Here is a 72089-nt window from a genome sequence, read left to right on the forward strand (position 1 = left end):
AATAACAAAAATACTGAAAGTTATTGAAATATACTGAAAAAAAACACTCTAAAATAAAATTATATCATGTAAAATAACAAAAATACTAAAAGTTATTGAAATAAAATCCTGAAAAAAAACAAAAACACTATAAACTAAAATTATTTAAGAAATAACAAAATACTAAAGTTATTGAAACAAACTAAAACACTATACAATAAAAAATATATAATGAAAAACAACCAAAAACTTTACATTATACAAGAAATTATTGAAAGATATACTAAAAAATAACAAAAACACTATACAATAAAGTTAAAGAAAGAAAGAAGAAAGAAAGAAAAATAAGAGAAAGAAAAGGAAAGAAAGAAAGAAAGAAAGAAAGAAAGAAGAAAGAAAGAAAGAAAGAAAGAAGAAATAAAAAAATAAGAGAAATAAAAGGAAAGAAGAAAGAAAGAAAGAATGAAAAAAGAAAGAAAGAAAGAAAAAGAGAGAGAAAGATAAAGAAAGAAGAAAGAAAAATGGCTGGATTAGTAAGCATTTCTGAGTGGAGTTTGCATGTTCTCCCCGTGTTGGCGTGGGTTTCCTCCGGGTGCTTCGGTTTCCCCCAGTCCAAACACATGCGCTATAGGTGAATCGGGCAAGCCAAATTATCCGTAGTGTATGTGTGTAAATGAGTGTGTAAGGGCATCCCCTGCATAAAACAAGCTGGATAAGCTAGTGGTTCATTCCGCTGTGGCGACCCCTGGTTAATAATGGGACTAAGCCGAAAAGAATAAGAAATAAATTTCAGAATAAAGGGCGGTACAGTGGTGTAAAGTAACTAATTACAAATACTCAAATTACTGTAATTGAGTAGTTTTTATTATAGGAATTGTAATTTAATAAGTAGCTTTAAAAATGTGAACTTTTACTTTTTCTTTGAGTACATTTTAGTGCTGTAATCAGTACTTTTACTCCACTACTTTCCTTCAACCTGCAGTCACTACTTTATTTTTTATTGTCTAAGTGGATTAGAAAAATCAGTCCTGTGATTCCTGTCCAATCAAATCACACATAGAAGGTAAATCGCCTCATAATGAGCTACCTTAAAACAGGGTTGATCAAAATTAATTTATTAATGCAATTCAAATATATATGAATTGATGTTTACTTTAAACTTAACATATATTTATATTGTTCAATTATAATAATTAAACTATTTTTTTGTCAAGTAATTTTGTGGCTTAAAAGTATCGGTTCAGGCACCGTTTTGGCACTGGTACCGTTTTAAAAGTATCAATTTAGCACCGGTATTGAAATAACCCCAAGCGATACCCAACCCTACCACAAAACATGTGCGCTTTATAATTGCAGCAAACTGTTAGGAAGCATTAAAAGTGTACAAGATGTCCAAATTCTTTACATGCATTGACCCAGAGACTGTTAAGATGCATGTTACTGATAAGAAGATGACAGATGTTTACTGTATGATGATCGAAATGGCCTTAAACACCCAGCAGGCACAAGATGTCAACATGACGTCAGATTGAAGTTGTACCCAGCATCGTGGGGATGTTTCATTTTGTTTTTCCATGAAAATCAGCTTTTAAAAGCGTAATACTCACTACTCGCTACTCTTGAGTATTTTGAAAGGGCTACTTTTTACTCATACTTTGAGTATTATTTACAACATATACTTTTACTGTACCTACACTACATTTTTAGGCAAATAATGGTACTTTTACTTGAGTATGATTTCTTAGTACTCTTTCCACCACTGTATATATATAGTTAAAAAAATAAAATAAAATAATAATAATAATAATAATAATAATAATAATAATAATAATAATAATAATAATATATATACAGTTGAAGTCAGAATTATTAGCCCCCTTCGAAATTTTTTCTTCTTTTTAAAATATTTTCCAAATGATGTTGAACAGAGCAAGGGAATTTTCACAGTATGTCTGATAATATTTTTTCTTCTGGAGAAAGTCTTATTTGTTTTATTTCGGCTAGAATAAAAGCAGTTTTAATTTTTTTAAACACCATTTTAGTGACAAAATTATTAGCCCTTTTAAGCTATATTTTTTCTTGATAGTCTACAGAACAAACCATCGTTATAGAACAACTTGCCTAATTACCCTAACACGCCAAGTTACCCTAATTAACCTAGTTAAGCCTTTAAATGTCACTTTAAGCTGTATAGAAGTGTCTTGAAAAATGTCAAGTAAAATATTATTTACTGTCATCATGGCAAAGATAAAATAAATCAGTTATTAGAGATGAGTTATTAAAACTATTATGTTTAGAAATGTGTTGAAAAAATCTGCTCTCCATTAAATAGAAATTGGGGAAAAAATAAACAAGCAATCTAATAAGTTAGGGGGGCTAATAATTCTGACTTCAACTGTATATATATATATATATATATATATATATATATATATATATATATATATATATATATATATATATATATATATATATATACTTTTTTTTTTTTTACTATTTTACTATTTTCCCCAGTGTAAATGATTATTACTGCAAGAAAAGATCAGCATTTGGTATTGGTACATACTTTCAGTATCACCTTTGCTTAAAATGACCCGATTTAATCCTGAGCAGGATTGAGCTTTGAAAAACGGAGTGATCCTGGATAGTGTCAAATCGTCAATAACCAAATCCAGCTAATTAAGTAAATTCACATACGAAAAACAGTTGGCATTTTTGTGTGGAGTTTGCATGTTCGCGTGGGTTTCCTCCGGATGCTCCAGTTTCCCCCATATGTCCAAAGACATAAGGTACAGGTGAATTGGATAAGCTAAATTGTCCAGGGTATGTATGAGTGTGAATGAGTGTGTATGGGTGTTTCCTAGTGATGGGTTGCAGCTGGAAGGGCATCCACTGCGTAAAACATATGCTGGATAAGTTGGCGATTCATTCCACTGTGGTGACCCTAAATTAATAAAGGGACTAAGCCAAAAAGATAATGAATGAATGAATGAATGAATGAATGAGAGTGTAGTTCCTTCCTATATCAGCCTAAAAAAAAAAAAAAAATTCCATCAGTATTAGTATTAGTCAAGCTTTAAATAGGGAAATTAATTATTCAATTAGTACTAAATTAAATTGATTATTATTATTATTAATAAAACTTTTAGATTTTTTTCAAAGTGAGATGCTAATGGTCTAATCTGATTCAATGATCTGTGCTAAGCTAAGCTAAAAGGACTCCCATACCTGGAGATCAGCTTAATGGACTTAAAAATGGTTATACTGAAGTATTTAACTCTTGGGGAGATGTAAAAAGAGACTCAACAAGATTAAACTCTCCAGCTGTGAGTCAAATCTCTACAATAGATTGAGCAAAAAACTAAAATCATGTCAGGAAAACCCGCAGTCAGAGCTGTGGCTTTTCTATCACTAGCATTTATAACAAGTTAAGCGAATTAATCCCTCACAGCAAACCACCTAGCTGAGATCAAATGCATTATTCCTCATCATGACTTCACTATTAGATTAAAAAAAAAAGTCCACCAGCAACGTCTGGATTCTGCGACTACATTTGATGAATAAAGAAAGATGGAGAGATATTAAAGAGGAAAAAGCTCCTCTTATTGCATCATGGTTTAAGTTCTCTTGATGTGGGACATCCGAACAGATAAATCCGAAAGTTCAACATCATCAAGCTTTCTAATCTTTAATTACTCTTATAAAGTTTGACGTCTGGGGGGAAAAAGTATTTTATAGATTGTAAACAATCCCTCATAATCCTCTGGCCAAAACAAATGCTCATAAAAAAATTATTTGTATTAATGTTTTACATGTGTTTAATGTGATGCTCTTAGTTTTCCTGGAAAGGATGTCTTTCTGGGTATTATTAGGGTAATTACACCACTTAGGAACAGTGACGGATAATGTTCTGGAAAGGGATTTTGTGCCTCTCAGTGATGGAATTCATTCACCAATCCCAAAGTGACACACACATATTATATCTTAATACAAAAACAGGATAATTTAATAAGATATGAATATAAACTAATAATGCATCAAATTCAGTTCAAAATAGTTTAGATTAGGATGCCCAAACTTTTTTTGCAGAAGAGCTATAAAAACAAATATCACTGAGCGGGGGGCGGGGTGCCAAAGGTAAATATGCCAGACTATATTACATTCAGGGGCGGACTGGGACTAAAAATCAGCCCTGGCACTGTAGCCACACCAGTCCACATTACCACACCGACACAGCCCCATCCACCGACACGCACATTCACTACTTATATTGGTGTACAGATGAAATAATATAACAGGTGAAATAATATAAGCAGTACCATATTGTACGCAGCGGATGTCCTCCAAGCTGCAACCCATCATTGGGATACCCCTACACACACAGATTCACATACATGCACTACAGACAATTAGGCCTACCCAATTCACCTAGAGCACATGTGTTTGGACTTGTGAGGGAAACCGGGAGGAAACCCACGTGAACATCCAAACTCCACACAGAAACACCAACTGACCCAGCCGAGGTTCGAACCATCGACCTTCTTGCTGTCGACAGTGTCCTTTCGAGACTTTTTTAGTTAATTTTATGCATTTGGCAGCGTCTGAAAGCAATTGTTTGGCTTTCTCCGGGCTTTTCGGCACCGCCTTTCCTTTTTTTAAGGTCCATCTCTGACAATTAGCTTGTGTTGCACTTACTGTTTGTTTGAGATTCTTGCCAGATTTTGATTACGTTCATGTAACCTCTGATTGGGTCGGCCCATTTCGAAACCAGTCGGCCATTGCAGATTGGGCCAATGCTTAACATTTATTATTATTATTATTACTATTATCATCATCATCATCATCATAATCATAATAATATTCACATCTTGCAAGAGATAAAAGCTTCCTGCATGTAAAAACTATACATATATAAAAATTTTATTTAAAAAATAGCATACTGGCCCACATTTAAAAAATGGTCCGGCACTTCTGGCATTTGCCAGAATTGCCAGATGGCCAGTCCGCCCCTGATTACATTAATGTAGCCATGGGTAATTTCCCTATTAATTTCATAATATTTAAAATAAGTAGAAAACATTGCTTTAAACCGTGGTAACTAGTGCAGCATAATTTTTTGATGATAACTTATTGCAATAACGTAAACAATCACATTTATAACACAGTGGCGTTCAGTGTTGAATACAGTAGTCAAGCAGAATCCGCCTTTGCATTGATTTGCTCACTAAAGTCTCTGCATTGTCCTCAATGCGTCGGGTGACAGTGTGAACATTTTAAACTAAACTACAGCATTTAAATTGAAATATTTAATTTCAGTTTGCTTTTTTTGAAGCTTAACAATAAAACAAACAATTCAAAGCTTACATTAAATTTGAAATGACAACACCTAAGCCAGCGGTGCTCAACCCTGTTCCTGGAGATCTACCTGTCAGCAAAATTTAGTCCCAACCTTAATCAAACACGTCTAAACCAACTTGAAGGAGCACTTGGAAATCTGAAAAGCTTAAATCTGCAGGAAGGAAGATTTCTAGGAACAGGTTTGTGCACCCATGACCTAAACCATCCCCATCATTCTCCCTCTCTTCTCAGACGGGGTGGTGGGCCAAATCAAAGATTACCATGGGCCAACTTTAGCCCACGGGCCCTTTGTTTTGGAATCTCTGGTTTAGATACTCAGTGCTGGAGGCTCTACCATTGCTCTACCAGTGCAGTGTTAAAAGCAATAGTTGTTAAATTTATTCAGTGGGTTTAACTAGATCGAGTTTCAGTCTAATTTTTGTTAAAATCATGCTTTTTTTTTAGGAATGTTTATTTATTTGTTGATCTCTTAATCAGTGTCTTAATCCTTTGAATTTATGAATGATCCCAGCAGGCACAGTACGTCAACACGACGTCAGATTGATGTTGTACCTCAACATCAGGGGGATGTTGCATTTTGTTTGGAAATTAAAATTAAGTTGACGTTCTAAACCCAATGTCAGGCTGACGTCAATGTCCAACCTAAAATCAACCAAATATCAACGTCTAATGATGTTACAGCTTGACGTTGTGTTAACGTTACCACCATGACGTCTATCAGACGTTGGATTTCGGTTGCCACACCTGACGAATAAATGTCAGGATTTGAGAAGACATTGGCTCGACGCTGGATTTTGGTCACTTTCTAACACATCCTAAAAATCAACCAAATATCAATGTCATTGGACATGTCATGTTATTGGATGTCAAAATAGCATTGTCTTTCGCCGCATGCTAGACATTTAATTTTGGTCAATTTTCATAGATATATACATTAGATTTCGCCTACCCTGTTGTTGTCTATTGAAAGGAATGCGTCAATAGAGTCGCCATTTTGGAACAGGGTAGCGCCCCTTTGAAATGAATGCGGGACCAAGGTAAAGTGGAGGACTGTGGCCATCCAGAGCCAGAGATATACACATATACACATATATCTATGATCGGGAGTTTTCCTGGATGTTAGTATGTAATTTTTTTTTAATTACGAAAAATTATAATTTTACATCACTTTTCTACATTGATGGATCAGTGACCGCACGGGCATTCCTGACAAAAAGCTTGTGTTTGTGTGTACAGAAATGTACTATTCACCCTCACTGTTAAATTTAATCTAATCATGTCCTGAAACACAGCTCCTCTCCTGCTTTCACTTCTCATACTGACGGAGGGAGCGATTCATTTGTGAATGAATCTCCATTATGAACGACTCATTCACTAGTATCTGGCAGCGCAGCATCTCGTTGTCATATTTCTTTTGCATTGTTTGCTGATTTTATTCAACAAAACTAGCATAAGCCGAGTGTTTAGTGCGAGTTGGAGCTGCTTTGCTGTATGGTGAATGCAGTAAGTGACTGTTATCATCAATAACGTTTCCTGATTAGCACAAAAGTTCAGATCATACAAAAACGTAAAAAACTAAACCTTACCTATGAAATGTTCTGCCTTTGTGCTTTGTTTTCTTTGTTTGCTCGTTACTACACCCGTAGACAGCTAAAGTCCCGTATCTTCACGTAATAACACTGTCTTGACTAGTGCGGTTGAATGACATTTGTCCTGGGAGCACTGTACCAATGTGGCGGTGCTATTGACGCATGCTCAGGGTCCCTATGCGATATCTAGTGTATATATCTATGGTCCATTTTGAACAACGATCCAAAGCACACCATCAAGTCCACTTATGAATGGCTGAAAAAAAGCTAAATGAAGACTTTGGAGCGGCTTAGTCAAAGTCCTGACCTCAATCCTATTGAGATACTCTGAAAACAGGCCTTAAAAAGGTGGTTCATGCTTGAAAACCCTCCAAAGTGGCTAAAGTACAACAATTCTGCAAACATGAGCCGGAATAATGCCGTTTATGTGTTTACTTGTGTGTTCTTTGACAATTTTTTATTTTTAGATGAAACATTATAGTGTAGGTGATGCGGTGGCGCAGTAGGTAGTGCTGTCACCTCACAGCAAGAAGGTCGCTGGTTCGAGCCTCGGCTGGGTTAGTTGGCGTTTCTGTGTGGAGTTTGCATGTTCTCCCTGTGTTCGCGTGGGTTTCCTCCGGGTGTTCCAGTTTCCCCTACAGTCCAAAGACATGCGGTACAGGTGAATTGGGCAGGCTAAATTGTCCGTATATGAGTGTGAACGTGTGTGTGGATGTTTCCCAGAGATGGGTTGTGGCTGGAAGGGCATCCGCTGCATAAAAACGTGCTGGATAAGTTGGCGGTTCATTCCGCTGTGGCGACCCCGGATTAATAAAGGGACTACGCCGACAAGAAAAGGAATGAATAATTACTTACTCTGTAACCAATTACACCCAACACTGCATACAATATGATATCATATATGTGATTGATTGTTTTTGTTTAAAAAATAGATTTATATATGCAAAATATATTAATATAACCAAAAAAAAAAAATTACTTTGCTTTTCTGAACTGATTTTTTACAGAGCTAGTAAATTTTGTACACTATTTATATAATATATTATAATAATGTGCGTAAATGTAAATAAATTACCTTAAAAAATGTAAAGTAATCTCTTATACTTTACTTTTTTTTTAGCAAATAACCCAATACTGCTTACAATATCATATTTTCTGTGTCATATAAAATGGATCAAACAGAAAATCACGCATACAAACATTTATTCATATTTTGGTAAAGCTTCACTAAAGTGTAAACCTGATTCTCTATTTATATGCAATAAACTATACCAGTACAGTTATACTTACTATTTAAGTGAATTATTTTGTATATTAAAATTGCATTGATTCTATTTATTACCTCATTAATCAGTGTAACATGAATCGGAGTTTTTTTGGAAAATGCATCAGCATTGTAAAATCCCCATTAGTAAATGCTGATTAAAGATAAGCAATTGATGAGGCATTTGACGACTTAAATATGGCTAAACACATGTACACACATCAACAAAGTGTCTCAACATGGCAAACAGAACACATCTTTGCATTGCTGGTGAGTCTGCTTTCTGATTTAGTAGCGGCTGAATATTATGAACTCTTATTTGAATGGAAATAGGCAACGATGTACAAACTTAACACATGAAGAGTTCATGTAATGGCGAATGCTCATTAAGCGTTTAAATATATTCTTATTTTCGATCAAATCCACTCACAAGGGTCAAACGATTTTCCTTTTGTATATTAATTCAATGTTTCTCTTGTATTTGTAGGCTTACTCCTGCTGCTGTCTTTACTGCAAACCACTGAGTCGGTTTACATTCTGGCTATACGTAAAATGACGGAGTTGGGTGAAGATGCACTGACACATCTGGTGGGTTCATATTTATATTTTAAACTGGTTTCTGGTGTACTAGCTGATTGTATTCTTATTGTGCAATCAGCTTTTAGTTGGTTTGATAAAGATCATCCTAGCATGCGAGTGAGAAAACAGCATTGTGAAACGCAGTAACAACTGCCATGTCCATAGTTAGGGGTTGCAAATTAGTGAGGTCAGGGGTTTCTTTGAAAACTCAACTATATTAATGGCTAGACATAAAATATATACAGTTTTGTTTTAATGCAGCAATATGTTAATTCATTAATTAATTTGTTGCTGTATCCATTTTCATTAATAACCTATGGTGTATCAAAGATGACTGACAACTTATTCTGTAAGTTATTCACTTTGGCTGGTCAAGTTTTAGCTAGTCTCCCAACCTAACCAGCAAAAACTAGCCTGGTTCACCTGCAAAATATAGTTTTTCCCAGCTGCATTTTCACCAATTAACCAACCACAAACACAGTTTTGTTCCTCAGACACCTAATTGTTCTCTCTTTTTCTTGTTAGTTATAACTACGCTCTCTAAAGTACACTAAATTTTTCCTACCCCTAAACCCAACCTGTAAATTACTCCCAGAATCAGAGGGGGATAATAGTTAGATAAGAATCATACAGAAGTGAATAAACCTGTAAAACTGTAAGCCTAATCATAACATAAACGGTAAATGTATCCCTTAATTCTGATGGGAATGTAGATCCAGGAACTCCTACTTGGTAAAATCAGGTTAGGGTATTATGGTGCCACTAAAAATGATTAATTGTTGTCATTTTTGAGATGTACTAAAACATTTAGGGTACTATTAATTAACTATTGAGCAAAACAGCTGCTGTCTGAGGAACAAAAGGTGTTTGTGGTTGGTCAATTGGTGAAAATACAGCAGGGAGAAAATGGCTTAAACCAGCCTAAGGTAGTTGGCTGGTTTTAGATGGGTTTTGGGCATTTCCTAGCTGGTCTTAGAGGGAAAACCATTTAGAAGACCAGCCAACTAACCAACTTGACTAATCAAGTTAGCTATAGTCTCCCAGACTAACCAGCAAAAACTAGCCTAAATAGACCAGCCAGAACCTGTTTAGGTTGTTTTTCCCAGCTGTATTTTCACCAATTAACCAACCACAAACACATTTTTATTCCTCAGACACCTAATTCTTTCTCTCTTCTAAATAAAATTCAGCTTAAACCAGCCTAGGTTGGTTTTAGCTGGTTGACCAGCCTGGTTTTAGAGGGGTTTTGGCCATTTGCAGGCTGGTATCCAGCCATTTCCAGCCTGGTCTTAGCTGGTTAGGCTGGAAAATGACCAGCTAAAACCAGCCTGGTTTAAGCTGGACATAGCTAGTTTTGGCTGGGCTCCCCTGCTGAAAAATCCAGCTTAAACCAGCCTAGGCTGATTGGCTGGTTTTAGCTGGTTGACCAGGCTGGTTTTAGAGTGGTTTTGGCCACTTCCAGGCTGGTTTCCAGCCATTTCCAGCCTGGTCTTAGCTGGTCAGGCTAGGAGATGACCATCTAAAACCAGCTTGACCAGCCTAGCCAAGCTGGAAGTCCAGCCAAAACCAGCTATATCCAGCTTAAATCAGGCTGGTCAAGCTGGTTTTAGCTGGATTTGGCTGGTAATTTTCCAGCCTGACCAGCTAAGACCAGGCTGGAAATGGCCAAAACCCCTCTAAAACCAGCCTGGTCAACCAGCTAAAACCGCTCAACCAGCCTGAGCTGGTTTAAGCTGGATTTTTCAGCAGGGTCCCAGCCTGGCTAGGTTGGTCAACCTGGTCATCTACCAGTCTGACCAGCCTAGAAATGGCCAAAACCCCTCTAAAACCAGCCAACCAGACTAGGCTGTTTTTTTATTTCAGCAGGGGTAGCAGGTTAATTCATTTTAAAACCTGGCATATACTGTATGCTGTTCAATAGAATAATGTGGAAAAATAACTGAAAATTAATGTATGTGAAACGGCTTTTAAACTAGTTTTTTATTGAATTTGCTTAATTAATTCAATAAGTTAAAACCACATTAATTTACCAGAAACAAAAACATAACATTACAATATATTCATGGTTAAAAGTTTGCCTGCCCTCTATAATACATTAAATGTTGTAGTACAGCTCAAAATATGACAATAATTGATCATTTTCCGCGGCAATGTTAAACATAGTAATAATACGCGCCATTATGTTCTGTTCTCCAATATGGCGGACGACGCGTCGTGAAAACATTTAATAACAAACTTTTTCAGTTGTTCTAAAACGTAACTATCTGCCTATTTTTTTTTTTCTTCAGAAGACTGAAGCTGCTTTAGTGTTGAGGAATCACACAGGAGCTCATTCATTCGGATGCATTGAAGAGCCAAGAGTACACGAGCGTCTGAACTGCTCTCACATCTCCACGTTCAGCTCTTACCTGCAGGCGGCGACCAATCTAGACGGACTGGACGAAAAACTGAACAAAACTCTGCTCTCCATCAGACAGCACGTGGAGGACTTGAGGAGGAACAGAAAGTGCAGCAGTAATTCAACAAACACCTGCGAATCGGCCTTTCACGGCAGTAAGAAAGCGTCTAGAAACGCAGAGAAGCTGAGAAGTCTGCTCGAGCTCTTCATACTATGGATTAATAAACACATCAAGGCATGACGAAACTGCTGAATGGTCCACTATTTACAGATGATTTTTACTATTTATGAATGACATTTTGTTGGTTTGGTTATTTTTAGTCCTTATTTATTTGTGTTTTATTTTATTTAATACATTCATATTATTTATTTGCGCACAAATGATTTTATGAGAAGGAAACTATTGCGTCAGGAGGCTTGTGCACGTCGAGGAAATTGGGGGAAAAGGCCTGTGATGTGTAATGAGTTGAGATCTGTATCTCTGTGCTTGCTTTCAAGCAATTGTTATTTTTGTACACTGACGACATCACGCATCGTGAAATCATGTCAATAAAGATTTTCACATTGCAATGAGTAGACATTACATCATTTTCTTTTAAAGATCCTGTGGTTCTTATTATTATTTAAAATTGTATGATGTGCTCAGTTTTGTGGGTTAAACATTTTTTCTAGGCTAGCTTTTAACAGTAGACATCTCTAGGCTAGCTTTAAACAGCAAACGGTGCTCTTGGCCAACGTTTAACAGCAGATATGTCGCTCTTTTTTGACAGCATACAGCACTCTAGGGCTAGCTTTAATCAGCAGACGGCATCCTAGAGCTAGCTTTTATTAGCATATGGCGTTCTAGGGCTGGCTTTTATCTGCAAACAGTGCACTAGGCTATTTTTTATCAGCATATGGCACTTCAGGGCTAGTTTTTACCAGCATATGTTGCGCTAGGGCTAGCTTTTAACTGCAGACAGTGCTCTAGGCTAGTTTTTAACAGAATATGGCACTCTAGGGCTAGCCTTTATCAGCATAAGGTGCTCCAGGCTAGTTTTTAACAGCAGATGGCGCTCTAGGATAGTTTTTAACAGCAGATGGAGCTCTAGGCTATTTTTTTTTACAGCAAACAGTGCTCTAGGCTAGCTTTTATCAGCGTACGGCACTCTAAGGCTAGCTTTTAACAGCAGACAGTGCTCTATGCTTTTTTTTCACAGCATGGCACTCTAGGGCTAGCTTTTAGCAGCAGGAGGCACAGTAGGGCTAGCTTTTAGCAGCAGATAGCACTAAGCTAGCTTTTAACAGCTGACAGGGCTCAAGGCTAGTTTTTAACAGCAGACGGCACTCAAGGGCAAGCTTTAAACAGCAGATGATGCTCTAGGGCTAGTTTTTATTAGCAGACGGGGCTCTAGGGTTAGCTTTTAGCAGCAAGCGGCGCTCTGAGCTAGCTTTTAACAGCTGACAGGGCTCTAGGCTAGTTTTTTAACAGCAGACGGTGATCTAGGGCTAGCTTTAATCAGCAAACTGCGCACTAGGCTAGTTTTTAACAGCAGACGGTGATCTAGGACTAGTTTTAAACAGCAGTTGATGCTCTAAGGCTAGTTTTTAACAGCAGACGGCACTCTAGGGCTAGCTTTAATCAGCAAACTGCGCACTAGGCTAGTTTTTAACAGCAGATGGCGCTCTAGGACTAGTTTTAAACAGCAGTTGATGCTCTAAGGCTAGTTTTTAACAGCAGACGGCACTCTAGGGCTAGCTTTAATCAGCAAACTGCGCACTAGGCTAGTTTTTAAACCGCAGATGATGCTTTAAGGCTAGTTTGTAACAGAAGATGGCAGTCTAGGCTAGCTTTGTACATTCAAATACAAATATTTTACATGATTAGGTGTGAAACAACATTTTTTAGAGAGACAAAAAAAGCGTTTTAATTTATTCCATAAACCAAACCAACATGCTAAGAGAAGAATCACAACAAATTTTCATTTGAAGATAAAAAAACAGACAAAGGTACAAGAATGTGTACTTTACGGCTTTAATGAGAACAAAACTGCAGTGCCAAACGATACAGAAATGGATTCTTTAAAAGTTGTTGGTTGTATTTATAGATGCAACAATGTTACTCAAGTTTTCAAAATCTGCATATGTCAATATTTAACGTCTTACGCAATCAGCAGTGCTCCACTGGGGTGGGCGGAGCTACAGATCTCCCCTTGCTCTCTGATTGGTGAAATGTCCTGCACAACATCATGGGTTATGTAGTTTTCTGCATAAATTCTGATATTAAATACAATCATTTTACATATAAAGTAAATCCACACAAACATATGCGATCATAAGAACACAACCAATAAACAACCTGAAAAAGATTGAATAAAATTCGCTATGGTAAAAAAGGGAGTTCATACTCTGTTACAATTTGGGATAAAGGCAAGAAAGCGGCTTTAAATAGTTTTTATGCACTCAATAATCAAAACCAAATAAGAGAAATAGTTTACAAAGTGTTTGTATGTTTTCCCAAACACTTAGCAAAAATACAAGGAGAATTTAGATGGAAATAATTGTGAATTTATAGATTTTACCCTGTAAAAGTAAACATTTTACAAACAGAAGGCTGACAGAACCGCAGTCTGTAATGCAAGTAGCTGAAAAAGAACTGTATCTGGTAGTAGCGTAATGGATCAAAACCTACGGTTTAGAACACACATGACCTGAGGATTAATGCAGTTTTTACTTGAAGATTAATCCTAAAATTTTAATGATCACACAGAGATCACCTCTCACATTATTCAAATCACATGTATGAAAGCATTTGGGATTTTCTGTAAAATATAATGATGATGGAAGAAGTTGTGGTGGGTTATTAGAGTTGTGATGGGTTTCTTAGGTTATTAAAGGTGTTTTCTGTCACTACTTGTTTAGCCTGCATTATTGCATTCAGTGTAAGCTGCATGATTAATCAGTAAAAGATCAGGATCTCAACACCCACGCAACAAATTATAAATAATGGTAATTTGGGCATATGTTTAATAATCCTTTGAATCGCTGCATTCAAATCTGTGTTTGAATAATGCAAAAATCAAGTCTCAAGTCTTTTGAGTTACAAACAGTCAAATAGCACAAAAGTACTGTGTTTACAGTTTATAGTTTTAATAAAACCACTGATGTTTATGGTAAAGATTACAAATCACCATCATATGCATTTAACTTGATGCTCAAAATGAATTACATTAATTGGTTAAATAATGTAATTGGCAGCAATTATTTAAGCAACAAGCCATCAAAAATGTGCCACTGAATAATTCTTCAGAAATGATACATCTAACAATAAAACATGAAGTTTTATGAGTGAATAACTGAATCATTAATTGAAATCTTTTTCAGTACTTGTACAATTTGTTTTTATTCATCAGATTATTTCTTCATTATATTTTTATTAAAATTACAGCTTCTAGGTTTTGTTTGTTGAAACCAAAAGTGTCTTGCTGTGGTGTTTTTGTCATATATGGAAAGTAAATTACATTTGTCTCCTCCCCTTTTTGGCAGATCCAAAAAATGGTTTACTCCTTGACAAAAACAAAACAAAACAATTTGATCCAAACCAAGAGATTTTTGATCCGTTACGTCACTTGTATCTGGTTTAAATTTAAGAAAAACACATCCACACACACACACACACACACACACACACACACACACACTTTACTAACAAATCTAATATGACCAATTCAGACACCTTGTACATATAAATGAACACTGAACACTTATTTTTTTGGATTGGGGAAAAGTTGGAAAGATCCATCTGCTTTTTTCCACAAACAAACTGCAAAAAGAAAAAGCACCCAGAGCACACGGTGAATAGGTGAACTTAGGAGTAATAAAAAAATGTAGATGCTAAAAATACATACTAATCGGGCTATCAAATGCTATTAAAATATTATTTTTAAGTTGAAAATACCACCCCTAAAATGATATCCCACTGGATTTTTTTTAACAGGGTTTAATTCTCTTAGATCTCCCTTTTATATGTCAACTCAATTTAAGGCATATCAAATGTACCTCACTCTCATATGAATATTAATATTTATGCTATTTGTCATTTTAGATGAGACTTTATACACAACTAGCTTCTGTTCATGCAGTTAAATGCTTCAAAATTCAGTCTTGATCAATCGATCCAGCTAATTGTTAAAGGGTTAGTTCACACAAAAACTTTAATTCAGTCATCATTTACTAATCCTCCAGTTGTTCCAAACCTGTTTGAGTTTCTTTTATCTGATGAACACAAATGGAAGATATTCTGAAGAATGTTGGAGGAAAAAACAGCCATGCAAGTACCAACTACGACGCTCTTGGTTAGTTTTTAACATCAGATGGCGCTCTAGGACTAGCTTTTATCAGCAGACAAAGCTCTAAGCTAGTTTTTTTTTTAACAGAAGACAGCGCTCTAAGGCTAGTTTTAACCAGCAGATGACGCTCTAGGCTAGTTTTTAACTGAAAATGGTGCTCTAGGGCTAGCTTTTATCAGCAGATGACCCTCTAGGCTAGTTTTTTTTTTAAACAATATGGCGCTCTAGGGCTAGCTTTAATCAGCAGACGACGCTCTAGGCTAGTTTTTAACTGAAGTTGGTGCTCTAGGGCTAGCTTTAATCAGCGGACAGCACTCTAGGCTAGTTTTTAAACAGCAAATGATGCTCTAGGCTAGTTTTTAACAGCAGACGGACCTCTAGGGCTGGCTTTAATCGGAAGACGACGCTCTAGGCTAGTTTTTAACAGCAGATGGCTCTCTAGGGCTAGCTTATTATCAGCAGATGGCGCTCTAGGCTAGTTTTAACAGCATACGATGCTCTAGGCTGGTTTTTAACATAAACAGCGCTCTAGGCTAATCTTTAACAATATATGGCGCTTTAGGCTAGTATTTATCCATACAATGCGGTTGTGCATTCGACTGAGTCATGCAAGTTGGCTTTTATGCCAAGATTATTGTAAACGCAGCTCCCTATAAACCTTTATTTTAGGTTAAACTGGTATTTGTAGAGTATTTAGAACCAACTGAGGAAGTAAATGGTGAAAAAAATATAAATTTCTGGCTGAACTGTCCCTTTAAGTGGTGCTTCAGGTTGATAAACTGAGCATCAGATTCCAAAAGAGCTCTAAATAACCAGATTGAAATAAGAAAGACACTAAAAATATAAGAAAAAAAACACCCTGAGAGGTAAAATCCACAAGGCTAGAGGTAACAGCTCTAATGTAACAAAGTCCAAGAAGCGCAAAAGAAGAGGATGAACGTAAACAAGAGATGCAGCCTTTGGTTTGCCATTTTAAAATGAAATCAATTATGTCTGAATGGTTAAAAAATAAATAAAGTTCTGGCATAAAATTGTTTGAGAACTCAATTCAGCATCGAATCAGAAGTTTTCAAAATGCATCGATGTTCTTTCTTGAATTGATTCTGAGCTTCGTTTTTAGCAGCAGACGGCACTTTAAGCTAGCTTTCAACATCCCATTGTTCTTTAGGTTAGATCTTAATGCAGGCAACACTCTAGACTAGTTTTTAACAGCAGATGATGGCATTCTAGGCTAGTTTTTTAATAGCAGGCGGTGCTCTAAGCTAGTTTTTAAACAGCGGATGGCGCTCTTGGCTAGCTTTTAAAAGCAGACGGGAATGTTCAGGGCTAGTTTTTAACAGCAGATGGTGCTCTACGCTAGATTCTAATAGCAGACATTGCTCTAGGCTAGTTTTTTTTTTTAAAGTAGACAGCGCTCTAGGCTAATTTTTAACTGCAGATGCTGCTCTATGATAGATTTTATTATCAGACAACACTCTACGATAGTACCTAACAGCAGATGGCAGTCTACGCTAGTTTGTAGTCATCAGACGTACTCTAGGCTAGATTTTAATAGCAGATGACGCCTTAGGCTAGCTTTTAATAGCAGACAAAGTTATACGATGGCTCCTAACAGTAGATGGCAGTCTAAGCTAGTTTTTATTATCAGACAGCATATGACGCTCTAGGCTGGCTTTTAACAGCATATGGTGCTCTAGGCTAGTTTTTAACAGCAGAAGACACTCTAGGCTAGTTCTTCTCAGCATATGGTGCTCTAGGCAAGGTTTTAACAGCAGACAGCGCTAGGCTAGTTTTTAACAGGCGCTCTAGGCTAGCTTTTGGGCTAGTTTTTAACAGCAGACGTTGCTCTAGGACTAGCTTTTATCAGCAGATGGCATTCTATGATAGTCTATAACAGCAGATGGCGCTTTTAACTAGTTTTGATGCTCCAGGCTAGCTTTTAGCATCATTCAAGCAGATGACGTTGTAGGCTAGTTTTGATGCTCCAAGCTAGCTTGTAGCGTCATTCCAGCTGATGACACTCTAGGCTAGTTTTTAGGAGCAGACGTCGCTCTAGGGGTAGCTTTTATCAGCAGATGGCGTACTAGGTTAATCTCTAGCAGCAGATGTCGCTCTTAACTAGTTTTGATGCTCCAGGCTAGCTTTAAACGTCATTCCAGCAATGACACTCTAGGCTAGTTTTTAACAGGTGCTCTAGGCTAGCTATTAGGCTAGTTTTTAGCAGCAAACGTTGCTCTAGGACTAGCTTTTATCAGCAAATGGCGTTCTAGGTAAGTCTCTAACAGCAGATGGCGCTCTTAACTAGTTTTAATACTCCAGGTTAGCTTTTAACGTCATCCCAACAGATGATGCTCTTGGCTAGCTTTTAGGCTAGTTTTTAGCAGCAAACGTTGCTCTAGTACTAGCTTTTATCAGCAGATTGCGTTCTAGGTTAGTCTATAACAGCAGATGGCGCTCTTAACTAGTTTTAATACTCCAGGTTAGCTTTTAGCGTCATTCCAGCAGATGACGCTCTAGGCTAGCTTTTAACAGGTACTACAGGGTAGCTTTTATCAGCAGACGCTGCTCTAGGCTGGTTTTATTTGCTTCTGTTAGACTGATTAATACAAGTTGTCCTTTATGTTGCAAGATAAATGTAAACACAGCTCCCTTTCGACACTTATTTTAGGTTAAACTAGTATTTGTATGGAATTGAAGTCAAGCTTGTAATAACTATGCTCAGAATCCATTCAAGAGAGAATAGCGATACATTTAGAATCAATACAGAATCATTTACTTAAAACAAATTCTCGATACAGCTCTAGTAAAAAGGGCTTTTGTTCCTAGACCGGCCCATTTAGATAAATTCAACGTGACTGCTTTGTAGGTAGTGTCCTTATAGTGCATAAGTGAGGCAAACAGAAGAGATTTGAGCAGGTACACACACACAGAGCTCAAAACTGTTCTGTAAACACGCGTAAAGTACACAATCGAGCAGTTTTCACCACTCTGAAGGAGTTCAGTGAGTAACAGCAAAGCACAGATCCTTGGATCCACATGCGCAAGGTGTTGTTTTGGAGGCTCCTGAAGACTGTTATGCCTGAAAAGCACATTTCAGAAGTCACTGTGTTAAAACTAAGACCCTGAGGAATGTTTTTTGGGGTTGAGAGCGGCCTTTTTGGCTTCCTCAGGTAAAAGTGAGGGGTCGGTCAGGATGGAGGTGCTGGTGCAGAGCTGCCGTAACGTCCTGAGCACCACTGGAGGACAGAGAAACATATTGTTAATCTACACACACACACACAAAGAAACAAGCAAACAGATGCCAAACAAGTCAAAGACAAAATCATTCACTAATTAATTTTTATTCAGCTTAGACCCTTATTTATCAGGGGCGGAATGAACCGCCAACTATTCCAGCGGATGTATTATGCTGCGAATGCACTTCCAGCCGCAACCTAGTTCTGGGAAACACCTATACAATCTTGTATTCACACACAAACACACACACACACACACTACAGCCAATTTAGTTAATCCAATTCACCTATACCACATGTCTTTGGGCTATGGGGGAAACTGAAGCACCCGGAGGGAAGAACATGCAAATGCCGCACAGAACTGGCCCAGCTGGGACTCGTACCAGCCACCTTCCTAATGTAAGGCTGAAGATTAGCCTGAGTGATTAAATGTCCAGTTAATATTAGTTTTCAGTGTTTTTCTAGTTGCTGACATTTGAATAAGCTAAGGAAGACAGAGATCTTACTGGGCCGGAGGGCTGGGAGGGAACAATAACGGTCCAGCCACTGCATGGTGGTTTCACACAGCTCTGTGTTGTTGGTTGTAGACACTGTCCCATTGAAGGACTCAAACAAAGGCTGAATGATGACGCTAAACTGAGAGAGATATTAAAGGAAACACTGAGAATGTGGAAGAGTTCAGTCCAGGGAGATAATGCTCAAAAAAACGTAACAACGTAATGAAACACAACGAAACAGCGCAACGAAAGAACAAAGAAACAACGCACCAAAACAACACAAAGCAACACAACATTGAAATAATGCACTGAAACAACGCAACAAAACAAAGCAATGAAACGCAACGCAATGAAACCAAAGGAAACAATGCAATGAAACAACACAATGAAATGAAACAATGCAATGCAACAAAAGGCAACGCAACAACACAACAAAACCTAACACAACCAAACTATGCAAAAAAACGGAAACACAAGGAAACAACACAATGAAACAATGCAACAAAACACAAAGCAATGAAACAAAACAAAACAATGCAATGTAACAAAATGCAACGCAACAAAATAAAACACAACGAAAATGCAACAAAACGCAACAACGCAACCAAAAAATGCAATAAAACACGGAAACAAGGAAACAACACAACGAAACAAGGCAATGAAACAAGGAAACAATGCAACAAAACGCAACAAAACACAACCAAACAATGCAACAAAACATGGAAACACAAGGAAACAACACAACGCAATGAAACACAAGGAAATAACATAACGAAACAATGCAACGAAACAACGCTCCAAAACACAAAGCAATAAAACGCAACAAAACACATTGAAACAATGCAACAAAACACAACACCACAACCAAACAATGCAACAAAACACAGAAACACAACAAAACACCGCAATTAAACAAGGAAACAATGCAATGCAACAAACGCATTGCAACAAAACGCAACACAAAACACAACGCAAACAAAACAATGCAACAAAACACAAGGAAACAACACAACGCAATGAAACACAAGGTAACAAAGCACAGAAACAATGCAAAAAAATGAAATGCAATTTGCAACACAATGCAACGAATCAATGCAACGCAACACAACACAGAAACAACACAACAAAACAATGCAAGAAACACAATGCAACAAAACAAAACGCAACAAAACACAGCATTAAAACAACGCAACGAAACACGAAAACAACGCAATGCTACCTAACGCAAAGCAACAATGCCATGAAACAACGCAATACAAGGAAACAACGCAACAAAACACAACACCGATTCGAAAGCTATTTGTTGGATTGAATAAACTAAACAGGCTTTGTGTCATTTAGTTCAATGATTTAAGGATACGATCCAGAATTTCCAGTTCTGAAGAGTTCGGTTCTTCACATAGTCATCGAACTTCTCCCTCATGTGGTCAAAGCGATGGCGTGTGATGGGAACCCCGGTTTCCGGAAGCTGCTCCTGACACAAGCTGCAGCAGACAGAGAATAGAGTCTAAATATACAGCTTCACGTGTAGACGTCTGACCTTATGAAGCAGAAGGTTTTACCTTATGGACGTGTTGAGCTCCTCGATCTCCTCTCGCAGTCTCTTGGTCTCTTCCAACATCTGTTGTCTCTCTAGTTGCAGTTTGCCAATGTAATCAACAGTCTTCTGAAGTGTCGAAGCATTACTGATCTGAAAACCCAGAAAAGAAGTTACATGACTAAGTGAATGATTAAAAATGTTAATTTTTTTATTTCATTTTAACCAGATTTTTCCTGATATTAGGTGCAAACATTTCTAAAGAAACCCATGTGCATGAGGGCAAAATATTTCAGTTGCTTGATTTAAAAGAGACTTTAAAGGGATCGTTCACCCAAAAATGTAGATTCTGTCATCATTTACTCAGCCTTTTATTTATTTGTTCAAGTGTTCATGAATTTCTTTCTTCTGATGAACACTAAAGACAATATAGGCTTCCATAGGCGGAAAAAACTAATAATATGGAAGTCAATGGATACAGGTTTCCAACATTCTTCAAAATAAGGGTGTCACGATTTCGATTTTAAATCGAAATCGATCGAAACTCATGCTCAATTTCGATTATCAAATCAAAAAATAGAATCGTTGATGATGCCACGCCCCAATGTCACGTCAGCTTGGCTTGCCAAGCGGGAAAAAAAACACGCTTGTTGAAGTGCTTGTTAAACTGCAGATGCAGGAGACCCGTCGAGAGAGCTGAAACCCTGTCCTCTTCCAATAAAGTCGCCGGTGTGGAAGTATTTTGGGTTTCCAGTGAGTTATGTTGACAACGTTCGTGTTGTCGACAAAAAAAAAAAAACACAGTTTGCAAGCCCTGCTATGTACTTATTAGGGTTGGGTCGATAGACGATGGGCGCATCGTGGTTGCAAATCCACTCGCAAAAAATACACACTCAGGCCCTGTTTACACTAATAGGTCTTAGTTTTTAAATGGCATTTTAGAACGACAACGATCCACATCCACAGTGGCGTGTAGCATTTCTGAGCAGCCCTCCTTCCTCACTACCAATGAAAACGCACATCACGTGACCACACACACTCATTCATACACAGACACACACACACAGACGCACACACAGTCATGAGCTCGAGACAGCGGGTCCAGGCAGTCAGAGGGTCAGTAGACTGCTTCAATCTTTTACTTTCACACTAGTACTTAGTCATTTTAGCGAACACCTCAGATACTGTTAGCTGGTTGCTGTTGGTTGTGCACCTTTTTTACCGACGCCATTATAACGACACAGATCACTGCCTATTCACGAGTCCCGCAGAAAAGTGATTGACAGGTGGCAATTATGTGTGCAACTTGTACAGTATGATTTGTTTTTGGGTAAAACAAAGACCATGCAGGTCAAGTAGTTTAAACGGTAGACTACAAATAATTAATTCGTTATTAATTAATTATTTATAATCAAAAATCAAATCGAACCGTGACTTTAGAATCGAAAATGTAATCGAATCGAGGATTTGAAGAATCGTGACACGCTTACTTTAAAATATCTTCTTTTGTGCTCGACAAAAGAAAGAAACTCGTAAAGGTTTGAAACAAGTGAAAGGTAAATTTACAAGTATTTAAAACATTTCATTTTCACTTTTTGGTGAACTATCCCTTTAATTCGGAGCTGCACCTAGTGTTACTGTACATTTAAAGTTGTGCAGAGGCAAGTACATGCAAGCGAATTACGCAGTACACAAAAAAAGGCGAAATGTAAAAATTAAGTTAAGGAAGGTAAATGGAGATTTACATTTGATTGAGACTTGAGAGTCGGCACAAGACTGCACAATGTCTTGAAGCAGATGTTGATGTTGAATCGCCTCTTCTGCTCGGCAGATATGTGGTTCACTCTGCGACTCTGTCAAAGAGCACAACAACAACAACACAGAGATATTATTAAATGGCAGATATATGGATATTTAATGATAATATTAGTTACAATCATGCTCAGATGACCAACTTAAGAAAAAAAAAAACACTGGAATTTAATTTAAATTTAAAATTAATTTTAATTTAAAACTTTTACAGCCAAACTCAAAGTAGCAAGACTTCCTCTTAACAGGAAAACACAGGTAAAATTGCCTTTTGCAGCTCTTGTCAAATTTGCATAGACCTACAAAATGGTAGAGCAAGCGCTTATGAACTATACCTGACTGTTTTCATTTTTGCTCATGCCTGTACTGGTGCTGAGGGGTGACTGAGGGCTTGGCACCTGTTCTACTCCCAGTGGTGACCCTTGACCTGAGATTCGGCCATCACGTGCTACAGGAAAAGGTAAAAGAATACACAATTCAGGATTCTGAGCAGGTCAAGTAAGAAAATAAATCAAAAATAAGCATTAATTCAAGCCGAGTGGACTGACTTTTACTTGCTGACTGCACTGATGTCTTCTTGTTGGACACAGTTGTGGCAGTTTCCTCTTTGGGTACGATTAGCTGAGGAGACTTCTGCGTCTGAGGGAGAATATGAAATCCAGCAGAACCCTGCAAAACAATGCAAAATATTATCTTGTTTGGGGAAAATAAATATTTTTAGGGTTGGGTACAACCATGTCAAAATGGTTTCATTTTTAATTCAGGAAACTGAGATAAGTAAACGCTACAGGTTGCAGAATTTAATAGGAAGAAAAGTAATTTACTGAACTGCAATTCAAAAGAATTAAGCCATCTTAGAGAAAACATGTGCAAGAAATTGTTATTTTTTTTATACTTCCTAAGTATGGTCTCCATTATCAGGGTTCCTACATATTTTTCAACTTCAAAATCCAGCACTTATCAAACACTCATCTAAATCCATTGTGCTATTTTAAAAATAACACAATATAACATTTCAACTTAAATTGTTTAATACTTTGGAGCATATACAGTTGAAGTCAGAAGTATTAGCCCCCTTTTGATTTTATTTTATTTCTTTAAATATTTCCCAAATAATTTTTAGCAGAGCAAGGAAATTTTCACAGTATGTCTGATAATATTTGTTCTTCTGGAGATACTCTTATTTGTTTTAATTTGGCTAGAATAAAAGCAGTTATTAATTTTCTAAAAAACATTTTTGGGACAAAATTATTAGCCCATTCAAGCTCTTTTTTTCGATAATCTACAGAACAAACCATTGTTATAAAATAACTTGACTAATTACCCTAACCTGCCAAGTTCACCTTATTAACCTAGTTAAGCCTTTAAATGTCACTTTAAGCTGTATAGAAGTGTCTTGAAAAAATCAAGTAAAATATTATTTACTGTCATCATGGCAAAGATAAAATAATCTGTTATTAGAAATAAGTTTTTAAAACTATTATGCTTAGAAATGTGCTGAAACAATCTTCCCTCCATTAAACAGAAATTCGTGAAAAAAATAAACAGGGTCGCTAATAATTCAGGGGGGGCTAATAATTCTGACTTCAACTGTATTTATTGGGACAGTTCACCAAAAAATGCTAAAAAAAAAAAAAAAAAAAGTTCAGTTACTGGATGAATTATCTTTAAGTTTGGTCTCTTACCTAAAGCTAATATCTCAAAAAAAAAAAAAAAAATAGCTTACAGTCGCATTTTGTTTGGGTTTAGTACCAAACATTCATGACCAGACGTTCATAATATTTAATGTGCATTGCTGTTCAAAATTCATGTAACAAATTAAATCCTTATAAGTCTGAGAATATTCTTGCTGCAATTTAATGAACTGTTCCTATGTCAGCTGTTTTGAAAATCAGTCACCAAATATGGAAACAATTGTTTGGAAGCTTTCATCAATATTACTTTTCATTATTTATTTATTTATTTTTATTTATTCATTGCAGGTTTTGTTTACTGCAGCAAGTTGACATGTCAACAGTTTTAAACTATTCCTGAGCACTGCGTTTGGCATTTTTAGGTGCAAATATGCATTCTGCGTAAATGGCCCCTGAATCTGCACGGCCGGTGAACAAATTTCGAGCTCTGCAATTTTAAATTCAAGCAGGTTCAAGCACTTTGTCCAAAATCCAAGAACTTTTCTAACTTTGAAAACACTATTGTAAAAATCAAGAATTTTCCAGGATTTTTTAATGCAGGATTGCATTATATATGTGATTATGTACCAGTAATAAAAGTGTCTCATAATTATGCAGGCAAAAATTGGGTTAGTCTTAATATATATGATACTAGAAAGAAAATATTGTCTGAAAAATGTTAGCAGAAAATGTAAACACGGCCTGCATTCTTAATGGCACCATAGGCTTGAAGAAAAAGACTCTACAGTTGTACAATACAGTGCAGACTCTCCTCAATACATTAAGTTATTTTAAATTGTAATAGCACAATATTAAGGTTTTACTGCATTTCTGATCAAATAAATGCAGCCATGAAATTACAATTCTGCATCCTCTTCAAATACAAAAGTTTCTCTCAAAGTAATTCTGAATGATACATAAGCCTGTTAAATATTAAACGGCCTATTGCAAACACAAGAGAAGATGAGGGATGATGAAGGGCTTACACAAGGAATACCGGAGGAGGCAATGACCATACCGGTGGTGGAGACAACATCAGTGGAGAGAGGAGACGGAGTGACAATGACAGCACTGGTGGGACCTGGGAATGATGGGTATGATGATAGATGGACATTTAAAACACAATTAATAGCCCTCATTTGTAATTAAAATTTTTTTTTTAAAATTTTTCCCAAAAAGCTGTTTAACAGAGAGACCAACACATTTTCAAACATAGTAGTTTTAATAACTTATCTATTTTCTTTATTTTCCTATATGGTGCAAGATACTCGTATTCAGCCTAAAGTGCCATTTCAAGTGCCATTAGGTTAACTGAGCAGATGCTGTGGCGGTCATGGAGGAGTGGAGAGCATGAGACTGATTCCTGAAAGACCTATTGGAACCCATATGGACCCAAGATTCTCACACAAATCAGTCAAGTTTGGTGTAGGAAAAGTCATGGTTTGGGGTTACATTCTTTATGGGGGCGTTGGAGAGATCTGCAGAGTGGATGACTATCAAAAGTCTAAGGTATTAAGACATTTGTGCTGCCCATTATATTACAAACCCCAGACGAGGGCAAATTCTTCAGCAGTATGGCGCTCTCTCTTATTTTAGCCTCAATATCAAAGTTCCTAAAAGCAAAGACGCTCCAGGATTGGCCAGCCCAGTCAACAGACATGAACATTATTGGCTTGTCTAGGGTAAAATGAAAGAGGAGGCATTACAGATGAATCTAAAGAATCTTGATGAACTCTGATGCTGTGTTCACACCAGACGCTATTCACGCGTAAATAGCCACGTGAACATTTGAGTTTACTTGCTTCATTCGCGCGTCAACCCCTGCTTTATTCGTGCGTCAAATTCACTTCAAAACAGATGCGGATTTGCTTGATGGGCAGGGCTTCTGTCTGCCCGGTGACTCAAGCTTCATAGCTAAATGGCTAACATGGATTTTATTAAGAAAATAACAATGTTAATGTGCTTTATGGAGACTGAAAAACAGCGTCGATAAGTGTCCTGTCTGAGTCCACTGCATCCTTTCAGAGGTGCATCCAGCTCTGTGAGCTCATAAACTCCTCCAGAAACTGAACCTGGATCACTGAGGCTTTCAACGGTGCTTCTGACTGAGCCAAGCCCAGTTTGACTTGTTGTCGGTGTCGCCTGGAGGATTTCCCCTGGGAGACCATCAACAGGTTCTACGTCACAATCACGCCCCCACAAGAGAAAGCTTCTGATTGGTTAACGCGGTGCGAATGTACGCTGAAGTTCAGATTTTCGAACTCGAGAGATTCGCACGAAACGCTCGTTAAGCGCGTCAAACACGCAAAACGCTCAATTCGCCCGGCGCAATTCGCGCATATCGAGCCGCAGGATGTCTATCCGCCCGTTTGCATTGACTTAACATGTAAATCACTCGCGCTTGACGCGCGTGCCACGTCTGGTGAGAACGCAGCATGAGAGTCCTGCAGGAACGCTTTCTTTGCCATTCCAGATGACTTTATTAATAGGTGATTAGAGTCACTGCAGAGATGTGTGGATGCAGTCCTCCAAGCTCATGATGGACACAATATTCATTCTGTTTCCACTGCAGCATGACTTTATATTCTATACTGTACATTATTTCTGTTAAGTGACAAGACTTTTGTCTAAGCAAAGTCAGACCTTACTGTCTTAATTAAAAATTAATATATAATAATATTTTATTTAGGTAAAAGAAGCGCAATCTAGAGGCCTTTGCCTTTCATATAAGCCACTTCTGATACCAAATATTCTGATACCAAATATTACATGGTTCGGGATCTTAAGAGCTGCACATCGATGGATTCGCTCTTCAGTGTTTGAACTCTCAGTAGTGATATTATTTGCTGTTCCAAAAACTTGGATTGGCAACAAGACTTTTGTCAGGTAGTGTATTGTATACTAATGTCTGATTTATTTAAATGCTATTGATGCATTTTTTAAACCAAATCAAACCCACATCCTAGACAACAGAACCAACAATTATGTAAACTATCCCACCCCCTATTGAGCATGTTACAAAATCGATTTCAGGGAACACACAAACCTGTCAGTATGAGCTGAGGAGACGGCAGTGGATTCGCCGGGACAATCGGTCTCTGTGAGTGTCTGGACTTTTTGCTAGAGATGGGAGGCTGGATGGATTTGGGTAAGGCGAAGTTGACTGGCTGTGAGCCGAGCGAGGCAGAGCTGGAGACCACAGGCTGTGGAGACGGCGCAGGGGGCAGCTCAAAACTGGACCTGTGGCTGACGGTAGTGGCTGCGTCAGTGGGAGTCACTGTGGAGGAGGCGGTGTGCGTTATTACTGATGAAGGCGGGACGCTCTGGCTGGGCTGGGGGACTGTAGTGACTGTGCTGAGAGGCTGTGGGGCTGAGGGGAGAGGTGGAGCTGGGGGAGGCAGGATAGACGGGACGGAGGAGCTCACTTGCTCTGTGAAAAGAGGCATGTAAGGCTGTTGGTAGGACGGACCAACGGAGTTACCATTGTCCTGGTTGGCCACCGAGAGATGGCCAGGCAGAGGAGCAGAGGGCATGAGGCGGTAGTCCAGAGGCAGAGAGGGAAGCTCTGTGGAGAGCGGCAGGGATGACAGCAGGGAAGCCTAAACAACAAGAAGCGGATATAGATATTGAAGGATTCGGATTTCTACCTTTCATTCAGTCTCAGCATTGATCAACGTTTATCCTTTTCTCATCATCCTGTTTTATTAAAGATGATTATTGCATAATAGGGATGTAACGGTATCAAAATTTCACGATACGGTAATACCTCGGTATGAATGGAACGGTGCGGTATTTATTGAATCATTTAAAGGAAACACTAAACTATTGAAGAGACTGAAAAAAAGTGCTAGAATGTTCAGGTTACCTCAACACTGAACAGATCAACGACATACAAATTATCTATTTGTAAACTTTCAAACAGGAACTTAAATTATTCAATTTTAATAACAAAAAATATTAAACCATGTAAATAAAAAAAACACACCACTCGAAAGGACAAGCCATGAGTGAGATAGAGGTCTCTTGGTGGTACAAGTCAATGTCTCCATCAATCTGAGCAGTGTGCTGTGTTCTGCTGTCCCCTTGACTAAAACAATCCCCATCATGTTAGTCGTATTCCCTGACTTGTATTTTAGCACAGTCTGGCAGTGCCTGCATACCCTTTTTTCTGTCACCTTTTCTTCTTTCTTGTTTCTTTTCAGAGAGAAACTGAAATGCTTCCACACATCTGATTTAAAACCCGCTTTAGGTTCGACCATTTTTAGCTCTTTTTCTTTGCCGCTACTAGCAGCACCCTCCATTTCTGCATTACTGGATCTGTAGTGACAACAGACCGCAAAGGATGATGGTCACGTCTGGGCTGATGAAAATTGTAGTTTCCGCTACCTCTCATTCGCCTGAGCAAACTTTCCACCAAAAGAACTATGAATTTACTGAGTCACAACCATGGTAATATTGAAAGAGATTGCTATTACGGTATGACGGTATTTACAATATTGTTACATCTCTATTGAATAATGAATAAAGTTAACACATCGCTTAATATAAGAATGTTTAGTGCATTTGCCTGTCTCTTTGAAATTATTTTTATGAGCCACCAAACTAGTTCAGTGTTCACTGAGACCTTGAGCGCAACTGAAGGGCTGAGGACCGTTTCTGTTAAGTTAACACCATCTAAAATGTCTAAAGAGATTTTGCTATTTTTACGGTTAATTCTTTTAAAGTGATTCTACTTTTTATTCAAGATAAACTTTGTGTAGTAAGGATATAACTGCCTGAATGTAGATTATACCGTTTTTCAGTTTTGATGAAGAAGGCTGAGAGTACACTCAGCCTTGGGTAAGAAACAGATTGTACATTAAGTGTGTGTGTGCTCTATTTAATTGTGGATCCGTTGCACAGACCTGGAGTCAGCTCTAAACAGTCTAGTGAATGTCGGACGTTTATATGGTTAAGATATTGTTCAGAATTGTACATACGGAGCAACGTGGAAATGTACTAAGTCTATCTGTGTTTTAACCAATTAGGTTAGAACACCTATATTTATGATGCAGTTAATGACGTCATGTGAGAGTATAATTGTTATTGATTTGTGATTGTATGCAGAGCGGCCTAGGAACTCATTGCGAGTGTTGAAGCTGACTTCTGCCGATTAAACAGCAAACTATCTTCAGTGAACTTTATTTATTTATTTGAATCTCTGACTCCAGCTCTTCCTCATCTGACAGACAGGTCATTCTTTAGGTTAAAACTGTAAAATACCCCAAGAATATCATCCTGAAAAAAAAAAGCAGAGTCACATTTCTGTTCCAAATACCAAAATATTCTCAAAATTAGGAGGAAATTTTTATGATAAGTAAAAAATACTGTTTATTTTCAAATGTAACAAGTCAAAATTAAGTGAGATCTGCAATGGAGTAAAAGAATCATGTTTTGAAAAAAAAAAATTATTATTAATTATATCATTATTTTACTTAATCTTTAATAAGATTTTTGTTTTAAGGAGAAAAAAACTTAATCTTGACATACTATTTCTGAAAAAATAAAATATTTTATGATGCATATTCTTAAAAAGCAATAAATAAAACACAACAAAATTATTCTCTTTTTTAGTTTTTCCTTTTTTCTAATCCTTTAATGAAGAATTTTTTATAGTCAGTTTTTATTTTTTTATTTATTTTCTAAGGTTGTTTCACTATGCGGGCTTTAGAAAGACATTAGAGTCTAGAAATTGCCTGGGGTTCACAACATGAGCAAAGACCTGATAAACTTTCTCCAGCCCCAACATCTCCTTTTATCATCACTCTGCCCTTAACCATCATGTTCTCTCCGCTACACACCTTTTCCTCTGTGGTCTCGGTTTCAACCCTATACTTATCTTCTCTTGATGTCAAAGAAGCATTTGGCACTCTATACTCCACATTAACATCCTGGCTAGATATTATATCTTTCATTTTGTATATTTATAATAAAATAAAAATTGCATAGCCCTTTTCACAATAATTATCATTCCAAAGGAGCCTCAAAAAAGGTACACATTATTAAAACAATAGTCAAAATCACAATATCTGTCCTCGCACCTCCATGCAACAACATCCAGCTTCTTGTTAACAAAATGCTCTCTGTGACCACTGAACTCAGAGCTTTTAGAGGATATGTTGCAAGACTGCACTTCCTGTTGACCTGACCATAAATGACTCCTTCCTGTCCTTTTTTTCTTCTTTTGTGTTTCTATTGTAATGTTATGCTACTACTTAAACAAAATAAAAAATAGACTAACTCTTTCTTCTCTGCCATCTCCTCCAATAAAACAATTTCTTTTGCCCTTTAAGAGCCACTATACAAATTATAATACAGCTTAATATACAGCCAGCTATACAACAAAACCTTACTAACAACCAATTCATTTAACAGCTGGGTTGTCTGCACTGGGAGCAACTAATATCAAAATTACAGAGCCAGTATTTTAGAAGTAGTAAGTCAGAAGACAGCTACGATTCCATCCACCTATATTTGCAGAAAAGCTACTCCATGCTTTTATGACTTCTAGGCTGGATTACTGTAGCGCTCTGTTTGCTGGCTGCCCAGCATCCTCTATTAATAAACTTCAGCTAGTACAAAATGCAGCTGTCAGAGTTCTTACCAGGTCTAGAAAATATGATCATACCACCCCAATTTTATCCTCCTTACACCGGCTGCCTGTTAAGTTTCGTATTGATTTTAAAATATTACTTGTAAAGCTTTAAATAATCGAGCTCCTGTTTATCTAACCAACCTTCTGTCTTGCTACAATCCAACCCACTCTTTAAGATCTCAAAACTCAGGGCTTCTCGTAGTACCTCAAACAGCAAATTTGAGTAAAGGAGGTCGAGCCTTCTTATTTATGGCTCCTCAACTCTGGAATAGCCTTCCTGATAATGTCCGAGGCTCACACACACTCTCGCATGATAAATGAATGTGCTCCACGCAGGTTTTTGCATCTTGTTTTTATACACTATGAACAGCAGCTACGCTAATTATTCTCTTTATTCTCTACTTCCACCTGGGGATGTAAAGCCATAAAAGTTGTTTAAATTTGATCAATAATAAGAACTCTAAAATTCCTCTAAATGGCACGGTTTAAAACATTCATATTTCCTAAATAAAAACGTCTAATATCATCAAAAAATACACATTTTATCGTCAAAATATTCTTACATAAGTTAGAAATAGTTTTTTCTTCCCCTTTTAATCAAAATGGCAGCAGACGTTTTAAATAAATGAGTTGTTCATTAAAAAAGGGATTACGTCTCTTCAAAAAACTTGGAATTAATTGCTTGATTTCGGATTTATTTATGTATATTTTGAAGCATTTGAATTCTACATGCAAGCAAGCAAACTGCAATGATTCTTCATTTCTGATGATTTAATGCATTACCTGACTCTGTTGAGTTTCAGATTCATCATGAAGACATTTTGTGATGGAGAGCAGGGAATTTACACAAAACAGGAAGAAGGTAGAGATCTACAGATTGGTGCATGCGTGGTCAGGACTGTTACCTGTGTTTGGGAGCTGCTGCTGGTTAAGGGAGTGACTGATGGGGCAGTGGGGGAAGTGGAGGGAAAGACTGGCGGACGCAGGGTGTGAAACAAATCTAGTTTAAAACAAAAAAAGAGAAGTGACAAAGGCTTTTGATTCAGTGAATACAATCTACAACTACTTTCAGTGAATCTGTTAGACTTCAACAAAGAATAGTTTACTAAAGTGATTCAAGGCATTTTCAAATCATTAAAATGGTGATGTTGGACCACAAATCTAGTCAGTAGAGTTTTTAGAAAATGATCTGAATAAATAAGCTTTCTATTGATTTATAATTTGCTAATATAGGATAATATTTGGCTGAGATTTGGCCTATAGACCATTTCACTGTGGTCATGTCATTGGCCCATGAACATTTCCTGCTTGTTGCCAAACTATTTCATAACTGTAACAAAAGGAAATTTAATCATATCTTAATGTTAAAACCGCTTCCCTCACATTATATATCAATATTTGGACCTTTTTGGACCTGGGAGCTATGAAAACTAAAAATGTAATTCAGGAAATTCATTAGGACCATAGTTTTGGTTTACATTTCTCAAAATGGTTTATTAACTATATGGAATCTGAGAGTTACAAAAATCTAAATGCTAAGAAAATTATCTTTAAAATTATTCAAATTAAGTTCTTAGCAATGTAAATTATTAATAAAAACGTAGTTTGACATTTACAGTAGGACAAATCTATAATTTTGACCATTAACATGTGTGCAACATAGGACTAAGACATGAGATCCAGTGATCCAGTGTCACAATAATGTGCTTTGTTCCAAAACATTCACTTCAATTGAACAAATTATTTCTTTTGCTTTCGAAAGGCAACATTATAAAGTTGACCAAAATGTGTTCATGCATAGAAGTAAAACTGTCCTGTACCTGCTCAGAATTAACCAGTTTATTGACCTTTATACACAATGCATTCTCCAATATGCATTATGATGCAGTTTGCTTTGACCAGACTGCTTTACTACCATAACCAAACTGCTCAAGAGTTCATTTTTAAAAATGTTTTTCTATATTAAATATAAATTTCATAAACACATTCAATAATCACAAATCCAAAAGGAGATGAACAGTGCTTGCACCTTGCAGAGGCTCAAAAGTGTCCATGAAGTCCAGATTGGGCTGCAGTGGAATGAGGCCCGGCTGGATCATATCCGCATTACCTGCATGAGCTAAGAAGACAGCAGTGCTTGGAGACAGTTCATCTTACATACGGCAGTAAATTAAGTACTGAAATGTCACAATTATTCTGCTTAAATATATTTCTAAAATTGCTGCTGACTTTAAATGTTCACCAGATGTCGATTACAACTAAAGTTATCAATAGATACAAAGAAAACAAAACTAATAAATAATAAATAAAATGTCACAGGAGAAAAGTATTGAACACATGAAGAAAGGGAGGTGTAAAAAGTCATGGAAAGCCCAGACAGCAGCTGAAATTTCTCAGTATTGGGTCCCACTTTATATTAAGTGTCCCTAACTACTATGTACTTGCATCAAAAAATAAATACAATGTACTTACTGTGCTCATAATGTATTTGAGAGCACTTGTGGTGCTTTTGAGTTGGGATAGGGGTTGGGTTATGAACAGGTTTGGTGGTGTGGGTAGGTTTAAGGGTGGGTTAAGGTGTAAAGGATGGTCAACAGTGTATTTACAAATGTAATTACAGAAGTGAATTACAGATGTAATTATATACAGGTATTTAATCAGCATAAGTACACAGTAAATACATGTATTTACAAAATAAGTATATTGTAACAAACTATTAACTCCTGTGTAAGTACTTATTAGTTAAGGCCACAATATAAAGTGGGACCCAGTATTATTCAGCAAACCAGTGCCCTTCGTCAGTGTAAATGAATATTAGCTGCTTCAATCCAACATCTACTGTACATTAGCAGATGATAAAGATGAAACCAGAGTGGACATTTTACCAAGACAATGATCCCAAACATAGCCAAGCAAACTTTCAACTGGTTTCAGAAAAGAAAGTAAAGCCTCTAGAATGGCCTAGACAATGCCCTGACCCGAATCCAATGGAGATTAATAAGTAAACATTAGAGTTGATAGACGAGAATTACAGAACTGTAAGATTTTTAGATTCTGTTAAAGTCTGGAAAAAGACAAATCACACCTGAGCAGTGCATGCAACTCAATTCTCCCTAAAAGAGGCATCTTGAAGCTGTCATTACCCCAAAAAAAAGCCTTTTATACAATATATTAAACATGTCAGTATTTTAGTAACTTCCCGTTGTGTCGATCCATTAATACACACTGACGAAGGCTTTGTGCCGAAACGTCTGTTTGTCTGTTATCACCCGTAAAATGTAAGAAAAAGTGAAAATAAAAACAGTACGAAGAAATTGAGTGCGAATCATTACCTTCTTTTAAATAATAGTAACGATAAGATTAACACACCAAACCAAAGAAGTAACTAAAAAAAAACGCAAGCGCGCAGGACAAACTTTAGTAACTCTGCACACGTGATCCATTGATATACCACATAACTAATTGCTCTGAATTTTTGGGTTTTTATTTATTTACTTGTTCGGATTCTTTGTTTTTACCAAAATCTGGTGCAATTTTCATGTCAAAAGCTCATTTAGAAATACATTTACCAGGAAAAATCATGACGTGCTCACCACTAATTTTACCTGCTGTAAGTATAAATGTGTTCAATATCTTACCGATCTCCCTGGGATTGGGCCACGCGACAGGCTGATGAGAGGCCAGTGTGGAGAAGAGCGTGTCTGAAAATTCAGACATGAGCACGTCCATGTCAAAGAGCGAGTCCATCTCCATTGGGACAGGTGAATCCCGGCTCCTGCGGGACCTGCGACGCCCTCCAGCGCTGATGTCCTCGTCCTGGTAGAAGAGGACACGGCAGGTGTCTGGACACACTTCCCCAAACAGTGAAAACTGTTCCTCCGCACCCTTCAGGAGGTCAAAATGCAACAAGCAGGCCAGGTCAACAGACACACTCTAGACTCATGCAGAGCACTATGCAAGCTTCAAGCATCTGAGCGTAGAACAGAACTGGCTGAACTTACACTTCTTGTGAAAGATCTTGAAAAGCATTTTGATCTAAACCAGTAGTCTCAAACTCAATTCCTGGAGGGCCACAGCTCTGCATAGTTTATCTACAACCACCACCACCAGCTTAATAGTCTCAAGTAGTCTTAAACACCTTGATTAGTTAGATCAGCGGTGTGTGATTAAAGTTGAAGCAAAGCAGAGCTGCTGCGCTCCATGAATTGAGTTTGAGACCTATGATCTAAACGTTAAAGGGATAGTTCACCCAAAATTGAAAATGAAATATTTACTCACCCTCAAGTGGTTTCAAGCTTTATAGAGATTCTTTTGTTAAACACTAAAGAAGATATTTCGAAGAATGCTGAAAACCTGTAACCACTGACTTCCATAGTAGGAAATATGAATACTATGAATGTCAATGGTTACAGGTTTCCAAGACTCCTCAAAATATATTATTTTGTGCAAGAAGAAAGAAATGTATATGTGTTTAAAACAAAGGTAAGTAAACTACTTTTTAAATAATTTTGTTGAATGAACTATCCCTTTAAACCAGGGGTTAGCAAACTTTTTTGTAAGTCAAACCACTTGGATGTAAAATGTAAAACTGATGTAGCCCTTGTGAAGTTAAAATATCAACAAAAATACATACACATATGCTTGACTATGGTCTGATGCTGGTTAATGGTCATATTGAATGCAGATATATACAAAATTGTTAATATTATTACTACTTTTATTATCAAAATTATTGTAAAATGGCATGCACATACTCTTTAAAATAAAATACATTTATTAGCAAGTAAATAAAACAAACAAAATAAATTTGACTCAAAGCTATAGTTGAAAACATTCTAGAAAAGTCCTTTTAGGATTACCTTGAGAAGGCTGGACAGGTCTTCATCCTTGTGCTTCTGTAACTATGAATTCAATGTTTTTTTAGTGATGACATCAAATTATGTATTAAAGGGGACCCAATATGCCATTTCTTACAAGATGTAAAATACAAATATGATGCCTCTAGTATGTGTGTAAAGTTTCAGCTCAAAATACCATACTAATAATGTTTTATACCTCTTTGAAAATGCCCCTTTTAGGCTTTGATCCTAATTATGTCATTTTGGTGATGTTGCTTTAAATTAAATGAGGCTGTGCTCTTTTCAAAGGAGGGTGGAGCTACAAATGCCTGTGTGTCAGTATAGTGGCAGATTCAAAATCAAGACAAACTTTCTATGCTAATGAGGGAAAGGGCACTAACGGGCCGGGCCTTTTTCCCTCTGATGACACGTACAAAGAGAGAATGTCAATCAAAGTGTTTTAGCAGACTGTTTTTCTCAAACTAATACACTTTCACCATTAGAAGCTGGTTAAATTCAAAGACTTTTGCCTTTTAAGAATACTAAACTAAACATAACTAAAGATTTTCAATTAAAATGAGCTTAAGATTTTATAATTGTGTAAACAGACCTTTAATGGTAGAAATAACTTAAATTTGTGAACAAAAACTGCTTAAAATATTAGGTTACACCAACCAACAAACCAAAGGATTTGCTAAGATACTCAAAAAATTAAGCATCATCAACTAAAGATTTTTAGATAATACTGCTTTAAATTTAATGTGAAAATTGCATAAAAAGAGGGATGCAAAAATGATGCACTATATTCTTAAGTGCACACAAACACCTTATAAAAGTGATTTTTGCATAATAGGTCTCCTTTAATGTTTAGAAATATTAGATATGTGGGAAAGTATTTTATAAATAACATCTTGGTGACATTAGTTAGGTTCCAACTTACTCTTTTCTTGAAATATGTTCTCCATTTATGATATTCTCTGATAACAATTTCAATTCTCCTTTTCCAGTACTTTCCTTCTGTTGCTATTGCCTAGGAAGCAGGGAAAAAAACACTGTACCAATGACATAACATAATATTTTAAGAGACATTTTTTAAGATACTAGTATTCAGCTTAAAGTGACATTTAAAGGCCTAACTAGGTTAATTAGGCAAGTTATAATTAGGCAAGTCATTGTATAACGGTGGTTTGTTCTGTAGACAATCGAAAAAATAAATATTGCTTAAGGGGGCTAATAATATTGACCTTAAAATGTTTTTTCAAAAATTAAAAACTGCTTTTAATCTAGATGAAATAAAACAAATAAGACTTTCTCTAGAAAAAAAAATAGATATTATAGGAAATACTGTGAAAAATTCCTTGCTCTGTTAAACATAATTTGGGAAATATTTGAAATATATAAATAAAAAAAAATATATATATAAAATCAACTGTACATGCTTTTTCCATTCAAAACCAGTTAAATACTAGCAAAGTCAAATGACAGGCCACACAGACTCACCTCTGTTGGCCGATGCACTCCTGAGTCCATATTGCCATCCAAAGGTGTAACAAAATGGCAAACTGGGTTCTGTCTCTTTTCTACATCTTCAGGAAAGAAAGGCATTACAAACAGAAACAAACAAACTAAATGTGTTGTATCATATCTGAATATTTCTGCAGGCTCTTACATTGCATATACCAGGCTCTCCAAATGGCATTGTTGAGGCGAATCTTGTCTCTCCACAGCAGCTTGAGGCCCTTGAAGTTCTTCCATTTCGGTGACACTAACCTTCCACTTATGAAGACAAAATAAATGTTTGTTCTTTTTTAAATCGCAAGATAAAGGAGTATGCGTGTGTTATGCATTTCAGTTGTTCTGTTCATGTAACTCGCAGTCTAAAGTTAAAAAAAATAAATAAACTCACACTAAACATGTACAGAAATTCAGTAATTCAATATACCATGATAACAAGCATCGACAATATCACATATCATGGGTACTTTGAAATGTTGTGAATAAGCAGAAGTGCTTGTTGAAGAATATTCACACTGTTTTTTTGCACTGGAGTTCAAACGACTAGCTTAATTGACTAGCTTTTGGTTAGATCAATTAGATCAAACTTGAACATTTTCACATTAATCTGGTCTAATACATGCTGAAATACTGACTGAAGATTCTGTGACTATTTCACTATTGTACATTAACACTGCATTAAGACTCCAATAGTTAAAATTAGTTAATTGAACAAAAATTCACAAAGAAAATACAAATGTTTTTATTAATCTTCGGTGATGTTAATTTCTTAGTTAATGCCTAAGAACTTACTATTCAAGCTGGAATCTAATTAGGAGTTGAAATCATTTTATTAAATGGGAGTTAATAACTAAACAAAATTTTGTTGTTGTTTTATTCTACTTATATTAATATAGTCGCTGTAATAAATCTGTCCTTCTCTCACTGTTGACTTTATCCATTAACTAACATTTACTAATGATAGTTTATTGTAAAATGTCCTCTGTAGGATAGATCATCACATTTCACTATAAACTTTATAATCTTTGTGCAATTTCATTTGGTCAAAACATTTATATACTTTGAACATGTATAGACAAAAGAGAAATACATTTTTGTAATTAAACCTGTTAAAATAACCAGTTTTGGAGCTTAGGTCTATATTGTGATAATACTAATAATATAATAGTTTCAGCAATTAATCACAATCATCACAAGCCTAAAACACACATGATTCTGCAAGGTAAATTTCAACAATTAGAGAGTCACAGTGAACAAATCACGCCAATAGAGCCCTGTAGTGACAGACCAATCCAGTGAAAGATTATGAACAATGTCTCCCAAATCTCTAAAATGTTTACTCTAATACTAGAGCTGCTCGATTTTGGGAAAAATCATAATCATGATTATTTTGGTCATAATTGTAATCACGATTATCAGTTGAAGTCAAAATTATTAGCGCTCCTGAGAATTTTTTAAAAAATAAATATTTCCCAAATGATGTTTAACAGAGCAAGGAATTTTTCACAGTATTTCCTATAATATTTTTTTCTTCTGGAGAAAGTCTTATTTGTTTTATTTCGGCTAGAATAAAAGCAGGTTTAAATATTTTGAAACCTATTTTAAGGTAAAAAATATTTGCTTAAGCAATATATATTTTTGGTTGTCAGCAGAAGAAACTACTGTTATACAATGACTTGCCTAATTACCCTAATTAAGCCTTTGAATTGTACTTTGAATCTGAATGCTTGAATTTTGAAAAATATCTAGTAAAATAGTATGTACTGTCATCATAGTAAATATAAAAGAAATCAGTTATTAGAAATGAGTGATTAAAACTATTTTGTTCAGGAATAAGTTGAAAAAATCTTTCCATTAAACAGAAATTGGGGGAAAAAGGGCTGCTAATATTCTGGAGGGCTAATAATTCTGACTTCAACTGCATATATACAGTTATTTTCCACTCTGCAAAGGTAAGAGAAATAAATACAATAGAATAAAAAATATGAAACAAACTGTGCTTTAAGCGTTTTTACTGTAAGAAAAATACTTTAGCTCCAGCAGTCCTTCAGTCAAGAGCAGTGAGGGATTTTCTGATTAATAAGCATAAAAACAGACGGCAGTAGGAATTGTGCGCCGTCGCTTTAATGGTTTCACGTGTCTTTTGATTCTCAACTCATTTGTTCATTTCACAAATGAGGGTAAATATAAATAATCACTAAATGCCGTGTTTTGACACCTATTTTACTATTAAAGCGCTCATGTTAAGATGACTTTAGATGTGCGAAAGAGACCAAATGCTGACCGCATGCTTCTGACTGTATCTGCGCGCCACACCCACATAAGCATGGGGTCTTTCGCGCTATTAAGAGCATCAAATGGGTACAACTGGAAAGGAGGCGGTATATAATGCAATAATAGTTTATCTCCATTAATGGTTTTTCGTAATCGTTAGAACCCAAAATCGAAATCAGATTTTCGATCAATTGCAGAGCCCTTTACAATAATACACTACAATAGTATCTGTATACATATTTAAATAATTAAATAAATAAATACAGACCAAAATTAAGATGCTTCTTCTACATATACAACAGTTTTATATTTCTCCAATGTTTTTAAATCATTTATATGATGTACGGTGCTTGCTGGAATTGTAGTTATTCACCCCACTAATGCTTTCGAGCATGCATTCATTTTTCCACCAAATACATTTTGCTTCAAATAAAAGAGTTGGTAATGTTGAAATTTACAACGTAAGTGGTGTACAAAAGACATCTGAATTTAAATTGCATTCTTCAACTCATTATTAATCATAGTTTCTGATACGAGTATTTAAGGTGATCTCCAGACATGCTTATTTTACAACAGTAGTGAGGAGTTTACATACAGCTGCTGAATCTGCAAAGTGCTACCAAAAGATTAATCTTAAAAATTTTTTTAAATCTTTTATTATTTTTAATTCCCAAATGAGTTATTTGACTAGACATATTTAAATTAAGCCAAAAATATACTAAATAACTGAACTTTTTAAAGCTTGACTTTATCAGCATCTTGACCTTTTTACCTTTTGCAATATTTGTGCACGGTCACTGTTGGAAGGGAGTCAAGTATGCAGTATGCTGGAAAAGCAAATTATTCAAGACCTGGAGGAGTTTTTTTTCCTGTACAACAGCAGTTCTGTGTAAACTCTAACGTGATACTGAAAAAGTACAAATAGTGATTACCACATAATGGATCACAATCTTATGTCTCTACATTTGACTTATATGTCTCAACATCTGTTATATGAAGTATCCTTTTTCAGGCATTCGTGTTAAAATTAACAACATGCAATTGAAAAATCTGAAAAAAGTATGAAGTCACAAACAATGGAGACTGCAATCTTTCAAGATAAAAAGGTAAGTGTGGTGTATAACTTTAGGGCTTTAAAAACTAATCTACATGCATAGACATGCAAACATCACATTGAAGCAAATAGTCTAATGAAATGTTTTGTAAAAAATGTCAAATTATAGGTGAAATAATGTTTCATCGGCATTCAGTAAAACAGATATGTCTAAGAAAAATAATTACAATATTTTTACAATTATTAATAAAATTATTAACTTATTGAAATAATAGGTGATCATAATAAAAGTCTTTTTGAGAAATGGGTCAAATTGAGTGGTTTGAATCACCTGTGTTAAAGCATTATTAGAAAGTCTTCTGATATGTCTCAAAAAAAATGTAAAAATACCCCTGAAATGTAATTTTGGCAAATAGTAATTGCACTGAATCATATATTAGATCACATTAGATTTCTGCATACACATTAACAACTACAATCGCAAGACTTGGATTTAAAGGATGTGTTTGTGTATTTGGAAGAGGAAATACTCTACACCTTCCTAACAAAACATTGACATCAATTTTAAATAAGTAACATCTTTTAAAAACATTAACCTTTCATAAACATAACGTTACATGTTCTCACTTAAATAGAGGTAACATTAATGTCAATTTCACTTGTGACAAACAAAACAGCAGTCGGCTAAAATAATACATACTTTTTATTTTACAATTGTTAATAAAATTATTAACTTATTCAAATAACAGGTGATAAAAATACATTTGATATTATTATTGTTTTGCTGAAAAACGGGTAAAACCTAGTGGTTTAAACCACCAGTGGAAAAGCATAATTAAATAAAGTTCTGATATTTCATTAAATAATTGTTCAAATTTAAAATATGCTAAAAAAATCGTTTTTATTTCAATTATAATTGCACTGAGTAACATATTAATCACATTAGATTTCTGTATTCACAACAACTACTACAACCAACTGAAAGCTTAGATTTAAAGGATATGCTTGTGTATTTGTAAGAGGAAATACTTTACACTTCCTGGCAAAACACTGTTGCCTACTTTAATTATATAATGTTACGGTCTGTTAAACAACTTAATTTTTAATAAATGCAGCCTTACATATTCTCACTGATATTAACATAACATTTATGTTGTGACAAACAAAATGTAAACAAACAGCTGTCGGCTAAAACAAAACCTTAGAACATCTCAAAAAACACCTCAATATTTTTACTTTCTGTATGACTTGGGTAAAGAAATATGCTAGTTCCTCCAGCAGAGGTAAAGTTAGTTTTATATTCGCAGATTCTGACATTCTCATTAATAATAGAATTTAACTAAATTATTCTTTGCTAATGCTAAACTGAAATCATGTTAACATTAACTTGGTGACAAACAAAATGTAAACAAACCTCACAACAACTCAAGAAAACACCTAAATGTTTTTTTTTTATCTTCTATCTGTATGAAGGAAACAAACATGATAATTTAATTTACCAACAGACACTCAATTTCTGCAAAACAGCTAAACTTAAAAGCAACTAATTTTTACATTAACTGTGGTCCAACTACTAAAGCCATCGCTTTTTAGCCCATCATTAATTCTGTTTACTTACTTTAGTAAATGTGTGTATATCTATATTTGTTCAGTTTTTTTTTATTAATTTCAGTAATATTATTCACTAATGTGAAAATGTTCATCTGATTTATGTACAATGCAGTTTGTACAGTCATATTTTCTGTCTTTTACTAGATATATTATATGACAAACTTGCTTTATTTACCAAATAAAGTGAATCTAATTGGATTTGCATTTTAAACATTAAATAAAAGTTACATAGATATTTTTTATTTCATATATTAAGGTTTTATTTATGATACTGCCAAAATAATTCCGCGGAAATCCGCAGACTTTTACCAAAATACGCAGCAGAAATAGCAAAAAACGTCCGCAGATTACGATTGGCCCTAACATCGCCCAATAAACTATTGAGGTAATACTGGTTTTACATTCAGGATTTCCTCCTAAATTATATAATTTCATTAAAGTATTGTTTCCTAATTCTAAACAGGGAAATCATGTCAGCAGCCAATATCTATCAAAGAACAAGACTGTACACAGTCAAATAAATAGTGCTAGTGTTGTTTTGAAGTCATACTTGTATGCTATTTCAGACCGAATATTTAAAGTACCATGGTAAACAATATAGGGAGCATGTCACAAGTTGTCACTGAATGAATGTACAAAAAAAAAAAAAACTTTACCTCAATAACAAAACCACACAACAACTCAAAAAACACCTGAATGTTTTCACCTTCTGTCTGTATGAAGGAAACAAATATGCTAGTTTCTCCAACACTCAACTCAGATTCTGTAAGTTAGCTAAAGTTATAAGCAACTAATAAGAACATTAACTGTGGTCCCACTACTAAAGCCATTGCCGAATAAAATACTGAGGTAAAGCTAATTTTTACTTTCACACATTCGGACTTCCTCCTGAATGAAAACATCAGAAAAACATTATTTGCCAATTCTAAATAGGGAAATCATATTTAGCAGCCAATGACTATCAAAGTACAACAATGTTCACAGTCAAATAAACAGTGCTAATGTTGGTAATGAGGTCAAGTTGGTTTTATATTCACACATTTGGACTTTATCATTTCATCAAGGTATTATTTCTTAATTCTAAAAAAAAGAAATCATGTCAGCAGCCAATAACTATCAAAATACAAGATTGTTCACAGTCATATAAAAACTGCTAGTGTTGTTTCGATGTCATACTAGCATGTTATTTCAGACCGAATATTTAAAGTATGAATGTACAAATATAAAACCAACTTTACCTTAATAACAAAACCCAACAACAACTCAAAAAACACCTGAATGTTTTCACCTTCTGTGTGTATGAAGGAAACAAATATGCTAGTTTCTCCAACAGAGACTCTACTCAGATTCTGCAAGTTAGCTTAAGTTATAAGCAACTAATATGAACAATTACTGTGGTCCAACTACTAAAGCCATTGCCCAACAAAATACTGAGGTATAGCTGATTTTTATATTCAGACATTCGGACTTCCTCCTAAATGAAAACATCAGAAAAACATTATTTGCCAATTCTAAATAGGGAAATCATAATTAGCATTAACTATTAAAGTACAACAATGTTCACAGTCAAATAAACAGTGCTAATGTTGGTAATGAGGTCAAGTTGGTTTTATATTCACACATTTGGACCTTATTATGTTGGGCAATGTGTTTCTGAACACAGGCCTGTGATCATTAAAGACACAGTGATACAGCAAGTCACATCTTACAAATACCTGGGGTTTTATATGGACAGTGTTTTTTGTTGGAGAACACACATTGAGAGTTTATGCACACAACTACAACAGAGGCTTTATTTTTTTAAGAAGGCTGAGATTGTATGGGGTGGGTAGCCATATCTTGCTTGTTTTTTACCGAGCTATGTTTGAGAGTCTTATTCGCTATGGAATCACAGTCTGGTTTGGAAACCTGTCTGTTCAGTTAAAAAAATAAATTGGTTCATATACAAAAAACAGCCATGAAAATTATAGGGATAAAACAATATGAGCCCATCCAGACTCTATACGAACAGGCGGCTATAAAAAGAGCAATACGTATTAGCACTGATTCTAAACATCCCCTTTTCAGTGAATATCAACTGTTACCATCAGGAAAAAGACTGAGAATTCCAATGTGTAAAACTAATAGACTGAAGCTTTCGTTTGTTCCTACCTCCATAAAACTGTTGAACTCTACCAATAACACTGCTCCTGCAGTACGCTAACACTTGACTGGGTTCGGTGTTTTATATATTTATATTTATATACGGTCTTACTCTGTAAACAATGTATGTTCTTAATTGTTTTGTTTTATTTATTTTTACTGTCTGTTTAGACAATGTTGTAGCACCTCTTATGCCCAAGACAAATTTCCTCTCGGGGACAAATAAAGTTAAACCTAAACCTATAATTTCATCAAGGTATTATTTCTTAATTCTAAAAAAGGAAATCATGTTAGCAGCCAATAACTATCAAAATACAAGATTGTTCACAGTCATATAATTAGTGCTAGTATTGTTAAGTCAGACTTGCATGCTATTTCAGACTGAATATTTAAAAGTATGAATGTACAAATATAAAACCAACTTTACCTTAATAAAAAAAACCACAACAACTCAAAAAACACTTGAATGTTTTCATCTTCTGTTTGTATGAAGGAAACAAATACGCTAGTTTCTCCAACAGAGTCTCTACTCAGTTTCTGCAAGTTCACCAAAACTGAAAGCGACTAAAATTAACTGTGGTCCAACTACCAAACCCAGCGCTCAAAAAATCTTTAAGTTATATTTTGTTGCTTAAAACCAAACCCACCTGTATGCAAGCGTCATACATTCAAAGAGTTTCGTCAGAGAAGCATCAATAGACAGATGCGACGTGCTAGTCTTCCCGAAGTGATACGTCTGGCAGGTTTGTTTGTTTACAGTGTCGAAGTCGTAACCTTTTTTCGGGGGGTGATCGGTATGAGGGGAAGACACCATAAAATGACCGCTGTGGATGATTTGAGGTTCCCGACCGTCTGGTTTCTTGAAAGAAAGCGTGGACTCCTCCGCGTCGGAATCGTCGTCCTGCTCCTGCTTGATCATCATTGTGGCCCTCCGGTATTGTCGAGTAGCCATGTTAAAAATACGCGCTTCGACTTTTACTATAAGTATTGCAGTTAAAAACCCGAGGGTGTTACTTTACTTTTCGTCAATTCCTTCGTCCATTCCTGCGAAGTTAGTTTGTCTAGTTTTATAAGCTATTTAAATGTCCGCAAGCCCATCACGTTAGCCTGCATGCTAACTACTAGTAACTTCAAGGGATTTGGTGAACTCAAGACGGGCGTTGCGTAGCGATGACATACTCGATTCTGATTGGATGGCTCGAGGGAGACGCCCACTGTTGTGGAGAGCACACTATATATTTGGGTTGCAACTGTGCCAGTCAGTCAAAACTACATCTTCCAGTGACAGACTCAGGCAGCAAGCCCGACATTATTCATATCCCATGACAAATTATCAGGTTCAAATGTATTCAGTTAAATTCAAGTTCATTGTATATCACTTTTCACAATAATTATTGTTTCAAAGTAGCTTAAAAAAAGCATAAAAGGTTATTGCATTCAGTCAACATTAGAAAAGATTATTAGTTACTAATTACTTTAACTAGTAACTAATAAGTTAACGTATTATTTATAAATACAGTTAACCTGCAGTTATGTAGTATATAGGTGATGTCTACACTACCTGATAAAAGTCTTGTGGTCTATTCCAGTTGTAAGAGCAACAAATAATAACTCGACTTCTAATTGATCCCTTGGAAAAGTGGCAGAAGGTAGATTATTCTGCTGAATCGTCTGTTGAGCTGCATCCCAATCATCACAAATACTGCAGAATACCTACTGGAACCCGCATGGACCCAAGATTCTCACAGAAATCAGTCAAGTTTGAAGGAAAAATCATGGTTTGGGATTATATTCAGTATGGGTATGTGCGAGAGATCTGCAGAGTGGATGACAAAAACTAACAGCCTGAATCTATCAAGACATTTGTGCTGCCCATTACATGACAAACCACAGGAGAGGGCGAATACTTCAGCCTCCAAGTTCCTGAAAGCAAAGAAGGTCAAGGTGCTCCAGGAATGGCCAGCCCAGTCACCAGAAATGAGCATTATTGAGCATATCTTGGAAAAAATGGAGAAGGCATTGAAGATAAATCCAAAGAATCTTGAACCCTGGGAGTCCTGCAAGAACACTTTCTTTGCCGTTCCAGATGACTATTAATAAGCTATGCAAGTCATTGCAGAGATGTATGGATGCAGTCCTCTAAGCTCATGGGAGTCAGACACAATATTCATTCTTTCTCCACTGCAGCAGGACTTTATATTCTATACTGGACATTATTTCTGTTAAGTGCCAAGACTTTTGTCTAAGTAAAGTCAGACCTTACTGTCCTAATTAAATCATTTAAAATCAAGGCATGATCATGATTGAATTAGGTAAAATAATCGTAATCTAGAGACATTTGCCTTTTCTGTAAGCCACTTCTGATACTAAATGATCAACTAGAAGTCAAGTTATTATTTGTTGTTCCAAAAACATGGATAGACAACAAGACTTTTGTCAGATAGTGTATGCGTACATGCTCAATGAAGTGTATTTCTGTATTAAGTGTGTGTTGTCCTCAATGTAAATAAAAGCTAATAAATATTTTTTTTATCCACAATGACGCCTCCTTTACATCATCTTCTTATCTTTTGGGAGAAGCCCGTGTCATTTCCAGTCAAAAAAAAAACTTGCTGGTTGAATAAAGGTAACTTAGGCAGAATTTGTGAGGGGTATGAATAGTTTTGTGTTTGACTGTATTGCAAACTATTTTAATTTAAAATGAAGTATGTACCTAAAATAAACACATTTAGATGGATCATTCAGTAGAAAAATAGTTTATTGTGATAAACATGAAAACATTTACTGTTGTTAGTAGTGTTCTAAATGTTTAACTGCTATCAGTAACAGCTGAAGGCATAAACACACAAAAAGTAGATGTAAAATGAACAATTGTACATTAAAAAAACTGACTCTTGAGTTAATAACATAAGAGCAACAAACAAACAAGATGAAATGCACGTATGAAAATTTCAGCAGGAAATGAAAACAGAAACAGGACAGACTGCATTCCATGTATAACCATGAAGGAAAACCATCACAGAGCTTTCCAGTCAATGGGCTTCTTCCCTGACTTCTTGAGCAGTTCATTGGCCTTTGAGAAATGTTTACAACCGAAGAATCCACGGTGAGCAGACAGTGGTGACGGATGCACTGCTTGCAGAACATGGTGCTGCTTCTACAAATCAACAATTAAATAATGCATGAGTGATATATTTTTAGGATATTTTGACATTTATTAAGTTTTGAAAATAGGCTCAACTCCCCAAGAAGGTAAACAGTTGAGTTTCACCATTTTTTGAATCCATTCAGGTCTGGCGGGAACAGTTTTAGCTTAGCACAGACCATTGAATCAGATTAGACCATTAGCATTTCTTTCAAAATGACCAAAAAGTTCTGAAAATTTTCCCATTTAAAGCTTGACTCTTCTGTAGTTACATCATGTACTAAGGCTGACGGAAACAATGATAAGCTCTGGAGGTTTTTTTTTACTCTATAATGATCTAAGAGCCGATCACACACTAAAAATGTGCAACAATGGGAATCTAAAAGTGTGTTGATGTTAGAGACGTACTGTATTTTCAGCCACCGAAAATGTATCGTCTGAATATATGATATGCCGTTTAATGGACCCTTTAATTTTAAACGGACCCTCTAATATCTCAGTGATTGTTGGGATACTCTTTTAAATCTGGAAGTATTAACTACCTATATTGAAATACAGTTGAAACCAGAAGTTTACATATACATATACATACTCTATAAAAACAGAATAGAACCATTTTTTAAAAAAAATGTCTGATGGTAAATCATACTAACCATTTACTATTTTAGGTCGGTTAGGATGATTTAAATGAGTTACATTTGCTAAATTCCAGAATAATGAGAGAATGTTTTTTAGAGATAAAAAAAAAAAATTCTAGACAGTCCAAAGTTTACATACGTGTATTTTTTTAGCTTTGCTTTTAAACTGTCTAACTTTGGTCAAATGTTTTGGGTATCCTTCCACAAGCTTCTCACAATAGTTTGCAGGATTTTTGGCCCATTCCTCCTGGCAGAATTGGTGTAACCGAGTCAGAATTGTTTGCGGTCTTGCTCGCACAAGCTTTTTCAACTGTGCCCACAAATGTTCAACAGGATTGAGTTCAGGGCTCTGTGAAGGCCACTCCAAAACATCTCGAGATGTTGCTTCAGTATTTCTACATAATGTTCTTTCCTCATGATGCCATCTATGCTGTGAAGTGGACCAGTCCAGTCCCTCCTACAGCCCCAAAACATGATGCTGCCGCCCCCATACTTCACAGCCGAGATGGTATTCCTAGGCTTGTAAGCTTTCCCCTTTGTCTTCTAAATGTAACACTGGTCATTATGGCCAAACAGTTCGATCTTAGTTCCATCACACCACAGGACATGTCTCTAATATTATTCTATTAATTAATCTATTAATATTATTATTAACTGTTTAAACCCCATTATATATAGTCATATTTACATACTAGTTCCCCTTTAAGCTGGTAATTCTAATTAATTTTAGTGAAACAATCAAACACATCAAGTTCTTCTCAACACACCTTATTGATGGCAGCTCCCTTCTTCTGAGCGTAAGAGCCCCAGAGAATGAAAACAAGACCCTGCATGTTAGAGCTGAGCCAGTGCACCACAGCATCTGTGAAAGTCTCCCAGCCCTTGTCTTTATGAGAGTTGGCCTGGTGTGCTCGAACCGTCAGCACAGCATTCAGCAGCAGGACACCTACAGATGGAAAAATAGTTGTAGACAAGGGATAGTTCACCCAAAACTGAAAATGTACTCTCTATTTACTCTCCCTCAAATGGTTGCAAATCTTTATGAGTTTCTATATTCGGTTGGAAACAAAAGAGGATATTTTGGAGAAATCTGAAAACCTGTAACCATTGACTTGCATAGTAGAAAAATGCAAATACTATGGAAGTAAATGGTTAAAGGTTTCCAGCTTTCTTCAAAATATCTTCTTTTGTGTTTAACAGAATAAAACGACAAAGTGGTTTGGAACAAGGGTGATTAAACAAGCATTTTCAGGGTTTTTTTTTGTGTGAACTATCCCTTTAAATGTGTACACAGAAAACCAATGATATCAGATAATTTCAGAATTTAAAAAAATCTAATATTCTGAGAGGAGAAAGGTATTTTTAAAGACTTATGAACATCATCTATCACCTGACAATACATTTAAGCTATTTTGCTCCTCCACAAGTTAAACTGATAACCATCTGTTAACTTACAAAATGATAACAATTCATCCACTGCTATATGAAAAGTAGTGAATAAACTAAAATGAATAAAATGAACATCTGGCCATGCAAATCACAGTTTTAGGACATTTAGTTAGCGATAAAAAATTGCTGAAATGCACAATTTACTAAATTATCAGTTTATCTAGTGAAGGGTTCTCAACAGCAACCTGTGTGTCTTGCTTTAAGAAAAGTACCATGCACCTGTGTATGATTTGATTGTCTTTGTTTACTTCGTTTAAAACCATTTGATCAATCATATAAATTACATACAGTTTAAACCAGAAGTTTACATACACTAAAAAAAAGGAATATAACCATTTTTTTAAAACTGTCTGATGGTAAATCATACTAAACGATTACTATTTTAAATCCTTTAGGATTTCCTAATGAGTTACATTTGCTAAATGCCAGAATATTGAGAGCATTTTTTTTTTTTGTGAGAATTTTTTTATTTATTTTTAGACAGTCCAAAGTTTGGTCAAATGTTTTGGGTATCCTTCCACAAGCTTCTTGCAATAGTTTGAATGAATTTTGGCCCATTCCTCCTGGCAGAATTGGTGTAACTGAGTCAGATTTATTGGCTGTCTTGCTCGCACAAGCTTTTTCAACTCACAAAATTTTTCAACCCACAAATTTAATAGGATTGAGCTCAGGGCTTTGTGATGGCCACTCCAAAACATTCACTCTGTTGTCATTAAAGCACATTTTAACTAATTTGGCAGTATGCTTAGGGTCATGGTCTGTTTGGAAGACCCATTTGTGGCCAAGTTTTAATTTCCTGGCTGATGTCATGAGATGTTGTTCAGTATTTCTTCATAATGTTCTTTCTTCATGATGCCATCTATGCTGTGAAGTGGACCAGTCCCTCCTGCAGCAAAACAGCCTCACAACATGATGCTGCCGCCCCCATACTTCACAGTTGGGATGGTGTTCCTAGGCTTGTAAGCTTTCCCCTTTGTCCTCCTGTTTGGCCAACACTGGTCATTATGGCCAAACAGTTCAATCTTAGTTCAATCAGACCACAGGACATGTCTCCAACAAATATTCTTTTGCAAAATGAAATCTGGCTTTTTTGTTGACTTTCATGAAAAGTTATAACAATTTCTGAAAAAAATCTCCCTCTCATTATTCTGCTATTAGGCATAACAGAAACAAATGTGATAATCCTAACTTATCTAAAAGAGAAAAAGCTTAGTCACATTACCATCTGACTTTTTTTAAAATGGTTATGTGCCTTTTTATAGTGCATGTAAACTTCTGGTTTCAATTGCAAGTGTTATATTAATGTTTCTAATATTGCTTCTTATTTTTTGGTTCTTTTCTTTGCTCTGGCAAAGCTTGCTCCTGTTGTTTAATGGTGTGCCTTCAAGGAAAAATTGTCTTCACATACAAGATAAGAGAAAGTCTCTCTTTCAAGGTTTTTAGTGTCACATGATGTTGTGAGGCAGAAACTTTCCAGTTTGTTTTTGTATAATAATAACAACAGCAACCGGCTTGATTTGTACCAGCCAGACAAAATACTGGATAAAGTCAAGATATAGTAGAGAGGAAGTTCAGGCATGCAGTGCGGGACAATACTGAGAATATATGCAATGTTGTTGAGTGTTTCGACAACGAGAAATCTGAAAGTGTTTATTTTGAAAATATATATTTAGGTAATGGTCATACTACACATACACTTCATTGAACATTTATTATAGACATAGACATACATCACCTTTTTGATTAGGACATTATATGATGTATAAATGCAGATTATCAGTGTTTATATATTGTCCATCTTGTATACAATTCCTTACCTTTCTGATTTTGACTGGTGTAGTAATAACATGCACCTTTTGTGAAGCTGCTTTGAAACAACAATAATTATTGTAAAAAGCTTGCCGTATAAATGTACAAATTAAGATATTGCATGTATTATTATTGCAATAATGACAATATTTCAATGTATTGTAAAGCCCTAATGTCAAGCTAAATCTAGCTTTTACTTGTTTCAAAGCGTTATGGTTATCTTTTTTCCTGTAAAAACACAAAAGAAGATATTCTGCAAAATGTTGTAAAAATGTAACTATTGACTTCCTAGTGTTTGCTTTTCCTACAATGAAAGTCATTAGTTACAAGTTTCTTTAAAATATCTTCTTTTGTGTTCAACTGAAGAAAAAAACTCAGAAAAAAAGGTTTAGACCCACTTGAGGAATAGTAAATAGTGAGCAAATGTTAATTTTTGGTTGAACTATCAGTCCCTTAAACTTATAATCTGCTGTTTTGAAAGCATGGTCTGATTAATATATATATATATATATACACACACACTTTTTTTTTTTTTTTATATTACGACCTTTATGCATTTATCTGAGCGAAATGTGTGACTGACCTCAGGAAGCAGAGAAAGAAGAGAGAGGAACAGGATCAGCAAAGGACCTCGAGCCAGACAGTGAACTTTGGCTGTCTAAAGTGCTAAAGCAGCATGTTATTGCTGTTAGACTGAAACCACGTGTCCAAACCATCTACTTTTCAGGAATTGAGAATTTAAAAAAAAAAAGATTAATGTTGCTTTGTCAGATTTATTAGTGTGACCTTACAGTCAGAATCTTCCATGTGTGATTATATGATTAACATTTAACACACACACACACACACACCATGCTCCAATAGAGTTTTACTTTTTTTAGCTTTGAATTTTAGAGTTATGTATTTTGTCCATATTTATATTGGCTGAATCTGAGGCAGTAAGTACTCTGACAGACTTCTGGATTTTTTGATTACCGATTTAAGAAATTAAATACGGCTATTGCTCACATAAATGTTATTTCTGAACCAAAATTAGCAAAAACAACAGTTTGAAGTCTCCTGGCGAATTTTTCATCGCCATCTGTTGTGTGATTAATGCAAACAAATTGAGTAAGAGTAAAAGCACACCTTGATTTGCCCATCCTGTGAGATCTCCGTGATCAGGCTGCACAAAGCCTTCGATGTCTGAAGCCAGTTCTTTGAATATGTTCACCAAACTGTAAAATTTACCATCACAGTCCATGAGATATGACATAATGTAGTAATTGAGACTGTAACACTCAGGGTTCCCACTCTTACTGTGCGTTCACACCGAAAGCGGTGAGAGCGTCCGAGGTCGCTCTGGCGGCAAGAGCGTCAAAATTCACTACATTGTTTTCGTATTTAAAGGGGCCATTGCAGCATATCATATCAGTACATTCCTGCATAAAACATGCTTTCTAGCATGAAAATGTTGCGCACTTCTTATCAAATTCATTTAACAATGCAAGATCAAGTTGCATGTGCTGTGGCTTTGCTCCACTTAATTATCCAATGTGCCCATATGTCTGAAATATCCTGAAGCAGCAATACTGTTTTGTACTGTCGCATGAGATTCCCGCTTTGTTAAAGGTAAGTATATATAACATTAATGCACATCTGTAACTCGCCAGTAACTTATTTAATGAATGTTCCTGTAAGAAAACATTGTAAATCATTGAAAATCCGGCGACCGAAAAAAATCAAACCCTTGGGGACAACTGTGGTCGGAAGCAAAGTTCACAGGTCTGTGTTCTCTGAACTCTATAAAGCGATGGACGTCTTCATTCTGATTGCTTGATACCGAACCCCGTCATAGCTCATTACCATAAAGTTGACTTAAATTTCATCTCTCCTCTACGCCCACGCCGCCCAATAGCATCTGGATGCAGCCTTCATGCTGCAAGCTGAGATTGCATCACTCAGCAATGCAATGTCAGACACAATGCACGTAATGGAGTGAGTGACGTCACTGTGACAGGTAGGGTTAGGGGTGGGGTTAGGTGAGCCCATTAAAAAGCATTTGATGCAGCTCAGATTGCACTGCACCAGGTCTGCATTCAGACTCCTCTCACACCGGCGAAGACGCGCCGCTCTGCACCTCGCCGCTTATGGCCGCTGGCTCTCATTGAAAATGAATGACTTCCGGCTACTCTGGCGCTCTTGCCGCTTTCCGTGTGAGCGTACGGTTATATTCAAGGACTTTAAATTACTAATGTTTTTTTTTAAATCAAGCACCTTTGTAATTCACACCCCTAGCATATATAGTGCCATGAAAGTTCTTAACATTTCACTTATGTTAATATTTACATTTAAATGTCATAATAATGATCTTTTGAATGAGTCATTGTCAAAAATGTTGACAGCTTTAAACAACCACTTTAAAGACATGTTCAAAGAACTTTAATACAATTAGTTGAATTCAATACTGGTAATATTCAAATGCAGTTTCTGAAGTTTTGATAAAATATATTATTTGTCATAGGTTTTTTTCGAAATAACACAAACTTTCAATTCAAGCACTTTCAAGGACCTTTGCTTTAAAGTACTTTCAAGGTCCTGTATTCATATGTCTGAAATTCAAGTACTTTCAGGAAGTGTGGGAACCCTGAACACTAATTAGAACTAATGAATTACTCAGAAAAGCATTATAAAATAAGATTTGACTTAATGATTGTAAAAAATACCTTGGTGGAGGGGGCACAGGTCTCTGAACACTGAAACAAAGCCCATGAGCCTGGTTAGGTCCATGATAAGGATCCTGGCCGAGAATCACAACCTTGACCTGCCATTATAAGACAAAAATGTACTGGTGTCAGATATTATTCATTCGCAAAACACAGTTCCAATATTTATTGATTTATTTATCCACATTCAAGATTTGTGATAGTGATTCTGTGTTTGGTTAGCACAGTATTTTCCTTTTAATATCAATAATACAAAAAAGAAACAACGTTTAGCAGTTGAGTTTGGTATATCTGGTTAATCAGTCAGAGCTACAAAGTATCCCGACTGCCAGAAAAATAAATAATTAAAATAACAACAACAATTCGGAGCATAAATAACAAAAAGATTCAATGTTTTCAGACATGTTTCTGTTCGGTACATTCAATGCAAATGTAATAAAAAATCATCTTTAAAATGCAAACAAAGATATGTGATAAATGTGTGTGTGATTAACCATTTATTGTTGGCGGGATCGAAATCTGTGATGTAGAGCGAATCTGCCAGTGGACTGATGAGGCATCGGTTTCTCATTATTATTCATAGCAGAGTTTTTGTATCCTATGAGAAGAGCCTGCTTCTTAATTATTCATGAGCGCATGTGCTTTCCGAAGGCAAATCGGCACGTTATCTGCACATTCATTTCCAATGAACGTTTGCAGCAAGCATTTTTGTCGGGAGAGCTGTATGAGAATTGGAGGATGGCAGACTTTGTCTTTTATCAGTTGAATTTGTTACCAGTCAGACACATCACCTATATCTGTGCTGCTGTGTTCGCACATGTTTAAAACCCTCCAGATTACCAGCAGGCGAATGCTTGTAATACATAGGGCAGGAGACATGCTGAACTGCTCCACATCGTCTGCATTCAGACCCGGTGATTCAGGAGGAGAGAAGTCCTCTTTATTTATAGTCTTGATAGAAACATGATTATCTTTATGATGATATAACAAATTGTAGTTTTTTGTTATATTATATGAACTAACTAATAATATATCTTATATGTAGCAGGGAATTAAATTACTTACTGTTTATTTATTTGGAATTTATCTTTGTAAACTATAAAATCATGGGTCTCCTCACGGTTTGTGTCTCATTTTTTAGTCTGATTTTGTGAGCCAACTGACAGTTGTTCGCTCCCCTTTTTTTCCCCTGCTCTGTAGGCCACACGCACTTCCCCCTCTGCTCTCAGCTCTCCACACCCATCATGGAGCATTTTTTGATAAAATTTTGAGGTGGACTAGAACTGACAGAGGGGGGTTTTATGGCCTATTAAACGCAAAAGCAGCTATAAATACCTTCCAATCAGTGTTTCTGAACCTTTATCTGACAATGTTTCATTAAATATTCCTAAAGGTTTCATTCAGGGGTGGATTTAGTCAATGAATGAAGTAAGTGGGCGAGGCAGTGGCGCAGTAGATAGTGCTGTCGCCTCAAAGCAAGAAGGTCGCTAGTTCGAACCTCGGCTCAGTTGGTGTTTCTGTGTGGAGTTTGCATGTTCTCCCTGCCTTCACGTGGGTTTCCTCCGGGTGCTCCGGTTTCCCCCACAGTCCAAACACATGCGGTACAGGTGAATTGGGTAGGCTAAATTGTCCGTAGTGTATAAGTGTGTGTGTGTGAATGTGTGTGTGGATGTTTTTCAGAGATGGGATGCGGCTGGAAGGGCATCCGCTGCGTAAAAACTTGCTGGATGGGTTGGCGGTTCATTCCGCTGTGGCGACCCCGGATTAATAAAGGGACTAAGCCGACAAGAAAATGAATGAATGAAGTAAGTGGTTGCTTAGAAAAAAATACTGAGAAGTATATATGATATCTATGAATTATATATTATTATTTTAAATTATATTTTGTGAGGTGAGGGTCTAAATTTTTTTTATTTGAACCTAAGTATTACATTTGCTCAAATGTGTCCCCCACTCTTAATCATAGACCAGTCCGGCAGTCAAATCAGTAAAGATTTGGCTTTAAAAACAAAAGTTATTCATTATTTTCATTTGTGAATTCATTAAGTAAACAAATCTTTTCAAAAGTTTTACAAGATGCTTAACATTCTGGTATTATTTTGCATTATGACAAAATGTAGAAAATGAGATCAAATGATATAAGGAAAAAAACAGCAGGTAAATAAAAATGTATTAAAGTACAAAAGGGGCATAGAACTTTAAACCTTTTGGGCCCCATGACTGGAATTGCTTATGGCCTCAAAATCACTAAATGCACCCCTGCTTTCATTTCAGAATTCAGTGATTTAACCATGTTTGTCCTAATCTTTGCTTTGGTTTTAATGCAAGAGAACATGCAACTATACAGACAAGCCTTTAACAAGACATTAACTCACATCTTTAATGTCACAGGTTTGTGTCCAGGTGAAAACTGCATGTGGAGGCGGATAGATTGTGTGCTTTTTCCTTTCTTCGCCAACAAATGACATCAACTATGAAAGTGAAACAGGTGCATTATTCTGGTGAGTAAAAAGTAGTTTTGCCATTTTTTTATGATAAAGATTAAGTTGGTTTTATATCCACACCTTAAATCTCCTTAAATCAGGGATGTCAAACTGAATTCCTGGAGGGCCGCAGACCTGCAGTTTAGTTCCAACCCTGATCAAACAAATTCTATATATGTCTCAAGCATACAAACATTAGACATCTACTAGGCTGTTTAGAGCTAGAAACCTGTGAAATTATCCAGAATCAATTCAATTCAGCTTTATTTGTATAGCGCTTTTACAATGTAGATTGTGTCAAAGCAGCTTCACATAAATGGTCATAGTAACTGGAACAGTGTAGTTCAGTTTTTAGTGTTTAAGTTCAGTTTAGCTCAGTTCAGTGTGATTTAAAATCATTACTGAGAGTTCCAACATTGAAGAGCAAATTCATCGATGCGTGGCTCTACCAATCCTGAACCATGCGAGCCAGTGGCGACAGCAGAGCGATAATCAAATAGAACAGACACACTCAAAGCACTGTTAAGTAATCTGTTTCTTACTTGAGGTTGGGTGTACTCTCAGCCCTCTTTATCTGGTTAAAAAAACGACACAATGGAATACAAAGGAATTAACTTAAAAAAAATTTAACACTTAAAATGGCTAATAACTAGCCATTCTACTATGCTGCTGAGGGGTATATGATGTTTGCAGCACAGAATGATGTTGCATGTCGCTGAAAGATTATGTAGAAGTCACATGAAATCCGACATAAACGTTCACACTGCGATCGCATTGAAAAACATCAGATCTGTTATGAAAGTGGCACAGACCTGACCTGAAAAGATCAGATTCCATGTGGTTTGGGCTGTTCACACGGTCATCTCCTGAGTCACATGAGGGGAAAAATATCAGATTCGGGTCACATTTGCCTGCAGTGTGAACGTAGCCTAATTGAGTCCTTGTCTGAAACCTACAGGTAGATGTGATGGAAGTAAACTGTGCATGGCTGCGGCCCTCCAGGAATTGAGTTTGACATCCCTGCCTCATATAATTTCAGGAAAAGTATTCAATAGGGAAATAATTTCAGTGACTACTGTTCACGGTCAATTAAATAGTGCTAGTTGTTTTGAAATCATACTTGCATGCAATTTTATACTGAATATTCAAAGCAGCTGCAACATAGGGAGAGTGTCACAAGTTGTCAATGATTGTGCTAATATAAAACCAACTTTACCTCAATGTTAAAATGTGATTCTGACATACTGATTTAAAGTAGCTCTTCCCGAATTCAGCACTGAGGGCTTTCCTCCAGCTCTCTCCAATCCCGTCAGGAGCAGCACTCTGAAGCCGCTCCAGAGCCGCCTTCTTGTTTTTGGCGATGCGCTCCAACTGCTCAGGACTCAGGGGTGCCTCATTTCCGCTTTCCAACTTCTGTTTCTTCACCTGAGACGATATTTTTGTGTATTTTGTTAAATTACATGTTCGTTTGTAAACTATTCGTGGCATTTGTGCATTCAAAAAGCTAAATAAAGCTAAGCTTGCAAACATTGTTTCATGGTATGTATCGTTACGCCAAAAAAGTGTCACGTGAGAAAATAGTAACATTTGTAGCCGCAACCGAAACATTTAGCCGTTAACATTGAGATTAAAGCTAACACTCGATAATTTCACGAGACATTTATGCATGTTGTTGAAACTAGTAATGGCTTTTGTTTTGTCAAGTGACGTAAAAGTACTTCCGGAAATGTGTAAATATTGAGCGGGAACGAAAACTAGTTAGGTGTCAGTCAGAGCAAGCTCTATTTGCTTGCAAATAATAACACGTGCAAATAAATAAAGAAAGAAAAATAACTTTTTTCATTCATAGTTTTGGTCAGAAATGCGACAATCGTGCGGTGCACAAACTTGCGGTGCAGCCGCGTTAAACTCACATCATCTCTGGTTTCCCCTGTATTTATCCCGTCAAGATTCCTTTTCTTAGACGCTGGCGAAAAAAATGACTTGATGCTTTTCTGTCCGATCATTTCCACAAATAAAACGATTATTTAAACGCAATAAACATTAAAAATCAATACTCGAGCTGGTGAGTGCACGCGTGGTAGAGTTTGAAGAGCTGCAACTCCCGCCAGACGTCTGACGAAGTGGATTACGTGAAGACGTAAGTCAGCGTGTGGAGGGTGACAAAAATAATAATAATAATAAAGTTTTATTGATACAGACAATAGTACAGAGAAAGCGTTCTGCTTAATAAATCTTTTACTTGCAATATCACATCCATAAATGCAAATTATCCAATAATAAACCGCTTTTTAAGGTATTCATAAAAGAGTTGAAACAATTTGAAACACTTTCCGGTTCAGGAAACACTAAGGATAGGAAAACATTATCTTGTCATGCCCTATTTAAAATTCCCCTTTACTTTACATGTACCTCTTATTTAACTTATTATATATTTTTTTCTTTACTGTTTTATCCCCCTGACATCCTCTATGTTCCTTCTATAGTTCATAATGTTTCATTATGCTGTAATAATTTACTGTTCAATGAAAAAATAATAATAATAATAGAAAAAATAATAATAAAAGGCAGCACCCTGAGTCCCTAGTTCACTTGTTTTGGCAATGCAGTTACTCTAGGTTGCTTTGGAAGGATTTTTCTCTTTTTATAACTGAGAATGTTGATAAAGAATTTTCCTTACTATATTTCTTTGGTTTCATTTTGTTTGGTTAAAAAGAAAACATATTTTCTTAATCTTCTTATCTTATTAACAAAATGTTATATACATAAATGTAAATTTTCAAACCAAAAATCTTTTTTTATATATATATATATTTTGCTGACTGAAATGAAGTATTAATTTGAAACAGTTTCTAACTCTTTTTCAAAAAAGGCTTTAAAAACAAAAGAAATATGTAAATTATATAATCTTTTTCTTTAATGTGTAATGTCTATGTGTTTAATGTTCTGTTTGTCTCTTCATTTTCTTTTTAATACACTGTGATTGTATATTCTCATTTTCGCATAACTGAAAACTGACTGCATGCAGAACTGTTGCAAACTATTTATTTATGTTGAAATTAAACAAACAAATTAAGTTTAATAATGTTCAACTTAATTTGTTTGTTGAAATTCAGCCCAAATAAATTGTTTACAACCACTTAACGTAAAAAAAAGATGAGTAAATCCAAGGAATCATCTTTGAATATTTTTTTTCAGTGTACTAAAAAAAAGGAAATAATAATAATATAAATAAATTGTAATATTACTATCGCCTCACAGCAAGAAGGTCGCTGGTTCGAGCCCCGGCTGGGTCAGTAGGCATTTCTGTGTGGAGTTTGCATGTTCCCAGTGATGATGGGTTGCAGCTGGAAGGGCATTCGCTGCGTAAAACATAGGCTATGCTGGATAAGTTGGCGGTTCATTCCGCTGTGGCGACCCCAGATTAATAAAGGGACTAAGCCAAAAAGAAAATGAATGAATGAATTCTAATATTGTTTCCTTATTCAGAGGTGTAACTTGGATTCATATGCCCATAATCAGTCTTCTCTGATGATTCTTTGATGAAAATGTGGTTGAGAACACGGACAACAATCCACAGTGAAAAGACGACATCATAACAAACATACCAAACGATATAAAAACAGAACAACAGCGGCCCTGTGCGGTCATCCTGTGAAACAGACATTCATTGCAGCAAATAATGAGAAATAGACTACAGATATTCAACCAAACATGCGATAAATCATGCATTAAGGAGAACACGAACAACCAAATAATGCATGAGAGTTTCCATATAAAAAATGCACAGGCATACGTTTATTAAATTTTAGTGTCAAAAGCATAATGAGCCTTTTCCATAAGCTTTTACGTGTTTTCTAGCCTACACATGATGTGCACAATTAATTTAATTAAACATTTGTCATTTTTTTGTTAAAATAAGCGCAATAAACAAATAATGAATGCTCTACAGCTGCCAAAGTTTAACTTGGTTAAACTTACAAACTTAACTTCACCAGCTGCCTTGAAAATGTGAGTCAACTCAACTTTGTTTAGATGCTGAGTTTTAGTTAAGTATTGTGAAACTCAACATCTTAAGTTGATAGTTATCTCTATTACAAAATGTTGGTGTTTTAGTTTAATTTGTAAATATTCATTTTTAATCTACATAACTATCTCTATAGTACTTTTTAAATATGCTTGATTGATTGAATAATTCTTGTGTTGTTGTTTTTTTTTAGGTTGTTCAGGTACAACTTCAGGTACTAATTCTGGTGCTTTTGCAGAAATGCTAATTAATGTATACTGTCCTTGCCAAATAAACAAATGAAATAAAAATAAAAACAAAAATAAGCAAAGAATCTCTCTAAATTGAGTTGACTTACATTTTCAAGGCAGCTGGTAAACTTGAGTTTAAAAGTTTAACCAAGTGAAACGTTTTACTGACGTGCCGAAAATAAAGTATAGAAGCAAAATAAATCCATATAGTCGTCTAATTTCATTTAATCACTGAAAAGTGTTTTTAAAAATAAAATAAAACAAAATAGATAGATAGATAAATAAATAAATAAATAAATAAAACGAAAAGGTCTGGCATTGTTTGCAGATGCTACTTTTTATATAATCTAATGTAATGAAATATGTGTGACCAACTGTTTATTCATAATTAGAAGCCTGAAATTTTGCATCTTTAATGCAAATAATAAATTTTAAGAATTGCAAAACCATGTTTCTTAATTTTATTCAAGACTTCATGGTCTCAATAAAAGCTCTTTTTTTTTAGTTACACCAAAACAATAAATAGCTACCCAGAAATGAAACACTTCTTAGTCTAAAAAAAAAAAAAAAACTCATAATATTAAACAATGCATTTTATATTTTTAATCATATATCGTTTCATTGCTGTATTTTTGTGCGTATTTTTGTCTAGTAAGCGCAGAGTCAACATTAGATTTAAAAAGTTTGTCAAAATTAAACAGTGGGTGTTGTTGAATAATTTTAGCACAAGTTTGATGAAGAATTTTAATCCACTTCCAATGTTGACGACTATTAGTTCAGTCCAGCCGTATCTGGTATATCAAGAAAGTTATTTTGAGCAGGGTGGCGCAGTGGGTAGCACAATCGCCTCACAGCAAGAAGGTCGCTGGTTTGAGTCTTGTCTGGGTCAGTTGTGTGTGGAGTTTGCGTGGGTTTCCTCCGGGTGCGCTGGTTCCCCCCACAGCAGCAGAAGTTGACATGAAGTATAGGTGAATTGAAAAAACTGAATTGACGGTAGTGTGTCTGTGACTCTGTGTGAATGCATTACTGTATGGGTGTTTTCCAGTGTTGGGTTGCAGCTGGGAAAACATATGCATATGCTGGATAGGTTGGCGGCAACTTAATTACTTAATTACTTAATTATCCCTGATGAATAAAAGGAGGTATGAATAAATCAACGAAAGAATAAGCAAACAAATAGATAAATAAATAATAATTAAATAAATGTATGAATGAATGAATAAATAAATAAATAAATAAATACATAATAATTAAATAAATGAATGAACTAATGAATAAATAAATAAATAATTAAATAAATAAAGAAATGAAGGAATGAATAAATAAATAATTAAATGAATAATAATTAAATGAATGAACGAATGAATAAATAAATAAATGAAAGAATGAATAAATAAATGAATAATAAATAAATGAATGAACGAATAAATGAATAAATAAATAAATAAATAAATAAATAAATGAATGAATGAATGAATGAATGAATGAATGAATGAATGAATGAATGAATGAATGAATGAATGAAGGCCATAGCCTGTTGCGGATTTCCTGGAAGTGTTTGTGTTTCATCTCTTTTAGCGGCGATTGCCAGTTTGTCACTATCAGTAGGTCTTTCATATCAAAGTGCTTGAAACAGCCCGTGTGTGTGTATTCCAAACACAATGTAAAAATTGGGCCACGATGTGGGTCAGAATTACACACACAATTTAAAATATGGCTGCAACTTTAGCCGCAAATACATCACAACGTGTTATGAATTATCCATATAGCTAAAAGAAAGAAAGAAAGAAAGAAAGAAAGAAAGAAAGAAAGAAAGAAAGAAAGAAAGAAAGAAAGAAAGAAAGAAAGAAAGTTGTCTTTTGAGTAGGCTGTATAAGCTGACCTGAAAGTGATGGATTCTCATGCCAACAAAGTTCAAAAACGCACAGATTACTGAAGTAATCTCGGGTTTAGATTACTGTCGTACACCACTCTTAATCCGTAATATCATCCTTAGATAATAATATGTCCCTGGATATTAGAAAAACGTATCCAGGGAATCTACGCTATATAACAATAGAGGTTATACATGTAGAGCTATATCAAAACAAAACACTTAACTGCTGCCTTAAATGTCGAATTAAATTAAAGCGCTGCGTTGTTCACAAATTACACTGTAAATAATGCTGGGATCAACACAATCGATTTGTATTGGGGCAACAATAAATTAATAATAATTCCACACGCAGGATCAAAGTAGGCTATTTTAACGCACGTTTTTACGATATCAAAGTACAGTGTATAGGGTATAATTAAAGCATGCAACATAAAATTGCTCGATTTGTGTTGGGGCAACAGGAATGAATTAGGTTAACTAACTAGAGACACATCTGATTGCCAAAATAAAGATTGGAATTCTCAAAAATCATAAAAATGCACAGTAGTTTATGTATGTATAAGGCATAAAATGCATAAAAACAACCTTATTAAAGCGGTTAATAATAATAATGATAATAATAATGTAACAATATCCATTGTGTAAAAATTAAGTTCACTTGATTGTTTTCACAAATTTAAGTGGATTGAACATAAAACAATTAAGTTGTCCCAACAAAACCTCAAGAATTGTGTTGATTCAGCCGGATTTAAATGAATAGTTTAAACAAACATCAATATTGAGCGTATCGCGATAAATCCCTTGCCATCCTTGTTTTAATTAAAAGAAACACAGCTGAAACACTTAGGGAAAATATTTAGAAGGCAGAACTCTCAATTACCAACATCATATATTACAACGTATGTATTTGAGAAATCAATTTTTATATGCTGTTTTTATTTTGAGGACTGCAGTATTTATATAGATCACTTTGTATTTTTATTAATCTACACTCAAAAATGGGCTGTTTATTTTAACTACTTGTTTAAAGTGAGTTGAAACAACACAATTCTTGAGTATTTTGGGGGGACAACTTAATCGTTTTTATGTTCAAATAACTTTTATTTGTAAAGACTAATAACCGTTTTTAAAAGATGTCTAATAGATGTCTAATATACGTCTAAACATAATCTAATATATGTCTACGGCCAAAACTACTAGTGATCAAATAAACAGAATGATAAAGTCTAGTCTTTGAGGACTATTTTGGGCTATTCTTAGATGTCTATTAGATTTTCACTGACAGCACAAGTTTAGTTTATCCTAGTTTTAGCACTGCGGTCAAGCCAGCCTGGAGCTGTCTATGTTTAGATGTCTATTAGACGTCTGATAAACACAACATTTTTGTAGGGAGGTTAACTATTCCTTCATGTTACCTCAACGCAAATCCATTGTGTGTTGCATAATTTAGTTATTCATTCATTCATTTTATTTTCAGCTTAGTTTCTTTATTAATCCGGGGTCGCCACAGAGGAATGAACCGCCAACTTATCCAGCACGTTTTATTTTACGCAGCGGAAGCCCTCCCAGCCGCAACCCATCTCAGGGAAAATAATTTATTTATACTCTATATTTTTAGATGGTCAAAACGTGCATTAAAATAGCCTACTTTTATTCAAAACATGAAGAAATATTATTTATTTATTTATTCAAAAACAGACAGGTGAAGTGTGTGGTTTATTTGCCTGATAAAGGATCTTGTGACTGTGACAGACATCGGCAGGACGCCCATCAGACTTCAATCTGAATCTCTGCTTTCCTGTTCACTGATAATATACAGGAGATGGACGTGGAGTTGCCAGACATGCTCGCGGAGGGATTACTTGACGCGTTTGCATGTGGGGAGGGGGGATCAAAGTTGAAAGCTTTTTTTTATTCCTCATCGACGACACCTTGAAGGGCGATACAGGAGCGGGCGGGTGTGAAAAGGGGCGAGTATATAGAAGGTGGGTTGAAATGCGCCGTAAATTCAGTTCAGCGTTGAATGTGGAAAGGATTGGATGCGGACGACTGCGCTTTATAACTTTAAACTTGTTCATTTTTTCCCCAGAATCTGGACTATGGCGCTATTTTATGACCAGTCGTTTGATTTAGGCCTAGTTCAGAAAATTAACATGGAGACAGAAAGTGATTTTATTTTCAACACAAATATGCTTCAGTTTACAGGTAAGTTTGCATTTAATTCTGTCACGACAACAAATGCTTTTATGTTTCTTTAACTTTATTTTGTAAATTATTCAGTTTTTAAGTACATTTTTTTAGCTATACTGAGTTACCATCAAGCATTTTTTGTTTTAAGAAGCTGTCTAATAGATGTCTACACTCAGAAAAAATGGTACAGTGTTTTACTAAAGACCCTTGTCACTGGGGCAGTATCTTTTTATTGAACAAAATTGTACCTTAAGACAAAGAAACTAATTTATATCATTGCAGTTTGAACGTTTAAGGACATGATGGGAAACCAAAATGTACATTTGGTTTTAAAAACCTGCAGACACAATACTCTGTACCGCATCAAAGGTACAAATCTGATCCATGAAGGTACCACTACAGTGACAAGACTCTTTCTACCTTAACAGTCAAATGTGTTTGTTCAAGAACTATTTAAAGGCATTTTTTCTATATCCAAAATGTAAATTTATTTTCAGTAAATATAAAACATAAAATACATTTTAAACAATGTTTGTTTTTTCCATTTCAAATAAAGTATAAAAAATACTTATTATTATATTTTGATAAACATTTCACAACACTTTTCACAAAAATGTTACAGAAACACATTCTCCCACACTAAAAAAATATTCAAAGATGATTCCTTGAATTTACTACATTATTTAAATTATTTTAAGTGGTTGTAAACAATTTATTTGGGTTGAATTTAAACAAACAAATTAAGCTGAACATTACTAAACTGAATTTGTTTGATTAAATTCAACCCATATGAATTATTTGCAACAATTTTGCAGACATATTTTTTTCAGTGCATGTACAATATAAAACCTTTTTTCTCCAATTTTCATACAAAACCTTTGTAATCACTTAAAAGCACTTTTAATTTTTCTTAATTTTAAAATAGAATTATAATTATGCGTATGCTTTTGCCAGCTCATGTGTGTAGTGGAAAGCAAACGCCAAAAGGTGTGTATATCAATAATGAAAATGTATTTATCAGAAAAGGCTCACCAAATGTTTATTAAAAATGCCTTAAATGTTTAGTTTAATACCCACTTTATCGTTTTGTTTTACCAGTTGTTTTGTATTATAGAACTTAATAATTAGTGTTTATACGTTTCTTTAAGCACATGCTTTTAAATGATGATTCATGTTTTAATATGGGAATTACTCTTAAAATCACTTTGCCTTTCCAGTCATAACTATTATCATAACTATTGTAATAAAGAAGAAGTTGTCCAACTCTTTTGCACCTTTTCTGTGAGAACAAGCTTCATTTCAGTTGTACCATAAAAGGTACAGAAAAGTATCATAAGAGGTCTTTTCTGTAGAGCGTATGAGGTACATTTTTTACACAGGTACAAAACTGTTCATCAAGAAACGTTTGCACCACTGCATACCTTTTTACTGAGAGTGTAATAGACGTCTAAACATAGTCGTCTTGGCTAAAACAAGGCTAAATTTGGGCTGTCAGTGAAAATCTAATAGATGTCTAAGAATAGGCCAAAACTAGACTAGTCATCAAATAAACAGTAGTGAATGACTACACATATAAAGTCTGTCTAGTCGACTAGTCTAGTTTTGGGCTATTCCTAGATGTCTATTAGATTTTCAGTGACAGACAAGGTTAGCTTGTTTTAGCTGAGCTGCGTTAGATGTCTATTAGACGTGTATTAAACACAAAATTGTTTGCTGGGTTTAACAATGTTCTTTGGTTAGTTTGACTGATTTAAGTTGAGATGACTCCAGGCAGGGAGAATTTAATAAGCTTGTCAGGTTAACTACATTTTTTTAGCCATAAAAAACGAAATTTCTGTAATGTTTTTTAACGTAGTATCTTTAGTTCAGGCGTGGCCAATCCTCAGGGGCGGACCGGGACTAAAATTCAGCCCTGGCACTGTTGCCACACCAGCCCACATTACCACACCGACACAGCCCCATCCACATTCACTATTTATTTTGGTGTAAAGATGGTGAAATAATATGACATTATTGCCAGATTTTGAATATGTCCGGGTAACCTTGGATTGGGTCGGCCCATCTTGAAACCAGGCGGCAGTTGCCGATTGGGCCAAATGCCTAACATTTATTATTATTATTATTTTTATTATCATCATCATAATATCACATCTAGCAAGCGATAAAAGCTGTCTGAACTTAAAAACAATACATATAAAAAAAAAACTGACCGGCCCACATTTAAAAATTGGTCCGGCCCTTCTGGCATTTGCCAGAATTGCCAGATGGCCAGTCCGCCCCTGCCAATCCTGTTCCTGGAGATCTACCTTCCTGCAGATTTCAGTTGCAACCCTTATCAAACAAACCTGTCTGTAATTATCAATTGAATTTCAGGTCCTAATTAAATGGTTCAGGTGGGTTTGATTAGGGTAGGAGCTAAACTGTACAGGAAGGTAGATCGCCAGCAACAGGATTGAGCACCCCTGCTTTAGTTAGTTTGACTAAGTTGAGATGACAAAAAAAGTTTGATTTAACTAAAACAAAATAAGACAGGAAGAATTTTTTACATTGTATTTTGCATTGTTAGATTATTATTGTGGTTATTGTTGTTTTCTGAACATATTAAGGGAATGACTCTTAATCCAATATGGCAACCCGTATGGGCGACACTGTGGCGCAGTGGTTAGCACTGTCGCCCAACAGCAAGAAGGTTGCTTGTTCGAGTCCTGACTGGGTCAGTTGGTATTTCTGTGTGGAGTTTGCATGTTCTCCCCGTGTTGGTGTGGGTTTCCTCCGGGTGCTCCTGTTTCCCCCACAGTCTAAACACATGTGCTATAAGTGAATTGGATTATCTAAATTAGCCTTAGTGTATGAGTGTGTGTGTGAATACTAGTGTATGGGTGTTTACCAGTACTGGGTTGCAGCTGGAAGGGCATCCGCTGCGTAAAACATATGCTGAAATAGTTGGCTGTTCATTTCGCTGTGGCGACCTCTGATAAATAAGGGACTAAGCCTAAGGAAAATGAATGAATGAATGGATTATAATAGTTTAAACACTTTTATTTTCTCAAACACTTTACTAAACAAGTGACTTTTTTCCTTAGATGTGACAACCAAGCACATGCTGTCCTCTCCTGAACTTGACAGAACAGGCCACGTTGAGGGTCAGAGAAAAAGAAAGAGAACGATTTTCAGCCGAGCTCAGTTGTCAGAACTGGAGCGCGCATTCATGATCACACCGTATCCAGACATCACACTGCGAGAAAGACTAGCCGCGCTCACGCTGCTTCCAGAGAGCAAGATTCAGGTAATAAATCTCAAGAAAAACCTAAGACCTGAGACCTTCGATTCAACGTCAGAAGTCAAATTAAGATATTTTAGATGAAATCCTGGAGCTCTCTCATCCTGCATAGACAACAAGGGTCCAGTGACGTTCAAATCCAGACAATGAGCTAAAATATTATCCTTGTGGCTTCAATGTAGGGGTTGAATGACTTTGGATTTTTGGAGGTGAAAGTCAAGTCGACGTCGACTAGTCGCTGGTGACGTCATCAATAAAACACAAGATGCAAATGTTTCGCAAAACGCCACAAATTGTGATTTATTTGCAGGAAATATACACACATGCAGTTTGACAGCTCATAACACACTGCAAAAGCAATGCAACTTTACCAATTACTAATTTTAGTGCAAAACAAATGCCCTGTCAACACTTTCATTTCATTAATAATGCAACATTAGCACCCGGGCTAATTTTACTGCAAAATAAATGCAGTGAACATTCTCTAAAATAAATCACTGCACATTCTCTTAAGAATGTAACAATAACAGATATTATAGTGCAGGCGTAATGCATATGTCCTCAGCACACAGATTCATGTGAAGTTATTCATGACATAATGCACGAAAGACAAAGGCTATAACGTTAAGCCTTATTACACTGTCAGAGACTTGCTCAGACGCATATTTTACCTCTTGTGCACGCTAAGCTGCTCCAGATCTTGCTCAAGTCTAACGTTTTTCGCAGTTACTGACTCATCTTACTTATCAGACATGTCCTCGCTGCACATCTTCACCTTGTTTACCAGGGATGATGTTCACACTCGCTGTGAAGTTTGTCACAACTTCATGGCTAAAGTGCGATTTTTGATTTATTCACGAAATATGTCCGCGTCTACGCTTCGCAAAGAGTAACAGCCAATCACATTACTTTTCCAAGGTTGCGTAAATGTGATTGGCTTGCATCTGCTCTGGGTATTTGCATGGAGTGATCTAACTGGCATCTGCTGGATGACTCAAAGTTCACGTGAATCTTTGACGCTGACTTGAGAAAAAAAAAACATTTTAAGAATTACTTTAAATAATCGGAGGGCAGTTTCATTTGTTGAACCACCTTAGTGTGTAAAGCTGCCATGTAGTTCAGGTCAAAAAACACATAATCTGCGCAGCGCAACTAGTCGATGTCAGTCAAAAAGTATCAAGGCAGAGCATTAAAGTCGATTAGAGGACTAGTCGGTGCAACCCCTACTGTGGTTCAACTGTAATCATACACTGTAAAACCCAACAGTCAACTTTATCAAATGAAATGAGTTTAGTTGACTCAAAGTTGACTGAAAGTTAATTCTACTCATTTGCAAAGAGTTTTGAACTCAGAGTTGAAGGTAGTAAGTGTTGAAGGTAATGAGTTAAATGGTGTAAGTACTCAATACTCATATAGATTAGTTTTTGTTTTTAACTCAAATGGTTTGTTGCAATCGGTTTCCTCAAATGGTTTGAGTTGCCTTAACTTATTGGGCTTTACAGTACTCAGTTGAGTTATCTTAATTTATTGGGTTTTACTGTTCTCAAGTTGCTTCATTTACTCAGATGGATTAAGTTGACTACTCATTAGGATTAGCTTTTAAACTTAAATAGTTTGCTGTAATCAGTTTTCTCAAATAGTTTGAGTTACCATAACGTTTTGGGTTTTACAGTGTACAAAGCTCCAAGAACACATTTGTGTGGCAAAAAAACTGTAAATATACGACTTTGTTCATTCTAAATCTTCTCTTTCACGTATATTTTTTTTCTTTCACAAATGTGTATTTGACACTGTAGTCACATCAAATGTTTTACTATGGCCCCGTTTACACTGTCAGGTCTCGATGCCCAATTCCGATTTGTAGCCTGTATCTGATTTTCTTGCCTGTCAGTTAACACGTTATTTTAATTGTGACACATATCCGATTCATGTGTTTACACTTGCCATACAACTTACAAAGTTGCTCATGTGTAAAGGCGGGTTCTAGCGTTTGTGCCACACTAGCCTCGATAGAAGAAATTGTCTTGCTTTTAGCTCTGCAAAATATGCGAAGTTCACCCAACTTTAAAATGGTTTTGAAAGGGCCGTCATCGCAGCTTGCGCCTATGGTTCATATATGGTGTCCTCCACCATTCAGAGGAATTTGTGGGTACGAGAGAAATCTCAGGTCTGGTGGGAGCAAATTGTGGCGACTGACTACTTTCCTCTTCTATGTTTTCTCTGTTTTTGTCGTTTACCGCGCACGCTCTTCCTTCTACATCATTAAATCGCGGAGAAGTACCACAATGCCGCAAGTTTAATGATGAACAAAACGGAACAGCTCAATAAATCTGATCTGCCTGTTTATATGATAGTCGTATTGTCACGTATCTGATTTATTTCTACATATGAAAGAGGCCTGATCTCTGAATAACCCAATGCATTCCTTTTTTTCGTGTTTACACGGTCATAGAAAAGATCCGATCTGTCACATATGAGCAAAAAATCGGAATTGGGTCACATTTAACTGGCGGTGTAAACGGGGCCTGTGTTATTTTCCTTTTCTGGCCCTTGAACGTCTCTCGACCATTGCTGTCTATGGAGGAAGAGAGAGCTCCAGGATTTCATCTAAAATATCGTAATTTGTCATCCTAAGACAAACGAAGGTCTCATGGGATTGAAACGACATCAGAAGGCAGTAATTAATAACAGAATTTTCATTTTTTGCCTCAACTAATCCTTTAATCTGTCTTTGTTTTGATATTTCATTCCAGGTATGGTTCCAAAACAGACGAGCTCGCAGTATGAAAAGCAAGAAACTGATTACACCAGTCAGCAGGAGGAGTCCAGCCAAAGACGTATGCACTGGTTGCCTTACTTTTTAAAGCTGAATCAAATTAACCTTATAGACTTATATTATGATAAACTGACTTAAAACAGCTTGCATAACTTAGTTTAATAGGTTAAACTGAACTAAAAACATGTGTTGTCATGACTGATTGATCATATCCTTTTTTTTACAGTGTACTTTTCCAGCAACCAATCCCGATTTAAACCTAGAACAAAACCCAGAGGCCAACAAAAGCTTGCGTCATCATCAGCAAAGCCTTATTAGACAGGCTCTGAATCCCTGGCCACAAAATCGTCCGCCCATTTCTCCAGACCTACCAGAAATCCTGCAATGGGCAAACAGAAACTCTGAAACACCCGGAGATTCGTCTTTCTCCAGCTGCCCATCGGAAAGGATCCAACATCCGTTTCCGAACCAGTCCAGCAGTGTTTGGCAGATGAACTGCTTTGCCGCTCACCCTGAAGGCTTGAAGTCTTACTGTACTACTAGTCAGGCTTTGTATTCCTCCGTGTCTGTGGATCAAATGATTCCTGCACATCCAAGCAGTTTGGAGGAAGCTCTGCAAAGACAGGCTTTGACACATTATCCACAGACATCACTGGGAGATATTTCTGACCTCATATATAAAGCAGCTGTGGTCACTAATCTGGAAGAGTGCTAAACACTGGAGACTCTTTTGTAAAATATGTTTTCTTTCTAGAACTGACTTAAATCTGTAGTTGTAGTTGTAACATAGTCATTGATTTACACTCAAAACAACATAGGATATTTAGAAGAAAGCTGAAAACCTGTAACCACTGACTTCCATAGGATTTGTTTTTCCTACTATGGAACTCAATGGTTACATGTTTTCAGCTTTTTTCATAATTTACTCTCCCTTTACTTGTTTCAAACCTGTTTGAGTTTCTTTCTTCTTTTAAACACAAGATAAGATGTTTAGAAAGAAATCTGAAAACCGGTAACCATTGAGTTCCATAGTAGGAAAAACAAATACTACGGAAGTCAATGGTTACCGGTTTTCAGCTTTCTTCTAACTATCTTATGTTGTGTTCAACAGAATACAGAAACTCATAAAGGTTTGAAACCACACGAGGGAGACAAAATGCACCCAG

General features: G+C 35.9%; 3 protein-coding genes across 8 annotated transcripts in view; 1 reads left to right on the top strand and 2 right to left on the bottom strand.

Moving 5' to 3' along the window:
* Window positions 1-13167: 13167 nt before the first annotated feature.
* mlxip (MLX interacting protein) lies at window positions 13168-45714 on the bottom strand. Its single transcript, NM_001317759.2, is given in 21 exon segments — window positions 13168-13237; window positions 13381-15808; window positions 15840-17416; window positions 17456-17946; window positions 18151-18731; window positions 19238-19367; window positions 20589-20712; window positions 20791-20918; window positions 22511-22618; window positions 22910-23022; window positions 23123-23243; window positions 25234-25328; window positions 27294-27846; window positions 31787-31881; window positions 32911-33000; window positions 34520-34766; window positions 35741-35782; window positions 36660-36749; window positions 37220-37305; window positions 37389-37495; window positions 44963-45714. Coding segments are annotated over 17 exon segments (2556 nt in total). The 5' UTR covers window positions 45268-45714; the 3' UTR covers window positions 13168-13237; window positions 13381-15808; window positions 15840-17416; window positions 17456-17946; window positions 18151-18609.
* Window positions 45715-47055: 1341 nt separating this feature from the next.
* unga (uracil DNA glycosylase a) lies at window positions 47056-58643 on the bottom strand. 2 transcript variants are annotated; one of them, NM_200974.1, is given in 7 exon segments: window positions 47056-47472; window positions 48866-49044; window positions 52485-52573; window positions 54062-54159; window positions 56437-56532; window positions 57790-57969; window positions 58458-58643. In NM_200974.1, coding segments are annotated over 7 exon segments (876 nt in total). In that variant the 5' UTR covers window positions 58551-58643; the 3' UTR covers window positions 47056-47331.
* Window positions 58644-64681: 6038 nt separating this feature from the next.
* Window positions 64682-72089, top strand: part of sebox (SEBOX homeobox) — a 10524-nt gene continuing 3116 nt past the window's right edge. For 3 of the 5 annotated variants that reach the window (XR_015489920.1, XR_015489918.1, XR_015489921.1), the window contains exons 1-4: window positions 64682-64882; window positions 67951-68153; window positions 70901-70984; window positions 71150-72089. The exon at window positions 71150-72089 is cut by the window's right edge. Coding sequence is in view for 1 of the 5 variants with exons in the window: in NM_001320052.1 (NP_001306981.1) it covers window positions 64777-64882; window positions 67951-68153; window positions 70901-70984; window positions 71150-71638 (882 nt within the window). In the remaining 4 variants the exon portion in view is untranslated. 5 annotated transcript variants of the gene reach the window in all.

This window comes from Danio rerio, chromosome 5 (assembly GCF_052040795.2).
Source record: "Danio rerio strain M-AB ecotype USA chromosome 5, GRCz13ab, whole genome shotgun sequence".
NCBI classification, from domain to species: Eukaryota; Metazoa; Chordata; class Actinopteri; order Cypriniformes; family Danionidae; genus Danio; species Danio rerio.

Bases quoted from the DNA above. Each gene is read 5' to 3' on its own strand.
- unga (XM_087251527.1), bottom strand. From the start codon at position 58,152: ATGTTTCGGTTGCGGCTACAAATGTTACTATTTTCTCACGTGACACTT. The intron at 52,574-54,061 runs GTATTTTTTACA...TAAATTTTACAG, and splicing joins CCTGTGCCCCCTCCACCAAG to TTTGGTGAACATATTCAAAG. The intron at 47,473-48,865 runs GTGTGTTGAGAA...GTTGATTTGTAG, and splicing joins AGGGAGCTGCCATCAATAAG to AAGCAGCACCATGTTCTGCA.